The 72,089-nt window shown below is 39.3% G+C and overlaps 2 protein-coding genes and 1 non-coding gene across 3 annotated transcripts; 1 reads left to right on the plus strand and 2 right to left on the minus strand.

Moving 5' to 3' along the window:
- Window positions 1–36,770: 36,770 nt before the first annotated feature.
- LOC132601364 (uncharacterized) lies at window positions 36,771–37,160 on the minus strand. The gene has a single exon (XM_060314459.1). It carries the CDS (start codon window positions 37,158–37,160, stop codon window positions 36,771–36,773), a length of 390 nt encoding a protein of 129 aa, XP_060170442.1.
- A 2-nt stretch (window positions 37,161–37,162) lies between these two features.
- LOC132601365 (uncharacterized) lies at window positions 37,163–50,534 on the minus strand. The gene is made up of 6 exons (XM_060314460.1): window positions 50,357–50,534; window positions 50,118–50,221; window positions 49,805–49,910; window positions 49,221–49,304; window positions 37,383–37,590; window positions 37,163–37,274 (listed from the first exon to the last, which is right to left on the minus strand). The coding sequence occupies exons 1-6, from the start codon at window positions 50,532–50,534 to the stop codon at window positions 37,163–37,165; spliced, it is 792 nt and encodes a 263-aa protein (XP_060170443.1).
- Window positions 50,535–52,042: 1,508 nt separating this feature from the next.
- Window positions 52,043–52,148, plus strand: LOC132604823 (small nucleolar RNA R71). The gene has a single exon (XR_009568917.1). It is a non-coding gene; the product is annotated as a small nucleolar RNA R71 (small nucleolar RNA).
- Window positions 52,149–72,089: the final 19,941 nt, after the last annotated feature.

Below are 72,089 nucleotides of genomic sequence, written 5' to 3' on the forward strand. Positions count from 1 at the left end.
GTGTTTGGGCCTTTTCTGCGTGCAGGTGTCTTTCGAGTTATATTATATGATATTCATGGTGTACGTTACGCCAAGTGGTATCCGACCTACAGGCCGGTGCCCGTCATGCCCCTCGGTGGGGCGTGACACATACATTATTGCATTGCATTATACCTTTTGGTTTCTGGTGATACGTTGTGATACCATTGTGATATACTGGTTCAGATTGATTATACTGAGACTTGGCACAGTTGGGCTTAGATAATGTTACATCTCGCCCTTCGAGATTCTAAGTATGTTACAGATTCTTCGACATAAGCCCAGAGAGGCCATGGAACTCTCAAGAGGTCAAGGAAGACTTTTAACAAGTGTTAAACATGTATCTAAAGGCTCCGGGATCAAGCGACTTAAAGAAACTAATTTTGTCGAAAACTAGGGGAAGATTTGATAGAATTTTGGACAGAAATTTTAGTCCAACTTTGGGGAGGTATATCTCCTAGTATATAAGGAGTTATGGAACGCATAACCTATGTAAATTAAAGTTCAGAGAGTCTTATTTCAAATGCAATTAACAGATCGCAAATCCGAGATGTACGGTCGAAGATACGGCTCGTACAAAATTGTATGATTTTTCTTGCAATTCAACGGTTGCACATTGACGAACCGTCGAAATGTTGACAATCCGTCAATGTGCATGTCGAGTTGTTCCCGTGCCCACCAACTTTCACGACTATAAATAGCCCCTCCCTTGTTATTTTCATCAAATTTTAAGGTCTGGAAGCTTCACCATTGATACATATATTCTCCCAAAGTTTCTAGATCAATCTTTACGATACTTGTTGAAATCTAGCGTCAATTAAGCTCGGGAAGTGCGTATAACCTCGTAGGCTTCAATTCCATCTTGGTAACGCCGTGGTAAGGTGGAAACCTTGGATCCAAATGTGTACTGAGAGTCAACTAGGTCCATTGAGGTAAAGATTCCTTCTCTATTACCAATAAGTTAAGTTAATTCGAAGTTATAATTGTTAGATTGTTGCGTGTTAAGCCTAATTGGGGGAAAATGTCATAACCCTCTTGTGGGATGTTAATGGAATTATATGGATATTGAATTAGATCAAATGCCTTTGATTTGGTTTTGGTTGTTGTTGAGATCATGGGAATGTAGTAAAAATAGAGGAAATGCTGCCCGAATTCCCTTAACCCCAAATTAAATAGTCTCAAAGATACATCACAAATGCGTTGGTGTATGAACAATTAAGGCTAACTAAGGTCATATATCGCCATGTAGAGGCAAGGGACGAGCGGGCTTCAAAATAAGGAATTCCTTCAAGTAACTGATCGACGATTTAAGGTATGTAAGGTGTTGCTATCTTCATTTCCTTTGGCACGAATCCTAGAAGTCTACTAGCATGCATAGCGTAATGACTCCACTCTATTCTTGTTCCAACGCCTATATAAACGTTCCTTGTTGAGATGTTGATTGATTCCTAAATACTTGGATATGTTTCATAAATGATTTTCATAATATCATTATGATTATTCTTACTGAGTTATTTCTTCTTCGATATGAGTTCCATAATATATTCGGAGGTTACGACCTTACGTCACTCCGAAAGGGCCGGGTATGTTTCACACCGAGTCTCGAAAGGGCCGGTATGTTTCACATCGAGTCCCGTAAGGGCCGGGTACGTTTCATACCGAGTCCTGTAAGGGCTAGATATGTTACACGCCGAGTCCTGTAAAGGGCAGGTATATTATGATGATGATACTATTTATATATATAGGTATATACTTGCATAGGATTTTCAAACTCATGCATTGCATCTTGCACGACCTCAGTTGGTTCAAATTACTTTTATTCTATTATATCTATGTCTTACTTATGTTATCATTTCCTGCCTTACATACTCGGTACTTTTATTCGTATTGAAGTCCCATTGCACGGGACGCTGCATTTCATGCTGCATGTCCTAACAGGGGTAGCAGAGGACCACAACCATAGTAGGACTTCTAGATTCAGCGGGTGTCAGCAAGTGCCACTACTCCGGACTTGCTATATTTTGGTATACTTATGTTATCATGATATATGTTCATATGCTATGGGTACGTCGGGGCCTTGTCCCGACCTTTATGCTATTGTATGCATACTCTTAGAGGCTTATAGACACAGTGGGATACGTAGATATTAAGTCGGCCATATTTTGGCTTGATATTCCCCTTCTAGCCTTGCTGGCTTATGACATTCATGATGATGTAGCGGCCTTGTCGGCTCACTTATGTATATATTTGTATGTTGGATTATTGCATATTTCTGTATTTGGGCCTTTTCTGCATGCAGGTGTCCCTCAAGTCATGTTATATAATAGTCATGGTATCTGTTACTCCAGGTGGTATCCGACCTATGGGCCGATACCCGTCATGCTCCTCGTCGGGGTGTGACAAACTTGTATCAGAGCAGGTTACTCCTAGGGATGTCTATGAGCCGTGTCTAATAGAGTCCTGGTTTTCGGTATGTCATGCACCATATCTATAGCCAGGAGGCTATAGGGCATTTAGGAAGACACTTTTCTTAATGATCTAGATCGTGTGATAGATCCAAGTTAAGAATGCAACTATCTAACCTTTCCCTATTTAATTCTTAGCGATGCCTTCGAGAAAGAAGAAAGTCAGCACAATACTTGGCACTAGTAGAGTACCCTCGACTGAGTCAGACATAGCGAGGAGAGCACCACTCCCTCACATGTTACCTCTATTCCTCAATTTTCAGAAGAGCATGGTAGGGCTCCAGTCCCTCCGACTCCTCAGCCTCCAGCTCTTCCCCCTGATGTTCCAGATCAGGACTTGCGAGATACAGTCCAGTTATTGACTAGATTGGTAGCCGCTCAGACTCAACGACAAGCTGGCCTTCCGGATAGGGCTTTCAGTTCCCGAATTCGCGATTTTCTTAATTTGGATCCTTCGGTCTTCACGGGGTCAAACCCAAAAGAGAATCCCCAGGACTTTATAGATCGAATGGGCCGTGCTTTGAGGTTAATGCATGCCTCTGATATAGAATCAGTACAGTTGGCTTCTTATAGATTGTGGGATGTAGCAGCAGTATGGTATGAATCCTGGCTACAGTTGAAAGCGCAGAATGCACCTCCAGCAGTATAGTCCGAGTTCACTAGGGCCTTCTTGGCTCATTATTTGCCGGCCGAGATTCGCAGGGCCAGGGTTGATGAGTTTTTATCGCTTCGCCAAAATAATATGAGTGCTTGAGAATATATTTTGAAGTTTAACTCTTTGGCCAGATATGCTCCGGCAATTGTTGTTGAAATGGAAGATAGAGTACATCGTTTTGTGACAGGGCTTGGGCCCCACCTGATTAAGGATTGTATGACAGACTCACTTTAAGATGGTATGGATATTTCTTGTATTCAGGCATATGCTCAGAATCTGAAGGATTGTGAACATCAGTAGCAGGACGAGTAAGATTCGGATAGGGGTCGTCATAAACGGGTGAGGTCCGAGAGTTATTATGGTAATTATTAGGGAGGTTATAGGCCTCGTTTTTCCAGACGATCAGCCCCTTCAGCAGTTAGTGCACCTTATCGGTTTCAAGGGCAGCGTTATGACCGACCCACTTATTTTGGATCGGGTCAGAGTTCAAGGGCGCCAGCTCCTTTTTATAGGGGAAAGTCTAGTTAGGCAAGACCTTTCTTGCCCTGTTGTGACCAGTGTGGTAAGGGCCACTTTGGCCAGTGCCGCTAGGGTATGGGGGTGTGCTATACTTATGGGCAGCCTTGTCATGTTGCGCGGGACAGTCCATCTGGCGGTAAAGGCGTCTCGGCCCGGCTCAGCCGACAGGTTTGGTCGCAGGCTCTTCATCATCTGTTCGCCCCTCTAGACAAGGTTCTTCTCGAGTTCCAACATGTAGAGGAAGAGGCAGAGGTCAGACATCTGGTTCAGGCCGCAGTCAGAACCGTATATATGCACTCACAGGGCGGTAGGATCTTGAGTCGTCCCCAGATGTTGTGACAGGTATTTTATCCATCTGTTCTTATGATGTTTATGCATTGATTGATCCAGGATTCACGCTATCTTATATTACTCCATATGTTGCTCATAAGTTTGGTATTAACCAAGAATCATTATCCAAGCCTTTCTCAGTTTTACCCCAGTTAGAGAGCTTGTTATTGCAAGATAAATTTATTATAAGTGTGTAGTTACGATATATGGCCGCGTATCTCTTGCTGATTTAGTAGAATTAGAAATGGTGGACTTCGATGCTATTATGGGTATGGATTGGCTAGCTTCTTGCTGTGCCGATGTTGAATGTTGGTCTAAAACCGTGAAGTTCCAGTTTCTGGGCAAACCAGTTCTTAAATGGAAGGGCAATATTCCAGCACCAAAGGGTAGGTTTATTTCCTACCTTAAGGTGCGGAAAATGATCTCCAAAGGCTATATTCATCATTTAGTTCGAGTTAGGAGCACTAAAGTCAAACCATTAACTCTACAGTCCGTTCCAGTAGTTAATGAATTTCAGGTTGTATTCCCCGATGAATTACCAGGTCTTCCTCCCGAAAGGGAAATTGAATTTGCGATTGATGTGTATCCGGGCACTCAGCCCATCTCAATTCCTCCCTATCGTATGTCCCTCGCCGAATTGGGAGAATTGAAGGTGCAATTGCAAGACTTGCTAGACAAGGGCTTTATTAGGCCCAACACTTCTCCGTGGGGAGCACTAGTGTTATTTTTGCGCAAGAAGGATGGCTCACTAAGAATGTGTATTGACTACCTGCAACTAAATAAAGTGACTAATAAGAATAAATATCCATTGCCTAGAGTTGATGATTTGTTTGATCAGCTGTAGGGTGCCAAATGTTTCTCAAAGATTGACTTGAGGTCAGGGTATCATCAGCTTCGTGTAAAAGGGGAAGACATTCCAAAGACAATTTTCCGAACGAGATATGGGCATTTTGAATTCTTAGTTATGTCATTTGGATTGACAAATTCTCCAGTGATATTCCTGGCACTAATGAATATTGTATTTCGGCCCTTCTTGGATGTCTTTGTTATTGTATTCATTGACGATATCCTGGTATATTCTCAGCCTGAAGCAGAACATGCTGATCACCTTGGGAAGGTACTGTAAATATTATGAGATCGAAGGTTGTGCGCAAAGTTCTCCAAATGTGAATTTTGGCTAACTTCAGTAGCTTATCTAGGCCAAATTGTGTCTGACGAGGGTATTAAAGTTGATAATCGGAAGTCAAAGCAGTTAAGAATTGGCCCAGGACAATGACAATCTCATAAGTTAGAAGTTTTTGGGCCTTGCGGGATATTATTGAGGATTTGTAGAAGGATTCTCTTTTATAGCAACTCCCCTGACAAAATTAACTCAGAAAGAAACCAAGTTTCAATGGTCAAAAGCTTGTGAGCAAAGTTTCTAGAAACTGAAAGACTAGTTGACATCCGCTCCTGTTCTCACCCTTCCAGAAGGCACTGAGGGTTACACTATATATTGTGACGCTTCGCGCACTGGTATGGGATATGTATTAATGCAAAATGGTAAGGTAATCACTTATGCCTCCAGACAGTTGCATAAACATGAGTAAAACTATCCAACCCATTATCTTGAGTTGGCGGCAGTAATTTACGCTCTGAAGATATGGCGGCATTACTTATATGGACTTCATGTTGATATTTATACAGATCATAAAAGCCTTCAATATATATTCAAGCAGAAAGAGTTAAACTTAAGGCAATAAAGATGGCTCGAATTGCCGAAAGATTATGATACCGATATCTTATATCATCTTGGCAAAGCCAATGTTATCGCTGATGCGTTGATTCGCAAGTCGATGGGTAGTCTATTGTATGTACCAGCTGAGAAGCTGGAAATGACTAAAGAACTTTATCCCTTAGCAAGCCTAGGAGTTCGCTTATTAGAGATTCAGAAGATATTGGGGTTGCCCTACAGAATATTTCACAATTGACTCTTGCCTCGGAAGTAAAGGCTCGGCAGTATGAAGATCTAGTTCTGGTAAATCTCAAGGACGGAGTTCAACAAAATTGTATTTCAACCTTTGAACTCGATCCTGATAGGGTTCTTAAACATCGAGGTCGTTTGTGTGTTCCAAATGTAGCCGGACTTCAGGATAGAATCATGTCAGAATTCCATTATTCCTGGTATTCTATTCATCCTGGATCCACAACAATTTATCATGACCTCAAGGGTTTCTATTGGTGGAATGACATGAAGAAAGATATTGTGATCTTTGTAGCTCAATGCCCCACTTGTCGACAGGTGAAGATTGAATACCAGAAACCCAGTGGCTTATTACAAGAAATAGAGATTCCAGCTTGGGAATGAGAAGTGATTAATATGAATTTCATTACGTGATTGCCCCGTTCTTATCACAAATTTGATTCTATTTGGGTAATAGTCGATAGGCTAACCAAGTCAGCCCATTTCTTGCTAGTTAGACCACTTACACTGCTGAAGATTATGCCAAGCTGTACATTAAGAAGATTGTGCTTCTTCATGGTATTCCTGTGTCTATTATTTCTGATAGTGGCGCTTAGTTTATGGCTAATTTCTGGAAATCTTTTCAGAAAAGTCTTGGTACTCAAGTAAATCTTAGCACAGATTTCTATCCGCAGACAGACAGACAAGCTGAGCGAACTATTCAGACTTTGGAAGATATGTTACAGGCCTATGTATTGGATTTCCAAGGAAGCTGGGATGATCATTTTCTTCTTATAGAGTTTTCCTATAATAATAGCTATTACGCCAGCATCAAAATGGCTCTGTATAAGGCTCTGTATGGTAGGAAGTGCAGATCTGCTGCCGGTTGGTTTGAAGTCAGAGAAGTAAGTTTGTTTGGGCCATATCTTGTTCATCAGGCTATTGAAAAGATAAAGCTTATTCAGGAACGGTTACGTACAGCTTAGAGTCATAAAAAATCTTATACAGATGTACGCTGCCGAAAATTGGAATTTTAGATAAGTGATTGGGTGTTTCTGAAAATATCACCTATGAAGGGCGTAATGAGGTTTGGTAAGAAAAGGAAGCTCAGTCCCTGATACATCGGACCTTATAAGATCATCCGACGAGCAAGCCAAGTAGCTTATGAACTGGAGTTGCCATCAAAACTACAAGCATTCCATCTAGTCTTCCATGAATCCATGTTGAGGAAATGTATCGGAGACCTCTTCAGAAATGTACCTGTTAATGATATACAAGTCACGGAGAGTCTATGCTATGAAGAAGAACCTATTGCCATCCTCGACAGACAGGTCCATAGACTTAAAACCAAGGATGTGGCTTCGGTAAAGGTTATGTGGAGAAGCAAGGAGAGGGAAGAGATGACCTGGGAAGCTGAGGCGGAAATGAAATCCAACTATCCTCACTTATTCTCGGTTAAAGGTACTCAATAACTAAACATTCCTTCATCTCCCTCAATGACGTTAACTAAAACAAGTATGCTAAGATTCAAATGTAACTTTTGCTCTATAATGTAGATAATGCTATCCAAAAGGAATTTTATAGGATTCCGCTTTACCAACATGTCACGACCCCACCGGAGGGCCATGACGGGTACCCGGAGCTAACCTACCAAGCACTTGTTAACATACTTATCATAATCATATCTAGGTGGACCACAAAATAAAGCTCATGAATATCATAATCTATAAGGGCATGAGTCCACGAGATAAAAACACGTCTATATACACATCTCGAACTATGTCCATATGTACAAGCTGACAAGGTTGCCAAAAATGACATACAAAAATATGAACCGACGAGGTTACAGAACATCAAACTATGTACATCTGTCTATGAGCCTCTTCATGAAGTACATAGAATCATAAGAACGGGACAAGACCCTGCCATGCCCATATGTACACAAAAGAATAGTACCAGCTGAACTGTAGCTCTAGAACAAATGGAGCTCTCGTGTATAATCACTGATGAAGCAGCCTAGGGGTCTTGTCCGTCTACTTGCCGGCATGAATGCAGCGTCCACAAACAAAAAGGACATCAGTGCAAATAATTTACTAAGTATGTAAGGCATGAGTAACAGCATAATGAAAGAATGCGAATAACATATGATGAAGAGATCAACTTATACCTCTAAAGGAGGCTATCATACATAGTTAAAATTTCTTGAGAGAAAACATTATCCTATAAACATACATAATGATACCGTACCCGACCATATAAGCTCGGTGTCACCCGTACCCGGCCCTAACAAGGCTCGGTGTTATCCGTACCCAACTGTAGTGGTGTGCACAATATGTGTCATACCCGGTCGACTATCGGCTCAGTGTCATATATATATATATATATATATATATATACATAATGATACCGTACCCGACCATATAGGCTCTATGTCACCCGTACCCGGCCCTAACAAGGCTCGGTGTTATCCGTACCCAACTGCAGTAGTGTGCACAATAGGTTTCGTACCCGGTCGACTATCGGCTCAGTGTCATATATATATGAAAAGCATGCATGAGAATCCAAAGGAAACATTACAACTCTATCGGAGTGACATAAGGTCGGTGAACCCCCGATTACCATTATGGAATCATCATTATCACTGTACCTTTCATTAGAGGGTTAACTTTCATAAGATAGGATAAAAAACAACGCACAAGATCAATGATATCATGAGAACCTTGAGAATCATGAGCTTCTAGCATTTTTAGGAATAGGGACAATATGGATATCATGTGTAGGTCACAACAAGGAAATCATGCCTTAAGAAGGAAAAGGTTAGCCTTAACATACCTTTACGTCTCCTTAACTACTTAACGTTCTCCTTCCGAGCTCGGAAATATACATTCAAGAGGATTCGTACTAGAGTTAAGTCTTGAAAACACTCATAAGTTCAAACTAGAATGATTAATGAGCTAGCGGAATTTGGGTAGCACTTCCCCTATTTTACTGACTTCCACCCAATTCCAAAACAACTCCCAAACAACAATAATAACCTCAACAATACCATAGTCAAGGAATTATATTCAAATTAATCTTAAATCAATCCAAAATCTCCTTTCAAGTTCACCTCATAGTCATCAACTTCAACTCAACACTTTATGACTTCTCTACTATGATTCTTTCCTCTCCAAGACTTGCTAAATTTTTAAATCAACTCAATCATATAAATAAGATGAAGAACATACCTTATAATAAAATAACTTCACCTTACTCAACTTCTTCCAAGACCAAGTTCATCATAACCTTGAGGAGAAACAAGGGTAATCACCTTCCATGGATTTTCTTGGAGTTTTGATGTTTGATACTCTCTTTTAATGGTGTGGAAGGTTGTGGAATTTTGTAGAACCTTCAATAACTATCAAGAACTCTCTTATAATGTGGGGAGATAAGTGTGGGAGGTGCATATGAAAAATGGGATATTTTTGGACTTAAAAAGGATTTAAACCGTCCTCTCGCTTCAATTTGTGGTGGAGATGCGGCACAACATGCTGAGTATGCAGCCGCATCTCCTCTCCTCTCCTTGGGAAAAAGGTTGACCAGTAAGCCCAGCCAAATTGGCTAGTTTTTGGCCAGTTTTCTGCATAGTAAACTCAGTTTGCAGCCGCATACTAGTCCACAAACTCCGATTTTCACGAAAATGTGTTCTTTTTGATTCGGTTGACCTCTAATCCTTATGAAACCTTCTTGGCACTTGTATAAACTTAATTAACCAACTAAGGAGCCTATAACTCCCTCTCAAGGTAATTATAAACAATGTATAACTCAAATGATACGAATTCTTCCCAAAAAATATGACACCAACTTTAATCCTTCAACGAGCATGCTTACATCGATTCATTTGAATCTGAAACCTTATGGTACACACTTAAAATTATTAGATATCCTCCTTAAGCTCGTAAGGGCTTCATGTCCACTTTAAGCTTACGTCATTTTACTCATAATGCAAACAACGCGAAAGTTTCTAAGGTGTAACATTCTGTCCCCCCCCTTAGGAACATTTATCCTCGAATGTTAGGCTGTTAGGGATTCTACAAACATTTTGCCAGAGTTTCTCCTATAACTATACCACTACCATCATGTCCTAACAACCCAAAATATACAATGCCTTACAGGGACACAATAATAATAACAATAATGGTCCCACGCGACCAAGAAATCACAAAAAGAAAGCATTACGCACCTGAAAACAAGTGTGTCTTTGCCTGAACCTCCTCTGGTAGTAGAAACAAATACGGATACCTGGACTTCATATCTTCTTCAGCTTCCCAAGTCATTTCTTCCGTATTATTTTTCCTCCATAGAACTTTAACCGAAGCTACATCATTAGTTCTTAGTCTCAAAACTTGTCTATCTAGGATCACAGTGGGAACTTCTTCATACGATAATTGCTCAGTAACTTGGATATCATCTATAGGTACAACTCTGGAAGGGTCTCTAATGCACTTGCAAAGCATTGACATATGGAAACTGGGTGGACTGACTCCAAGTCTGAAGGTGGATCTAACTCATAGGCCACCTGGCCTACTTTGCGTACAATCCTGTAAGCCCTAATGTACCAAGGACTAAGTTTAACCTTTTTTCCAAATCTCATAACGCCTTTCATAGGTGATACTTTTAAGAATACCCAATCATCAACTTGGAACTCTAAGTGTCATCGGCGATTATCCGCATAAGACTTCTGTCGACTTTGAGCTGCCAATAATCGGTCTTGAATAAGCTTGACCTTCTGCACTGCTTGCTGGATCAAATCTGGCCCTACTAAATTAGTCTCTCTCACTTCGAACCATCCAATCGGTGATCTACACTTCCACCCATATAAAGCCTCATACGGGGCAATCTGGATGTTGGAATGATAACTATTATTATATGCAAACTCAATGAGCGACAAATGATCATCCCAACTACCTCCAAAGTCCAACACACATGGTCGTAGCATATCTTGGAGAGTCTGAATAGTGCATTTAGCATGTCCATTAGTCTGGGGATGACATGCTGTGCTAAGACTCACCTGAGTCCCCAAACCATTTTGGAAAGACTTCTAGAAATTAGCTGTAATCTACGCACCTCTGTTGGAGATAATGGTTACAGGAACATCATGAAGTTGTACTATCTCTTTGATATAAAGCTTTGCATAATCTTCAGCTGAGTACGTACTTCTGACAAGTAGAAAATGAGATGATTTCATAAGTGTATCCACAATTACCCCTATGGAATCATACTTACGCTGAGAACGAGGCAAGCCTGTAATGAAATCCATATTAATTACTTCCCATTTCCAAGTCGGAATCTCCATAGCTTGTAACAATCCACCACACTTCTGATGCTCGATTTTAACTTGCTGACAGTTGTTGACGCCTGATTTTTGACCTCCTATAATTTACTTTAATTATTCAGAGTCCTTGGAAAATAAATAAAATAAGCCATGCACCTTAGAAAGGTTTAAATAATTTTTTTATAAAATTTCTCAGCACAATATTTTGCTCCTTTAAATTAGTGAAAGGTCTCTCATCACATCACAAAGTTGTTTAGAAATTAATTGGTATTTTCTATGACATTTATAAGATACTTACTTGATTTAATCACAGAAAAAGGGGCATTTTGTTTTAAAAATAAAATAATAATCATTATTTAATTGTTAAATTATCAAAAATCAAAATTGGCAAATACTTCATTCCCTTTAATCCATGGAGTTTGAGTAATTTAACTAATTGACCATTTCACCCTTTAATCTTTAATTTTGCTTAATTGTCGGATTTGTCAAAATTTATTTATCATTATCTATGAAGGTTTTAATTAGTTAATTAAGTGATCCTTATTGCAAATTGATTTTTAAATTATTTAATTATTTTGATATGGCCACAATTAATTTGACGAGTTCATGGTTCAAGGAAATTGGGTCAATTTTGTAAAATTAGCCTTTTAATGGCTTTGATTGAAATAACCAAATTCATTGGCTTAAATTAATTAAGGTCATTAATGTAATTTAGTTTTTAAACCTGCTAATTAGGCCAAATATGGCCATAATTGAAATGACCAGCTAAATTAAAATCAATCAAGGCCAAATTTGTCCATAATTGAATAATTAGTTGGATCAAAATCCATTAGGGCCCTGTTCACAATTCTAGGCCCATTAACACAACTTGGCCAATTCTTAAACTATTTTAATAAAATAAAATAATTAAGTCCTAATTTTATCTATAATTGAAATATTATCAATTTTAATCTTTATATATATATATATATATATATATATATATATATATATATATATATATATATATATATATATATATATATATATATATACACCAGGTATACATATATATACATACACGAGGTATAAATATATATGTATACACGAGGTATACATATACATGTATACACGAGGTATACATATACATGTATACACTTAGTATACATATATATATGTATACAAAAGAAAAGAGGGTCCTTTTGATTTCTTAAAATCTGTACTGAGTCCAGCCCAAACTAGGCCGAGACCGGGCCCAAATCATTAAAATGTTAATGGGGTATACCCCCCCCCCCCCCTTATTTTTCATTTCTTCTTTCAGAAAAAAAACTACCCCCCATCCCGTTTCTCTCTCTATCTCTATCTGTGTAACCTTAATCGTCGCCTCTTATTTCCTTCCTCTCTCTACACCAAAAATGGCAAATTTAAAGAGTATAGCAGATGTACATAGCTTTTATATGTCTATTGTGGTGTAAACATTTAATGTTTTACTTGAATTCACAATTTTAAATCAAAACATGTAATGAATCATAATTTTTGCTTTATTATGCTGTGATTTACACGTTTTGTTATCGTACCTTGCTTGATTTCCATTGGTTGGGCTTGAAAAGGTTTGATCGAACCAAATGAGGTTCAGATCTGGCCGTTCATACGTTTGAGAAGTCTTTTGAGGCATAGATCTGATTTGAAGGTTCATTTGTAGGTAATATGTTTGTCCCACATCATTTGTTTGAAGCTTTAGACGATTTTTGGGGTTCTATAAATAGAACCCCAACCCCCTTTACAAAAAAAAAAAAAAAAAGAGGGAGAAGAGGTCTTTTTTGGGAGAAAAAGTCTGCGTCTTTGAAAGTTAGAAGTTTTAAAAAGTTTCAGAGGTTATAAAATTGGAGAAATTTAAGAAAGGCTGAAAACATCGAATTTCAAGCCTCTATTAGTAAAATTATTAAGACTTCACTAGTTTGAGGTCTTTTTGAGTTTAAATGTTTTTTATTTTTTTTCTTTTGGTTTAAGTCTTTGTGGCTGAGTGTGGTCTTGGAAGCACAAAAGGGCTTTCAAATTCATTTTTGATCAAGGCTGCACCATTAAAAGGTAACATTCTATCCTACCTATTTATTTTTGTACTGCTCATTAGTAAGTTTTCTATGATAGTGGTTTGTTGATGTGGCTAATTGTTGTATTGCCTTTGGTTCAATTAAATGAATGAACTGCTTGGGTGCTGTTAAGATTTATTAGCCTGTTTAGATGTAGGGATTACTTCCTTTATTTTTCAAAGCATATGTGTGAAATTAATAAGCAGTTGTTGATGTGGCTGAATGGATGAGTTTCAAATAGTGTATTATTGTTTCTGTAGTTATGGTGGGAACAAACTTCATGTATTCTATTGGATATTGAGATTTCCTATTTTGGCTGTTCAGTACTTAAATATAGTAGGAATGTGATTATATGAATTATGATAGTAATCTAGAGAACTTTTAAACCAACACTAATCCTATTTGAATGAACATTAAAGTACTATGATACCTATTTGAAGCATTTGAGGCTGTTGTTTTTTTTTTCTTTTTTCTGAATAAGAATATGACTTTTGGTTTCCTAAATTTGTTCTTTCATGGGCCTGTATACTTGTTTAATGTCAACTAAGTGACATGAGTTATGTTTGGGATAAACCATAGAAAGGGTCATGATCAGGTTGCAACAAAGCTTAAGGAACCTAGGCATGTTTATAGGGGTCCTTGGTAAGTGCTTAAGGCATTTAGAGTAGGGATCTGTTTGCATTTGTGTGGGTCTGAAACTCCCCAAGTTTGCTTGAATGTGCTGAAATTAGTCAAATAATTCTGAATAGTTGTATGTCATGCTTTACAGGTAATTTTGAAGCAGCAATATCTTAGAATGTGATAGAGAAGTCTAAAGAATGAAGCGTTGGGATTCAAGCTCCTTCATGAGATAACAGATTCTTAAATTGTCCATTAGGAGTTAATAAAGGTACATAAAGTTATAGAGGTCATTTAAAATGAAGTAGAATACCTATGTGTCACTAGTAGGATTATGTGCCATGTTTGTTTTATTTGAATAGAGTTTAGACTTGACAATCATATTATCAGACTTTCCTCTTTTATGTATTTGGTTCATGCTTGAAATTTCAAAAAGGAGTCCAAGAGGATTAAAAAGATGGTTTGAGTCCTAATGAGCCTTAAATACTTAAAAAAGATTAACCAATTGGAAAGGGAATTGTTTTGAACCTGGAGGTTGATGTTCAATATGAATTTAAGCTTTTAAGTGATTTAAATGTTCAACCTTTTTCAAATGTTAGTGTGTAAAAGGATCAACCCGACTTTACATAGTTAGGATTCTAAAACTGAGTTGATTAGAAGCTGTTAACTTATGTGATCAATTAGGGGTCCAGATGAAATTTAGTTTAATTGGGGCAATGTCAAACCACTCTTGTCCATAAGTTTTTGGTGATTGACATTGGGTATGGGAATAAGGTAAGGGGGGCTGGGGTTGCTTTGGGAGAGCAAAAGGTGAGCTTAGGCATGAATGGAGGTAGTGACCAATAGGGCCTTTGATCCTTTTTCACAGGAAGTAAGGATCAGGAAAAGGATGGGGAGGTGATGACCTCACCCTATGCTATTCCTCTTTCAGGACCCCGATGCTTTCTTGTCTTCCTAGACCTTGTTCTCATGGCTGTGAGGGGTTCATTGAGACCTGGGGATTGGTCAAGGGTGGTTTGTCATGCCTTAGGGGAAAGTTCTTGAGATCTCATGTTGCTTAAAACTGAGTTAAAATAAAGGGGTAAGTGTTTATTACATCTTTATCATGATTTGGTAGGGGGGGGGGGGGGGGGGTGAAACTACCATTTGCTAAGTATTAAAAGAGGCAAATTCTTCACTAAGGTCTGATGCTATTTTTTTCCTTTAGAAGTACAACCTGCTTGCTTTGTTGTTTGCTCCATGATGAATGTGTTTAAAGCTGGTGTGATGTATTTATGTGTGGACTTGGTCATGTGAATCTACCAATCTTGGTCTGAATTTAAGCAAAAACATTTAGTAAATGCAAGATTGGTAAGAATCGTCATTTTTTGAACTTAAACTATGACACCTAGACTTCTGTGGGCATTATGGTATAACTCAGATTAAAAGGGTAAAAGTGTGCTTTGTCTGATAATGTTTGATCCTATGCTGTTGGAATTATTCAGAATCCTATCATGTATAAAATAATGGAGAAAAAATAATTGAGTACTGCATCTATATTTCTAAAAAATGAATAATGTAGGGTGGAATTGGTTTGATGTTGATATTTAGGGACATGATTGAATACTCTTAAAGGCCGTGTGAACCACTTGGCTTAGGATGGTCTTTTCAAGACACCTTAAAGAGGGGGCAGGGAAGACACAATCTCAGCTTAACTCATAGTATCTACCCCCCAAATAAGGGGTGTCGTGATCAGCCTATGAACCATGGGGGTACTCTTGTCATTTGAGGATTTTTGCTTTCCTTAAATACCATCATCTTACCAAAGGGTTGGAGATAAGAGGGGGAGGGGGGGGGGGGGGGGGGGTTAGAAAAATTGGTCTGTGTAAAGGTCTAGAAGCACTTAGAAAGTTAAGAATAATGGAACTGGTCATTTCAAGAAGATTATCTATGATTTGTTTTTTAAAGCAATGAACTAGTTTGAGGTTGTTGACAATAAATGTCTCTGCTAGGAGTTTAAAGAGTGTGAACATGTGAAGATTGGTTTTGAAGTTTATGCCATTCCTTCTGGGATTTGTTGACACACATAGCTGATCCTTTCCCCTGCCTAACTTAAGTGGTAACTTGCATGAAGCCTTGTTGTAATGTGTTCCTACTATTGTGTTTTTTTGTTGTTGTGTTGAATTAAAGATTCTTTCTGTGGTCTTTCCGAGAATATGAAACTGTACAGTCCAGTTGATGTAATGTTATTTGGTCCAGACTTCTTGGGGTTCTAATTCTGTTATGATGATTACAAGTTATAGAATTTTCTCTCTTTGTCTACATCCTTCTACTGTACTTCTGTTATTACATTCAGGCAGCTCTCATTTGCTACTAGGTGGTCTGTTGATATAGGAAATTAATGAATTATCTAGATGAGAAATGTGGGATTTAAGTTAGACCTGGATCAACCTTAGTTTATATATTTGGATGCTGTTATAAGGGACATGAATTGGTTAAATAAAAGGAATAACCTTGAAGTATACAGTTGAACATTCAAAAGTGCGGATATATATATATAGAATATACATACAGTTTTAATAAAGGAAAGAGAGTATATATACATGATATACACTTGGTATACAAGTCCTATGTGTATATCATAAGTATACTGTGTATATATATGAGAAAACAGGCCAATCATAGGCAGTATGTATATGCAAATAAAAAAGTATGATTTGGTTATGCCATTTATTTGACTAAGTACTTTGAAAGTATTATACATATTTTATGTGCCTCATTATATTACAATACCTGCCTCAGTCCTTGTCATGATTTTCAATTCATTTTAATGTTACTTGTATTTAAGATACTTCCCATAAGATGATACTTATGCACAACTTTGAGACTCTGGTTGTATACTATGGCAACACCAGGTTTTTGAGAGTTTGAGGAGGTTTTGGGATAGGTCTAGCCACTCCCCGATATCCAGCCATGCTTGGGGTTTATAAAACCCCTTGGAACTTGTGTGGTGTTGGGAATAAGGGTGGTGACAACCTTTTCCCATTGGTATGGTGTGATTTGGAGTTTCCAGTGAAGCAATAGTGTATGATCAAGTCTTTAGTTATGCACTTGCAATCAAATGGGGATGTATATTGTAGCACTCCGTAAATCCGAGTTAAGTATGGAAGTGTCTTGGAGAATCGGACTCCACTGTTTTTGGTTAATGTAAAATACGGCCAAAGAATACGGCTCGTATTTGGAAATACAGCCCGTATTCCTTGGGCGTATTTCACCCGCCTTCCTTGGTTGCTCACTGTTTTTGCTATCATGAAATACGGCCAGAGAATACGGCCCGTGTTTTGAAATACGGTCCGTATTTCTGGGCATATTTCACTCGTTCGCTAGACTGCTCACTGTTTGGTTAACATTAATTACGCCACAGAATACTTCCTGTATTTTAAAATATGGTCCGTATTTCTAGGCGTATTTCGCCCGCCACCCGTTGTGTATATATATAGCGGGTTCAGTTTATTTTATCACTTATTCACATTCTCATAAACCCTAAGGACGAAAACTTTTCTCCAAGTCTCCAAACATTAAGGTAAGAACATCTTTAATATTATTAACCAATCCTAGCATTTAACCCATGATTGTTAACAAGATTCTTGAATGAAAAACCTAGGGTTTGCAAAGTAATCCTTCTCTAAGTGACTCAAGCTAGGTTTTGGGTGTTCTTCGTTGTAAAAGTAAATTGTTGAGTTACGTAAGGCTTAACTAAGGTGTGTCTCTCTTTTAAAAATCTTATTTATGATGTATGTCTTCTTTTCAAATGTTCTTTATTGATTAGAGAGGTGAACTTCTCATACTTTAAAAACTTTAATTCATGTTTTGATTGTGGTTGGTATACGTGAGGGTACAAGCCCATATTAAACCTTGATTGTATTATCCTCTATATACTTATATGAAATCATAATCATTGTCTTCTATAAGAGATGGTCAATAAGGATGGCTAAGGGTTGGCAATAATGTTTTCATGTTGAACTATGACATTGAAATCTTGGTTAAAGAGGTGTAAACGTTTTCAGGACGTTTTTTGAAATGATTTATCTTTATGATATGGCATAATGAACTTTAATGTTAATTGATGGTGTGACTACTTTGAGACAAATTGTGAATCGGCTTTTGTGCTATGAACTTTATTGTTGTGTTTGGTCTAGTTACTCGAGAGGAAAGGTAGCCACTATGGATCCTAATGTGGTAATTGCCTAGCCATTCAGAAGGAAGAGTGGCCACTGTCGGGTTCGCTACCTGGAGTGCGATTTATGCCTAGCTATTCGGGAGGAAGGATAGCCACCGAGAATTTCATATTCTGGTGTGGTGCACTGTGTTCAAGGAACCTCTACAGTCATCCCTTCAATGTGATTGATTCTTGGGCCTGTATTGGTGTGTGTGATATTCTTATTCTTCCATGGAACTATTGTTGATAATCATGATTAATTTGAAAGGCATATATGAAACTTGTAACTTAACAAGAGGCTTCTTAAATCGGTTTTGATATTGCTTACTGAGATACACAAGTTGAATAACGGTTTTTACATTGATTTCACCTAGTTTTCAGAGCAGAATTCTTTAAGTATTATTGCACACTATTTTCGTATTGCTTGTTGTCCCCGAGACATTAACTGAGTACGAAGTACTCATGCATACCCTTGTTGTTTTTTATGGTATGTTAGGTAACAGAGAAGAACAGGTTCTTGATACTTCAGGTTCTTAGGAAGGACTGGCTGTTGCTGCTGTCCTGGTGAGGCCACATGTTCATTCGTGGGACACCCTTCTTATATTAATTCATTATTTTAGCATTTTAGCGGGCTGCGTCCTGATGGGTTAGGCAATCATTCTTTATTTTAGAAGCTCCATAGTATACATTCTTGTGGGTAGTTGTCGAGTTGTTTAACTCTTGGGCTTGTGATGCGTTTTGATTAAGTTTTATTACATTAAAGACTTCCGCTGATTTAATTCATATATCATGACTCGTTTGAATTTATTTTATAAACTGTTGGAGGTGATATGGAACCTGGCGAGTTCAAGTGTTAATAGTGCATCGTTTAGGTTCTTCCGATGTTGTTCATGACGTCGGATGCCGGTCACGTCTAGGGTGGGTTTTGGGGCATGACATATATGTATATGTATATATGTATGGTTATGTTAGTATCAGTATCATCAACCATAGACTAATTCAATTGCTCTTCTCTTTTTCTCCTTCTCTTACTGCACGACCACTTGGGCCAGAGTCCAACCAGCCTTTGGAAGGCCCAACAGGAATATTCTTTCAAAAACTATTAAATCTAAAAAAGGGAAGCTAATATTATTGAAGGCCTAGTCGTAAGTGAGAATGGCGTGAAGGCCCAACCATGGGTAAAAATGGTCTCTTAAGGGGTTTGGTATACCCCTAACACATCTCTTTTTCTCCTTAAATTTCGGTTTGATAGTTTCCTTTTGGGTTGAAATGTTGTATTTGTATGATTGTAAAAAACTCATATTATTATTGGAATCCTTTATATTTGGACTAGGCATCTTAGGCGAACGGTGCATATGTTGTTTTGTTTGACCTTAGGCCCAAATGCGATTTTCAAAACCCGAATTAAAGTAAATATTTTCCAAAACAGAATAAAACGGCTAAAAGAGAATAAAATGGCTAGAACAGTAAGGGAATAAAAAGGACCAGTTTCATCTTTACCAAAAAAAAAAATGTGTTGCTATCATTTGTCCTAAAATAAAGCTTTATCTTTTCAAAACTAAGAAAAACGCCTTTTCCAGTTATGGGTTCAGTTTTCAAAGGTTCTATTTTCACTCTAGGTAGAAAAATGGGTTTCAAAGCTGTGTAAATGATAGGCTTTCAAAAGCGAGTTTTTTCCTTTGAAACTGCAAACCAAAATGCAAAATGATTTCTAAAACATATGCAATATGTGGCATAATTATATCAAAACGTACACGTTCTTTTCTGGAAATAATTCAGGCAAAACAATAGAGTTTTTGGGCTAAGGCCCAACCCAAAAAAGATCATGTTTTTGGCCTCACTTAACCATTTTTTTCAGAAAAAAAAGATAAATGCAAATATATTTTAGGCTTAGCCCAGTAACTGAAGAAAAATGAGAGATTTGGGCCAAGGCCCAAAAGACCTTAATCAATTTTTGTAGGAAAAAGAGCATAAACTTGGGCCTAAGCCCATGACGAAAATGTTATTCTTATATTATAAACAAATTGGTTTTTAAGATAAAGTCTAGGATCAAAAAATAAATTTTGATTATATAAACCAAAATCTTGTAAATCAAACCCACGTAAACTATTTTTAAATAAGTAAAGTTTCAGATAAAGGCGTTCTAAAAAACATATTAAACAGATTAACCTGAACCATGTGTGAGTCAGGCATGTACAAATTTATTTATCCCAAACCTTTAAAAAGACTTTTTACCTTTAGAAAAACTAACATGATCCTTATATATGAAAGAAACTAATTATATCCGGATATTATCCAAACCTAAATACCCTATATGTAAAGGGGATATATTCAATTCTTTTTCTAAAAAATGATATTCAAAACGACAGACTTTTTTCGGGAAATAAATACCAAATAAACAGTTTATGCAAATACTCACATAGTGGAATTCGAAGGTCAACTGTATAGTATGGATCCTTCTTACTAGGGTGCTTAACACCTTCCCTAGGGGATCACCAGAACCCTTACCTAGAACTTTGAATTAAAAAGGATTTTTCACGGCATATGAATAAACCCTTCAAAATTGATTTTTCTAATTTCCTAAAAATTAGGTGGCGACTCTTTTAAAACAAAGTCCGAAAGAGCACCAACGATTTTGAAGTAGTTTTTCCGAACGCTAACCCCACCAGTGAAAATGCGAACCGTTACATATGGCGAATCCGCCGAGGACTTAAAAGTTCTAACCATAAGGATTCTAATATAATGTGGGTATATTTTCTTTAACTGTTTATGTGTTTACTTTCCCGCAATTATCAACTGTCATTGCGTGCATATCGTAACTTTGCCACTCCTGTCATTTATTTTACACTTTGTTCCAAAGGCGACTTCGCGGAGCACGCGGTTGTACCTTCACTATAAAACATAAATATTTCTTTTGGAACTGTTATGAGGCGGGGTTGGTTCATGGTCGTCCAAAAACCTTAGCGGTTCAGCCCTAGTTGTCAGCTCGGGTTCCCGGTCTTTTGTGAAAAGCCCACTCTCGTTAGACTAGGATTGAGCAAAGGCAAATCCCTACTAAACTATAGCATTCATACCTAGATGAGCTTTGGGTATCTCAGAACTACCTAAAGCTTATTAAGAGAGACCACCCTGTGTTCAGACGGTCTATGACTCGAAGAGCACCACATCTTATTTGTGTGTTATGTGGAAGCATGCTTAGTGCCTATGTGATGAACCATTGACCCTGTGGGGATGGGGGAATCCTAACTGTGTTCTGTTTTGTAGATGGAAGGCTGCATCCGTTTTGACATAGTTGTCGAGGCTCCAGATTTATTGAGAGTTTGGTGGGCGTGGTTAGGTGACACTCACAAAAAGACAATTAGCTGCACTTTAAGTCACCTACCAGCTATCATGACAATGAAGGGTCGTCCGAAACTAATAGAGGTGTTAGCTGGACATTGGGACGATAAGGAAATATTGTTCCGCTGCAGTGAAATTGAGATGACTCCGGCCTTTGAGGAGATTAGGGATGCCATAGACAGTAATGGAACCTGTCTAAGGAGACGACACAAACCATATCACCTTATTTCCATAGAGGCCCACAGTCGGCCAAATCATAAAGTTTCTTGCACTGAATGAGGCACCCTGGACGTGAGGACCTACCATAGCCTTTAATGACTTGTATCGGAGATTCAGAGATGTCACCGGGTATACTCTATATCAGAGGGAGTTCAAGAGTAGAGAAGAGTACGAAGCTGTTAGACCTTTGGCGTTCGCCATAGCCTTGCTAGGCACTATGGTGTTTCCACAGGACGAATCGTTGGCCATAAACACCCAAGTGATCAACCTAGTCCACGCTATCTTCTATAGTATAACCACGGATCAGGAAATGAGGTATTTTGACCTGGCACCCATCATCATGGCTGACATTTTTCGGGCTTTAAAAAAATGCTAGAATGGCTTCCGATACTTCCAAGGATGTAGCATGTTGTTACAATGGTGGATTATTAAACACATCAACATGGCTAAGGAAGTCCAGTATCTGAGCAATCACAATAGGATAGACCGTCTTGTTGACACCTAATTTTCACCGCGTAAAACGTATATTTTAATTTTCATATTTCCTGAGTGCAAGAAGGGGTGGGAATGCCCTCAGAAAATTAAAAAAAAATTAAAAAGCCCCAAGAAAAATGCAAAAGTTGACATTTAGTTATTATTTTCATAAAATTCACAATTACAAGAAATTATGAGTTAATTACTTTCACAAGCTTGATTTGAAAAGAAGATGCACATTCCATTCCATCTAGCTCGAGAAAGTTGTTAATTTAAACAGTGTATGAATTACGGCACTCTTGACCGCATTTTTTCGCATTTTTTAAATAATGATCAAAACTATGTCAATATTGGGCTCGTCGAAGCTCGTATTTTAAAACGACGTATTACGAACTTTATTTTTTTATATATACGAACTTACGTGTTAGTTTTCTACAAATACGTAGTTTCATGAAATTGTGTGTTTTTTATTTAACTTATGCACAAAGGGTCTTTTAAATTAAGTTTTAAACTCAAGAGGGCCTTTTTAAATTTGTTAAATAACTAAAAGGAGGGGGGGGGGGGGGGAGGGGGGGGGGGTATATATTTAATAGGGGAGCAAAGTTGCTCATCTTGTTACTGTATGTTTATTTCTCTTGACCTCTAACCCTTCATTGGCGATGGAGGCGATGTGTTCTAGAGTTTCCTTGTGGGCTTGATTCAACCACTTCCATGGCTGTTTCAGACCTAATTTTTCAGGGGTTTTCATCCCCATCCTCTGTTCTATCGATTGCCAGGTTTAATTTGATTCAATGTGCATTTTATTCCTAAAATTAACCCTACTAAGGGTGTTACCCGAATCCCTTCAAGTGTTGAGGACGCGATGGGCGGAGTCGTGAACTCTTAGCCATCTTGTGCTGAGTAGCACAAACATGAGGGGTTTTAGGGGGAGTTTTCTAAGCATCTATGGTTGGGTATGAATTTAAAAGAGTTTCTATCCATTTGTATGTTTGTTTACGTTATTTGTACCTATTTTGATGACTAGTGTACTATCTCCTAATTTTATGGGATTTTTGGATAAATTCTGGTATAATATGGCTGCTTTCTTGTTTGTTTATGCTTAGGTGTAAAACTTCTGCTAGGATAATAGTACATTTGGGCATATTTGCTGAGAAGGAACCAGTCCTTTAGGGGAATTTTGATTATTTTTTTTTGAATATGGGGTAAGATTTGGGGGGAATTTTGGTTGGGATAATTGTTTGTCTCCCATTTCTATCCCTAAACCCTATTTGATTGCTATAAATAGCAAGCCATATGGATGTTTGGAGGGATATTTTTTTTTTTCCAGAAAATCCCTAAGTTAAAAACAACACTAAGTAACAACACTAAGTGTTCTAGCCTACAAAAATACAATACAAATATATACGCATACCACTGATATACTACATAGACCCTTTTACTAAAAAACCACAATATATATATATATATATATATATATATATATATACTACTACTACTACTATCTACTTTATATATAGAGAATACAAAAAATTTTGAAGAAGAAAGGGCTTGTCATTAAGGTGTTAAGTGTTGGTGTTTGAAGAGTTGATTCAATACCATCCATTTTGATCTTTAGGTTGCCTTTGCAAGAGGTAATATCCCTGTTCTATTATTTTTAAATCAGTTCAGTTTTCATATGAGTTCAAATAAAGGCCTTGTTGTTTAAATATGTGTTTGGAACTCTATTTCACTAATTTAGATATATTCCTGCCTTAGTTTAGTTGGTACTATAGTGTTAATGATGTTAAGTTTTAATAATGTGATTTAATTCTGTTTTCTGAACCATGCTGAAGTTTTGATTATTGTTTTGCTTTCTGGAATTTTAGAATCGAATAGGATAAAGAATGGTGTTTGGAGTTTGGTTTTGTTGCATTGAGTTGTTTGAGGTTCTAGCTTTGCTATATGGTACTTCTTCATTAAAATTTTGAGTATTTAAGTCTTGTTCTTGTGATTTCTGTTCATCATGTTGTGAAGATGGTTCTGTGTGTTAATCATGAATCCATTTTGTCTACTAGCTTAATTGTTTGATGTGGTTTTTTATCCTTGTTCTCAAGTTGACTCTGCTATAAAAAATTTAAATTTCTTCCTTTAGAAGCCTGTTAAAGTCTAAGTGTTGAAGGTCAAAGTTGATTCTTTTCAGCACTTGTTAATTTTGAATCATCTATAATGGTTTAACATCCTTTAAAAAAAGAGTAAGGTTCTGAAATTTCCTAGGGGTGGAATCTGTTGAAGTCTTAGAACTCACTTTTTTTTGAATTTGTCTGTATTGCCAATGTTTTACCTAGAATCTGTTATAAAAGGAAAGAAAAAGGTTGTTTTGCTTAACTATATTTTGTGGATCTCTTTTGTGATTACAAGTCTCCTCCATTCTTGTTGGCCAATTACCTAGGTCTGTTGTTGTATTCTGTAAGTTTATTGTTGGCTTTGAAACCAGAGTTGGGAACCTGATATATGTTTGATCTTGTAGTACCCTTTAAAGGCTGTTGTGAACTTGAAAATGATCTTAAAACCTGGAATTATTTCTTGTTTAAAATTCTGTGTTGCCTTATTTGTTTTGAATTTGATCTAAACCTTTGCTTGTCATGCTCATGTTGAGCTCATCTTCATAATCTGAGGCTGTTGTTCTTCCTACTTGTCACATGAACTTGTAAAATGGTTTCAAACCTTCTTTTTAAAATTAGTATGTTGAAGACTCTTCCTTTTTCCTAAACAACTGTTTGCTTGAACCTGGAATGTTGATATAGAAACTCTGCTAGTTCCAAGAATCTTTAAAAGGTATTTTGACCTCCTTGTTCTTGACTCTGTGACTTTAAAGGATTCGGGAAAAGGAACTTATTGTCTTATGGCCACTATTTGTTTGACTTATAACGTGATTTGCTCTTTTGAATCCTGTTAGCTATTTGAACCCACCTTGTAGGGAGTAGCTTTCAAAGTCCATTCCTCCCCATTCAAAGTGGCTCCGCGGCCCGTCACCTGTAAGGAGGTATACAAAAGGATAGTTGCTACAGGTGTGTCTTGCATAACTAAGGCTAGGTTGCCACCGCTGGAGTTGCTGTATGCATACCAAAGGTACCCGTTTCATCACAACCAGGCTAGGCATAACCTGAATGAGTGTCTGGGGTTGAGGAGAAGAATTTGTAACCTAATTGATGATAGGATCATTGGGACTTTATGGGGGCCACACACCCTACTAGTCCATGACCTTATTGTCCCTAGAGAAAGAGTCACTGCTAGTACTCAGATCTAGTGATATGATTTCACGGTCTTCGAGGAATCATACGCCCGTATATTCTCAACTCTAGCTAGTCTAAGGAAGATTAGCCCCGTGGAACCTGCCCACGAGCCCGTGCCATTAGGGCCCAATAGGAACAAGTTTTGTCTGTATCGTACAGTAGCTATGGGGCACAACATAGAAGAATGCCAGGCATTCAAGCTTGAACTTGAGCACAAGATCAGTACGGGAGAGATCTTGGTCATCTTACCACCACAGTAATGAGAAAAAAAGCGACGTGAGAGAGCGAATTCATAAGCATAGTGATTCGCGGGAATATATTTTTGGGTAGATATTAGGTGTCCCCTTTTTTGCACATAAAAGTTGGCATGCCCCCCATATATATTGTAATGAACCGCGCTGACCTGATGTCCCTATGGAGGGATATGTGGGAAGCTGTAGCTGGGCCTGGTCTGGGGATGTCTTTAGTTAGGTTTAGCTTAAAGGATGTTTAGGGAAGACATATATCCTTATTTTGTAAAACGAACTACGATAGGGCCTGACTTCCCCTGGTGTGATACGTAGGCAGTCTACGTAAGACTCAGCCCATACATAATATAAATTATAATCCCCCTCCCCCCATTTGTTTAATTTCTATAACAGAGAAGGCTTTGCCAAAAGTAAGTCAACCATGAAGCCCATTGAACCAAGCTCTACCCAAACATCAAGGGCCCATAAACATCCAAACCTTTAGAACAAATGATCAAAAGTGTTCAAGATTAATATATGACTTTGTGTGCTTTGTGCGCTTTAAATATCAATGTGTGATATCTTGCCTTTATAAGTTTGACAAGTAACTAACTCTGTCTACTGTTGAGCTATTCTTGTCTTATAGAACGAGGTCGATTAGCATAACACTGAAAGCTAGCATACTTCACAAGATCAAAAGCCGCGTTAGCGTCCCTCGTAGACAAAGGCAAAGAGAAGATGACTGGAACCCCCGATAATGCAAATGAGCTCGCTCTCCGTGACAGAGATGCCCAAGACCCACAAAAAGTATCATCTCAAGAAGATGTGATTATAACATTATTGACTGTTGTTACAGCTCTCCAAGAAAAGGTACCTAGGAATGAGGCAACAAATACGGACAAGGATGCCTCGATAGAGGAAAGAAGGCCTTCTCCTCTCTTCCCTTCGCTGAGTTCACCAATGCCCGGTTATTTTCCTATATACCCACCAGGAATCATCCCACCTCCATTAAGCTCCACCAACCCAAACCATGCCGGTTCTTCTTACCGCACTCCTCTACCAACAAAATACACTCAAATCCTAGGGACCACTCACTCTGTTCCTTCTTACTAGGTTCCTCAGCTTGTTTTTGTTAGTCCGGCAAGATAATTATGTGCTCTAGCACCACCAACTGAGCAGACCATCACTGCCCCACTCAACCGTACCACCCACCAGGTCTCATTCTTCACTCCTAACATCCCCAGTGAATTCTCCCCAGGGCATAAAGAGCTAGATCATTATGAAGAAATGGAAAGGGCCTGGAGAGCTGAACAAGATAAACGTGAAAAAGATATAGAGAAAACGATAGAGGAATTACTAAAGAAATCGAACAGGTCTGCAAGAAAGGCTACAGGCCTAAGATATGATGACCTGTGCATGCATCAGAATTTAGACTTACCAGAAGGGTTCAAAATCCCAAAATTTGAGATGTACAACGGGACAGGGAATCTCAAAGCGCACCTCTGATCCTACTGCGACCAATTGGTTAGAGTAAAGAAAAATGAACCTTTAATCATGCGACTATTCAGTCGTAGCTTGATCGGAGAAACCGTTAAATGGTTCGCAACTCAAGATATGCATTAATGGAACACCTGGGAGGACATGGCAGAATCCTTCATGGAAATATTTTGCTTTAATGTCGAAATAGGACAAGACTACTATTACCTTGAAAAGATCATGCAAAAATCAACAGAAAAATATAGGGAGTTTGCCAGCAGGTGGAGGGCTGAGGCAACCCGTGTGCAGCCACCAATGTGTGAAAGAGAGTTAGTCTCTGTGTTCATCAGATCCCAGGACCCTGATTTCTATAACAGAATGCTGCCTATGGCTGGAAGACCGTTTGCTGAAATGGTCAAAATAGGAGAGGCCATACAAGATGGACTCAAATTTGGGAAAATAGTTAGCGTCTTTAATAAGGCATCTGGACAAGCTATTGCAGGAATCTTCCATAAGAAGAAAGAAGACGTGACAAGCATATACCACATTCCAAACCGAAGCCCAAAAGAACCTCAATCCTCCCACAAAACTACGCCCGTCATAAACTACTCTACACCTGCCTATAACCTAACACCAATGTATTACGCACAACCCAGCTTCACCACCACTGTACCAGCTTACACGGCTCCGCCTAGTGTCTGTGTGTCCGCTCCCACTTGCTAAGGACCACCTCAAAAAAACCACCACCTATTACTAAATAACCCACTACAAGCATATCAACTACCTAAAAATTACCAAAATTAAATACCACTCCCAATATAAATGCTCCACGTCTTGCTTTCGAGAAGAGGCCAGTGAAAGAATTCACAATGTTCCTCGAGCCTAGGCCTCATCTCTTCGAAAGGCTATTGGCAGTAGGCTTGATTCAGAAAGTCCCCCCGAAGCCAGCACAACCGAAAAATAGATTTTACGGGGATGATCGGACTTGTGCCTATCATTCAGGAGGAAATGGGCATAACACTAAAGACTGTATAAATCTCAAGCACAAAATCCAAGATCTGATTGACAAAAGGGAAATCATTTTGGAAACCGCAGCTCCCAATGTGAACATGAACCAGTTACCTAATCACGAAAAAAATAGAGTCCAAGTGATTGAGAGGAATGAGGACTGGGAAGCTTGCAGAGCATTGATCCCCAGAGCAGTCGAGTCCCTGGAACAAACAGTAGCCTCCCTCACACTCTAGGAGTGCCCTAATTTCAAGGTTCTGTTCCCAACGGCAAGAGCTGCGAAAGCTACATCGAGGTTCAGAACCTTAATTCCAACGCCTGTGATAGCACAGACAGCACAACAAAGTGCTCTCACATGACCCGCTCGGGGAGGTGTTACACTCCTGAAGAGTTAGCTCAGAATGCTACAAGGAAAGAGAGCACCCAAAAGAGGGCAATAGCTGAAGGAGAAGCTGAGGATTTCTGGAAGCGCATGCAGCCAAAAGACTACTCATCGTTGATCATTTGAAGAAAACACCGGCACAAATATCAGTGTTGTCATTACTGGCTAGCTCCCATCACACAGATAGGCTTTCATGAGAGTGTTAGATGATGCACACGTGCCGGTTGGTACAAACAACGAATATTTGGCTGGGCTGGTAGCCCACATCATTGGAGAAAAAAAAATTTGCTTCTCAAAAGAGGAGCTGCCAGCAGAAGGGGCCTCTCACAACAGGGCTCTTAACATCACCGTAGAATGCGGAGGCAAGGCAATAGGGAGAGTGCTTGTGGACAATGGATCAGGCCTCAATATTTTCCCCATCACCATATTCACACAGCTCAGCTATGATATGAGCAAGATCCACTAGAGCGGAACAAATGTCAGGGGGTTTGATGGATCCCAAAGTGATTCCTTGGGAGAAGTAGACCTGCAGATCCAAGTTGAACCTACCTCTTTCACAGCAGAATTTCGGGTCATGACGATCACTGCCAACTATAATATGCTCTTGGGAAGACCCTGGATACACTCTGCCGATGCAATCCCATCAACTTTGCACCAGGCCATAAAATTTGAATGACAAGGACGGGAAATTATAGTGGCAGTTGAAAAAGATGTTCAGAAGTATCCTTACAACTTCATTATTGCGATCGAAGGGAGTCATTACTTACCAAAATTTCATATGGTAGAATACGTTGGGGCCACTCATGCGGAGGAAGAGGTCGACAAACCAATGGCAGTAGTCTATAAGATGATTGTTTCCACCATGCTAAAAAGTGGTTTTGAAACAGGAAAGGGTCTAGGAAGGGAGCTCGAAGGGATAACAGACCTGTGCCAATCCTAAAAGAAAATTACCACTTCGGTATAGGGTATCCTCCCAGTGAAGACGAGCTCACAAAGGCTATCAGGAGAGAACCCAGAGTGAGGACTTTACCTCATCCAATTCCAGATCTGTACCAGTCATTCCCGAAAGATGCCAATGCTGAATGAAGAAGAAATTGATGGGAGTCTCGAGTCGATATTCCAAGAAGAGGGTTGCTATGCAGTCATTGAAGAAAGCCAAGGGATACTTGCCATAGGAAGTATGAGGCTGGGAGAGCGCCTGAACAATTGGACATCCACCCCCCTCTTGGGTCCTCGGTAGAGAGATGGATTTTCCTTAAAACATTTTGCTAAAAGCGGCGACATCGACTGAGACGCGAATGATCGCCTTTTCAAAATTATTTCATGATATTTAAAATGAAAATTGTCCGATGTTGTTCCAAACCAGGACCACAGTTGTAATCAATTGCTCTTGAATTAATGAAAAGTCTCGATATACATAAAACTGCAATTCTTATTAGATAATAATAACAATTGTTTTTTTTTTAAAAAAATTAACTACGCGTAACAAACAATAATAAACCTAACTTTACTTTGCCTAGCCTTTTCGGTAGTAACAATAATAAAACAACCGAAAATGTCATGACGTGTCGTGAAACGAACGAGGAAAACAAATAATAGGAATACGAGGAGTACGATGAATCGACAATGATGCCAGAGGGACCGGTAGAAGAATTTGAAGAATTAGAAGAAAAGAAGAAGCCGAATATGGATGAAACTTGAGGTGATCAACCTCGGTGATGAAAAGGATGTCAAAGAGACACGAATCAACGCTCATTTGGGAGCTCCACAGAAAGAAGAGCTCGTAGCTCTATTTAAGGAATATGTGGATGTCTTCGCCTGGTCATACGCAGACATACCAGGATTGAACACTAAAATTGTAGGCCATATATTTCCAATTAAGGAAGGTTTTGCTCCAGTCAAGAAAAAGACCCGGACATTCAAGCCAGACATGATTATTAGGATAAAGGACGAGGTAGAGAAACAAATCATATCTGGAATAGTGGAGGTGACGTCATACCCCACTTGGGTGGCCAATATAGTGCCGGTACCTAAAAATAACGGGAAGATATGGATCTGCGTGGACTACCGAGATCTCAATCGGGCGAGTCTGAAAGACAACTTTCCTCTCCAAAACACCTATATTCTGATAGATAACTGTGCCAAGCACGAGTTGCAGTGATTCGTGGATTATTTCGTCGGGTACCATCAAATTATCATGAGCGAAGAAGATGCTAAAAAGACTGCCTTTATCACCCCTTGAGGAGTTTACCATTACAGGATAATGTCGTTCGGCCTCAAAAACACTGGTACCACATACATAAGAGCTATGACTACCTTGTTCCATGATATGATGCATCGAGAGATTGAAGTCTATGTGGACAATGTCATCATAAAATCAAGAGAAAACTCCGAACAAACCATGCATTCATGTAAGTTTTTTGACAGACTTTGCAAATTCAACCTAAAGCTGAACCCTGCAAAGTGCGTACCAGTGTTCACAACTTGGGTCCACAACTTTGATTAAAGAAACTACTCATACATGTTGGTCACAAAAGTAGTAAGCAATAATGAAGACATAAAGCTTACAATGAGTAATAAAGATGGTGGAAAGGAGTCTTTTTATCTTCACTAAGCTCCAAAAGTGGTGTATTCAATGCTCATCCACCAATGGAAAAAGTGTTAAATGTTGGAGAAAAATCTAATATGCACAAAAACCTAAAATGTTCTTTAAAAAGGCTCCAAAAACAGACATCAATAATTAGCAAAACTGCCCCTGGTGGCAGAATCGACGGACCATCGATCAATTCAACGGGCTGTCAATTCCTTTGTCTTTTAGTTCTTCCGTTTAATGGTCCATTCGACGCTGCCGTCGACCAGTTCAACGCTCCGTCGATTGTTCCGTCTTTCTCTCTTCTGTGGACAAGTCTGTTTGACAAGACAAATGACGAAACGTCAATCCAGTCGATACTTCGTCGATGGCTCCATCCTTTATCCTCTTCAACTTAGGCCATCACTGGAAAATTTAACTGTCGACGCTCCAAAGTACGGTCCGTCGATCAATCGACGGACCGTCGAATCTTCATTTCTGGGCAATTTTTCCTTTTTTCTTTGTTTTTGTTTTTGGGCCATCGCCTTCCTAAAACACAACAAAAACACATTAAAATGAACCAGACTTACTTGAGAACACCCAAAATCCATAGTAAAAAGGCGTCGAATGTGCCATAAATCCGCGTTACATCAACACCCCTAACTTAGGATCTTTACTTGTCCTCAAGCAAGTCAGACCAAACAGCTACGCAATAGAAACTACAAGTAAACTAAAAAAAGAGTGAATGTAACTACAATGGCGTTTGTTCATCACTACCGGCATGTGTGTTTTCACATCAACTCCCTCTTTCCTCATTTCAAAACAAAGTTCTTTTATCATAACTTATTAAAATTGACTATGACGCTTCAATCAATGACATCACATTATCAAAAGCATTTATGCGTGCAAGTATTCACCATTATGCCCTCACTTAGATCAGAGAATGTCCCGCACACAATTTAAAGATAAGAACCAGGACAAGGATAAATGAGAATAGATAGCACTCACACTCACAAAGAAGTTCATGATATGCAAGTGCAGATACCATATGCTTTCCCTTAATTTCAATGCCTAACACTTTCAAATGGTTCAGTTGTGATCACTATAGGACTTTTTCTTGGGTTGTAATGTAGGCTCGGGGACGGGTAGGATACTTATTTGGGAGTCAGTGAATCATCCTCCTCGACACTACACATTCTCACTTTTTGCACGCCCATTCTACTCATGATTAATCCTTCAACTTATGACTATGATATGATTTGATTCCTACTAGAATTTATAGTCTTTCTATGAGACAATTATTAAAAAAAAAAAAAATCACATCTAGTTCTCGACTATTTAACTCATACACCTCCAGCTTTAGGCTCTTAGCCTCTACTTCACACATATGCCACCCCCAACTTAGGAAATTTGCCTCTTTTCTCTCGTAGCGTCAAGGAGGGAACGAGTGTAAAGATGGAATTAATTCATGAAGAGGGGCAAAGGTTTGTTATGGTTAATCAAGAAAAATGGTCAAAGGCTCAAAAGGGAGAATTAATGATATTTATATAGAACGGGTTTTGGGATTTTTAAGGCTAAAGTGACTATTTACAAGGAAATCCTATGATCACTTCACAACCAACTATCCTAATATAGCACAACTTACCGGGCAAGTTCTAGATCCACAAATGCCATCAATGAACACAAGAAGTTCTAACACGTGCCATGGCATAAGGATTTGAACACTCAACCCATACACACTCTAATATCTATGATGTCACAAAAACAACCATACATGTCAATTCATTACAACTTATGATAGGCCATAAAATTTCGGAGGGGTCAATTTTAAATCAATTCATTTCCAATTTCAAAAACATCCTTTTCATTCCAATTTGTTCTCGAAATTCATGCCATTAGTTCAAAATGCAACAACCACTACAGTCACAATTACTCTAACCAAGATTTAACACATATATACACTACTAGATATATCAGGTTACCCCACCCCCAGCAAAAAAAGGATGCACTGTCCCCAATGCATCAAAATCATACCATCACCCTATGGTGGAAGGGCCGACCTAAGATGCTCTAATCCCGCTGCTGCTGCGTAGGTGTCTCCTCCGCATCAGTGCGAATGGAAACTGTCTCTACTGCTGGCTCAGCGGACCTAGGAGGTGGGGTTTACTGGCCCTGTGGCTGCAGGTCCTGAGCAGCTATCGTAATCGGCTCGGTGCTGGGATAGCACTGGTGCTGGACGATGCTCCGGTGAACCTCGTGTCTAGGCGCGACCGACTAATACTTTCCTGAAACTCAGGGTCCTCATCCTCATTATCATCCTCCTTATCATTATCATCAGCTAATGTCTCAGTCCTTTTTCTCTTGAGACTTTCCCTAGTCTCTTCCTCAATCACCAAGTCAACTACTTTGATCAAATCTGAAATGCTGTCCACTAGCATAGGTGGTGTCGTGTTATTCACAATAACCTGCTCTCCCGCACGAAGGGCCTTGACCTCAGCTCTGACTTCTTCAAGTTCGGTATTCCTATCCCTAGAAGTACCACTCTTACTCTTCTTCTCAATAGTGAGTATCCGCATCTCTAAACTGTCAAGTCGCGCATTCACCCTAGCGTGATGCCTCTCCATAGCCTCCTGAAGAGGCTCCAACTCTGGTGCAATCTCTTTGCGAACAAACATACCTAACTTCTGTAATATCCGGGTAACCTGCTGATCAGCTCGTTCGGCTTTGATGGCAAACTCTTTGACGTTCGCCCTGTTGAGGACAAAGATATCCTCGGAGGATGATATTGCGGATGAAGGAGGAATAGGAGCTGAAGATGGGGCTGCAGGCTGAGGTGGTGCCTCTAAAGAAGTGGTAGCATCAGCTACAAATGGTGAGGAGGCGGCTGCTGGGGAAAAGCCCTCAGTGGCCAGATCAACTGTGTCCTGTGGCACTGAATCTATAACATGCTCAGTCTCCTCATCCGGGAAGTCTTGCAGTGAAGTGCTGGTGGCCTAAGATGTACAGAGTGTCTCATCCCCACTCCGTGTGATGTCACACACCTTTGTTACTGGGAGAGTGGCTGCAAATGTATCAATGTGTCTCACCTGGGCCATCCTGCACAACTGTGTGATAAGGGACGGTAAAATCAAAGTTTTCGCCTCCTGTGGTACGCGTGCCCGAATGGCTCTACTGATCAACTCACCCAAGTTCATCGGGACCTGGATAGCATAGCAGCCACAACTACTGCTCTATCCGGTGTGACTATGTTATTCGCTCCCGTTGGCAAAATGCGATAGATGACGAAATTCCACCAGAATTTAGCTTCCAAGCTGATATCAACCTTATGTATCTTTGCAGCCAAGTTACTCACCCATGGGGCCTTGTCCGCTGGACCTCGAGCCATCATTGTCACAAACCATTCTCTCACAGATTTCTTAGCTCTTCTTTCAAACTTATCATCATATTCCATTGTGGTTGGCTCAACGAAGTCATCCCCAAAATAAAACCTGTTGATTGTGCGGGCTAAGATATCAACATGTACACCCCTAACATACACTGTATTTAATGGAAGGGCGGCTTTCAAACCTCTTTTTTTCTTGTGTCGCTGCTTTAGCAGCACTCTGTAGGTAGTATAGAAATCCTGAACCATGGTCGGGAAATAATCCCCTGTAGGCTGTGTGAATGCCTCAAGATTATAGTGGTGGATGAGATCAGTAATCCGAGGGTAACTCTCTAATCCGCCTATACTGATTTGTTCCTCTTCTTGAATATTCCTCCTCGGGTTACCCCCGGTGACTATAGTGGCACCCTTTATGTAGTACTTTCTGCACCTATCATAAGGGAATCGGATTACAGCTACCTGCCTCTTCTGCAGCCACAGCCGTTCTTGTTCCTCATCTGAATTGCACTCAGAAGCGGCTTGTTGCTCTGTTGCTGCCTTGCTAGCACTAGTGGATATAGAGGATGACTCCCCTCTTCAGATTGGGAGGAGTTTGGGGTAGGTGGTTCTACGCGGGGAGTGGTGGTCCGTGATCTCGTTCTAGTCGTTGGTACCACCTCTTGACGTTCAGAGTTGGAAGGTTCATCTCTAAGAGTAAGGGTCGATTGTCCCCGACCTCGGTCTTTTTTAGGACCACCACCCCGCTTGACTGGATTCTTTGGAGGCATATCTACAAGAAGAACACCCTTCGTGGTTGAGTCAATCATAAAAATACAACCAAACCAAAAAAAATGCAAAATATGAGATAACTTTAAAGCTGCCAGTGGTGATGCCGATTTGCTAGAAGAGACATCGAACTGATCGACGGAGTGTCGAATTTTTCGTCCAACAGATCGAAGGCCCATCGATCGCACCGTCAATCTTTCTTTGGTCACTGGAGTTTGCAACTTAAAGATGGTGGAAAGGATGCTTCGTCGATAGATTCGACGGACCGTCGAGTCCACCATTGAATGTGTTTTGCCTCAAACCTTTGTGAGGAAACAGTCGACGTTAAGAAGGACGGTTCGTCGAGTGAATCGACGGACCGTCGAACTCAGTGTCAAATGGACTTCTGGCTTACTCAACACGATCCTTGGGTCGTGGGGCAAACCCTCTCGTAATTTAGGGTAACTCAGACTTCACCCAACATTGGCTCGGGTTAGATTATGGAAAATAATTGGCGGGCAAAACACCTCTTTGGTCGTAATGCCCTCTAAGCCAACATTTCAAACAACAACAATTTTACACTTGGGCATTTCATCAAACAGGTGGCAGGCAAAACAACAACAATCTCATGAATGAGGTGTGTTTGTCGTGTTGCCTTCCGACTCGGTAGAAGACGATGCACTCGCTCCACGAGTCTCAATTTTCAGCAATAAGTTATACCCAATGAATCAAACATCCACACAAACCACTAGCATAACTAAACTAACAACAACAATACATGGAAGCAAACAACGAGCACGAACATGTAAACAAACAATACATGATCTAGCATACCTTAAAATTGAAAGAAGACTTGATTTTAGCACTTAAGGAATGAGGAACACACAATTAGCCACTACTAGGGTTACACACAATAGCAGGAGGGAGTAAATTGGGGAGAAAATAATGGTAAATGAGAGGAATGGTGGTTAATGGGTGAATTTAAGAGAGGGGATGGTGGAGTAACTGTTGGGTAATAGTTATGGGTGAGGGAAATGTGGAAGAGGAAGGAGTATTTAAAAAAGAAGAAGTGGGAAGAGAAAGGGGGTGCGTCGGGTTATATAAATAATAGCCCTACCCGACACGTAAAAAGGACAGAACATCGAATGGTTCGACGTTCCGTCGAGTGCAACGTCTTTGATCATTCCATTTTTTTATATGCAAGGGAGAAAAACGCCCGTTGAATTGACCGTCGTTCAATTCGACGGAGTGTCAAACATGTCGTTGAAAGGCCATTATTTCCAGTGATGAATCTTTCAGGTGGTCCATTTCGACGGCGCATTCTACGGCTCGTCGAATTGATCGACGGTTCGTCGAATGTGCACCGTTCATCTGCTTTCCTGGAAATTTCTTGATTCAACACTTAGGTTCCTAGACACATCAACAAACATCAAAACAACACAAAAACAAAAACCAACAAACCGAAAAACATAGTGCGAACATGAACATGGGTTGCCTCCCAAGAAGCGCACAATTTAACGTCGCGACACGACGTGATACTACTTTTGGTGTCAAGATCCAGTGCCATGTTTCAACCGGTGAGCATCGACAATCTTGTCACCATCAACAATCAAATGATAGTGCTTTACCCAATGGCCATTCACTCTGAAAGTATGAGTCCCATCTTTGGACTTCAATTCCATCGAACCATTGGGTGAAACACTCACCAAAGTAAAAGGACCGGACCACTTGGATTTCAATTTGCTTGGAAAGAGCTTCAACCTTGAGTTGAATAGCAACACCGAATCACTCGGTTGAAAATCTCTCTTTAAAAGTTTGACATCGTGATAATGCTTCATCTTTTCTTTATACAAAGCCGCACTCTCATAGGAATGATACCGAAACTCCTCCATTTCATTCATTTGAAACAACTGCAACTCGGCTGCTTCGTCCCAATGCATGTTCAATTTTTTAGTGCCCACAAAGCTTTGTGTTCAAGTTCAACCGGTAGATGATAAGCTTTACCAAACACCAACTGATAAGGAGAAGTACCAATGGGAGTCTTGAATGCCATTCTATAAGCCCAAAGAGCATCATCAAGCTTTAATGACCAATCAGTTCTATTTTCAGTAACCGTATTGGCTAAGATACTCTTTATCTCCCTATTGGAGACTTCGACTTGCCCACTAGTTTGGGGGTGGTAAGGATTTTCCACCCTATGCTTCACTCCATATTTCTCCATGAGACTAGTGAATTGCTTGTTGCAAAAATGAGTGCCACCATCACTAATGATCGCCCTAGGAGTGCTATTCTTTTTGAGAAAATTTGTGACATTCTTGCCGTCATTGTTAGGCAATGCTACAGCTTTGACCCACTTGGACACATAGTCAACTACAAAAAGGATGTACCACATGCTACGAGAACTCACAAATGGGCCCATAAAGTCGATGCCCCACACGTCAAAGAGTTTAACCTCCATGACACAGCTCATGGGCATTTCGTGCTTCCTCGCAATTGACCCTTGGCATTGACATTGGTCACAAGATTTCACCATCAAATTTGCATCATGATAAAGGGTCGGCCAATAATAGTCACATTCAAGCACTTTTGCCGCGGTGTGGTTTCCACTATGATGACCCCCCACGGGATAGTCATGGCAAGCTGTCAAGATTTCCATCGCCAAATGATGTTGTCGGCATAAGTGCGGAACAAATAGGGCTCATCCCAATAGTATTGATGACTATCTCTCAAAAATATCTTCTTTTAATAAGCTTTGATGTCGTCGGGGATAACTGTTACACCTCGGAAAAAAAAATCTCGTCGATGTACAGTGAATAGATTAACGAAGAGCACAAAGTATATGGTATTTCGATAAGTAAGGAATGACATTGTATGACCCTAGTTAAGATTTCAAAGATGTTCGAGATAGGGGAAGAAATATTGCCAAGAGAAGGCAAGACATACGATAGGCATCATAAAGGAATTTCGAGTAAAGAATTAACGAGGATTTAATGATGTCTTGGAGAACAGTGATAATGTCCCTTATATTGGTATTGAGGTGTTAAACAAGTTTAAAGAAGGTTCCATAAGGATTGGAGATCAAATGAGTCGACGAGAACGGACTTCGGAACACTGGGGATTATACGGCCAAACATACTGGCTGTATAAAACATACGGTCCGTATGTTAGGACCGTATAATCAGCCCAGAATGACACATTTCACTCGACCAAACATACGGCCAAACATACGGCCCGTATAAAATGTACAGACCGTATGTTGGTCCATATATCTGGTCGGGGACTGGTTCATTAAATAAGGGAACCAAGTTTCATTTCATTTCATTTCCATATCACACCCCTTCTCTCTAAAACATATCTCTACATTTATTCCACAAGAATTCAAGAAGTATTGGTGATCAACAACATAAACTAAGCGGATCAAGTGTAAGGAAACCCATTAAAGATCATCCAAGTCAAGAAATCTCATTGGAGATGAACTAGGGTTTTGGCTCAAGTGAAGTATTTCCATCCAAGGCTTGTTCCTACAACATCTAAGGTAAGATTTATGGTATTTTTATGTTGCTTAAGGTGTTTCAAAGTTGAAATACTTGGATTGTAGAAGGATATATAAAAATGGGTCATAAGTGAGAAATAGTGCCATTTTGAGTAATAGCTTGAATTGAGTTACGATTCTTGATGTGTTGTGATATGAAAATGTTATAAATGATGTTAAGAACATGGGATAGGAAATGTATATGAATGAACGTAGTCGTGTGTTATGACCATGGGTATGGGTGATTGGAAGCGAATTGAGAAGTATAGATAATGTGGATAAATAATGACTATCGTTATAATATTGTGGTTGTATTATTGACGTTTGGGAGTTGATTTACGAGATGGAGGAATGTCGTGTGAATAAAGGAGATATTTTCCAATTTTCTCCAGCTTTAGTCATGTATGCTAGCTATCGATTTCTAATGATAGTATGACTTTAATGAAGGTAGGAACGTGAGCTTCGGAGGAGAACGTGCAAGTGTTGAATAGTTGAACGGAAAGGTATGTAAGGCTAGCCATTATTTCATAAGGCATGGTTCTTTGCCCAATCTTCTAAATCTTCTTTAAGTCTATGATGTCCTCCAAATGACTCTATCTCCAAAGGCTACAAAGCTTATAATCCTTCATATGTATTGCGATTTTTCTAAATTCCTTATATGAAGAATAATCCTATAAGGATAGACGTAATGAATGACGATAATGGTAATGATGATAATGATGACGACGATAATAGCGACAACGATAATGATGACGGTGATAGTGGTGATAATGCTAAAGATGCCTATGAGCTTATATGTATGTGTGCCTATGTATGGCTATTATGAAACCCCGAGCTTAAATGGCCGGGTAGAATATATAGATGTAAATGTATATATATGTATATGACGATGCACCTGCATCACTGCAGTTGGGTACATATAACACTGAGCCTTGGTAGGGCCAGATATGTGTAACTCTGAGCCTTGGTTGGCCAGGTATGTATGACCACCGAGCCTAACCATAGTCGGGTACGTGAAACACCGAACCATTGTGGTCGGGTATGCTATGTAATTGATATGTACATGATATGGATACGTATATAACATGGATATGTATATAGTATGGATATGTATATGATATAGACATGAGCATGAATACAGACATGATGCAAATACGAATAAGAATATGTATTAGAATACGATTATAGATACGAAATGTGAATGAGTATGGATACGAATACGGATACGGATACAGATGTATGTACACAATCTCACATTAGAAATGAAAGTCCCAATGACAAGCAAGTAAGTGCTTATGACGATGATCCTGCTATCTCCCATCTTATGCTATTTCTCATGTTGGTTATTATGCTTCTATATTGATATTGATCATGCTTTACACACTCAGTACATTCTTCGTACAGACGCCCTTTTGTTTGTGGACGCTGCGTCATGCCCGCAGGTGCCCAGGGAGACAGACTTGATTCATAGCTACATTCTCAGGGACTACAGAGTGGAGCTCCATTTCATTCGGAGTTATAGCTTTTGGGTATTGATTCTTTTGTGTACATAATTATGGGCATAGTGGGGTCCTGTCCTGCCTATATGATATGACATACTCTCTTTAGAGGCTCGTAGACATGTGTATATAGTTAGATGTGGTGGCCTTGTCGGCCTATATTTTGCACATCATTTTGTTAGCCTCGTCGGCTTATATACATTGATATGGGCATAGATGCCAATGATGATATAAAGGTATTGTTGTCCAATGGGACTAGTTCGATTGATGAATAGAAATGTATGATTTAATATGTGGCTCACGTAGAGGTAAGTGTGAAAGTATGTTAAGAGGTGCTCGGGTGGGCTAGCATCCGGTGCCCGTCGCAGCCCTCCGGTTGGGTCGTGACAATAAGACCCGTCACCAAGAAGTTGGCGATATCCGCATACCAAGGAGTAACTTCACAAGAAACGGACAAAAGTCTTTCATTGGGAAACGCATCATTTAATTCAAGATCACCACTCGGTCTCCCGACTTCCTCAAGCCTAGATAGATGATCCGCAACTTGGTTTTCACAACCTTTTCGATCTTTGACTTCAAAGTCAAACTCTTGCAACAATAAAGCCCAGCGAATCAACCATGGCTTTGGATTTCTTTTTTTATCAAATATCTCAATGCCGCGTGATCCGCGTGAACAACCATTTTGGATCCCAAAAGATAGGCCCGGAACTTCTCAAAAACATATACAATGGCTAGAAGTTCTTGCTCGGTGACTGTAAAATTCATTTGAGCACCATTGAGGGTTTTGCTAGCATAATAAATTGGGTGCATGATTTTGTTGTGCCTTTGCCCAAGCACCGCACCAATAGCAAATCCGCTCGCATCACACATGAGCTCAAATTGCAATGACCAATCCGGGGAGACAATAATTGGAGTAGAAGTGAGCTTTTCCTTCAATTCATTAAATGCCTTAAGGCACTTTTCATCAAACCCAAACTTAGCCTCCTTTTCAAGGAGCTTACACATAGGATTTACAATTTTTGAAAAATCCTTGATAAAACGCCGATAGAAACTAGCATGTCCCAAGAAGCTATGAACTCTTTTGACATAGATGGGTGGAGGAAACTTGTCACGACCCAACCCCGTAGGCCGTGACTAGCGCCCGAGTTGAGCACCCAAACGTACCTATCCATATCGAATCACATACAAATAGCATATACGGCCATAAATACTATATGCCGTCTCAAACTATATCAAACTATTTCAAACACATCTCAACGCAACCGTATGCGGATATATATATCAAAAGCCGACCAGGCTATCAAATGGCACAACGGCCCCAAAACATATACAAAATGTACGCCGACAAGGCTGCCATAGTGAATAAGATCATACAACCACATCTGAACAGAAGTAGGCACACACACCCACAAATATGTATACAGACCTCTAAACAGACCAACCGAAACATATGACGGGACAGGGCCCCGCCGTACCCCTGAACAAATATATGCATACACAGCGAACGAATATATACCAAAATATATGCTCTAAAATGAGAAGAGCACTCCAAACGGCAGAAGAGGGTGTCCTATACTGGTGGATCACCAAACTGTGCGTCTGTACCTGCGGGCATGAAACGCAGCCCCCGAAGAAAGGGGGTCAGTACGAAATATGTACTGAGTATGCAAAGCAGAAGATACAGAAACAAATCTGAGACATAAACAAAATAGTGGTACAGAAAATAAGTACAGATCCACTATATCAAAATGTTTAATTTTCAAAAATATAAGTCATGCATAGGGTACAGAAGAGTATGGTCGCCCGCCCGTCAATGGCGCCATAACATAGCATAACACCAGAAAGTTTCAAATCTCCATATTCCCCGTCACATATCATAACACAGCATAACACCAAATGTAAATGGAACATAGCCCTCTAACGAGTGGCTTGATGAATCATAAACACAGCATAACTTCGGAGTATATCAAAGTGCGCACGACAACAGAACCGGCCAGGGACTCGGCGAAAGGGATACCAGAATGCACGAGTAGAGTCGTGAGTAGTCATATGCATAAAATCATTATCATAAACTCAAACATAAGTAAAATGATCATACTTGAAAATCGAATCATAGTCATAACAAATTCTTTCAAAGGTTCTTCAAATTACATGAAAGAAAGTCGCGGGACCCACGGACGGGCATTTACCCGAGTCGGGCCCGCCTATGGAAAACATACATATCATATGTCATATAGACTCCTACAAAAATATTGAGGTAATCCGAGCATTTATGTGCAAGATATGGCATTCAAGAGTTACGAAATTCCTTAAAGCGAAACCTTTCTATACAAAGTTCGGAATGCGACTATTTCAAAGACGTAACGGTTCATACTTTTATCAAATCAAACATAAGAGTGCCAAGGAATATATATAGATCATATCATGCTCGGATTTCGAATCATAGGATTTTCCTAAAGGCTCGTAATCTAGCCTATCCAAAACTAAGGCATGCCAAAAGAAAGAAAGATTGGGCTTTACATACCTCGTACGCACTCCAAGCTAACCCGACTAAAGCTAATCCCAATCTACGCCTCGGGCTCACCAATGTCTACAAGTACGCCAACAAATATCAAACATTAGCTAAGGGCACTTAAGCCATTTATTCCAAACTAACATTAAATTCTACAGAAAATTCGGCAGCATTTCCCCTGTAAATAGGCCAACCCGAGAATTTAACTCGCTCAAAATCAACAACAACAACCCCAATAACCAACCTAGCAACATCGATAATCAATTCGAAAGGCAAAATAACAATAGTAACTCTCTTTTACATCATTCAACAACTTTCCAAATATTCATATCAACGGCTTACCTTCAAGCCAACATCAACGCTTATACATTCAAATACTAACCCAAAATCATACTAACAATATTCAAGAACACTTTGAACAATTTGCATAATATTTCAACAATCCAACAATTGCTCCAATTTCACCCGAAAGCTGTCCCAACCGAGAGCAGCCCCTAAAACCGAAACAGTCCCCCATGACACATTCCTCAATTTCAATTCATGATTTGTATCAACAATCCACACTATAACGATATAATTCCCATAAAATATACAAGTTACATCAACGCACAATATTCTCCAAATCAGTCCGCAACACTTACCATATCGTCCTTGAGTCCTTGAACGCTAAATTTCAAACTAGAATTCATAACGACAACAACTAAAATACTAAGCGATATCAATTCGTCCTTTGTCACACATTGGGACTATATACACGGCTACACTACACATACATATGTATTGAAGATTCTTAGCCATTATACACACCACAACAATTAAACATGATACAAGAATTAATTCATCAATTCTATTTTCCCCACCCATATACACGGCTAGCTCCTCAAGCAAACAACCCACTTCCAACATACAATATTTCATGATTTCCATCCATATTAACATACTACAATATGCATACAACATTTATAACTCATAAAACAAGAGAATTTCTCGCCTTTCCTCTTCAACTCCACAATGGGTTAGGGTTTGCAATCTCTTAAATGGATGCCTTGATCGCTCCAAAAATGTTTCCACGCTACTTAGGGACCTCTAATTAGTTGATTTGAACCAAGGAAATATTTTTAGAGTGGCTTGAAATGGGACTTGGTTTTTCCAAGTCTTGGCCGAGAATGGTGATGGTCTTCACCTTCTTGATGTATATTTTTTTTTTTTGCTAAGTTTCAAATGAAGAAAGATGAGTAAGTGGTCATCTTTTAAGTCCCCTTAAAAATATCTCCATGACTTAGGCCCACACATGTGTTGGACCAATTAAAATTGGCCACACAATGTGTGGGACCATTTGAGGGCCACAAGGCCTCATTTGCAAGATTTTTAAATTCCAATTTTTGAATTTTGGTCCCAATTCTTCCTAAGTGTTCAATGCCAACAATTTCATATATAACTTATGTCTCAAAATAAAATCACAAGTCAAAAGTCCCGACTTCAAATCCCGGAATAGTCTTGGCCCAATATTATCATAGTTAATCCGGGTTGTCCCAATGTATAAAAATACGGGACATAACATCCTCCCCCCCTCCCCCCCGTCCTTAATAACATTCGTCCTCGAATGTTGGATTAATTCTACGGGTCTTACCAAAATTTGGGGGAGGTTCTTTTATAGCCATCACATACAAGTTAGTCACAAATCAACATAATAAAACAAAGAATTTAGGTTACCTGAAGGTACTGGAAATAAGTGAGGATACTTTTTCTTCATCTGCTCCTCAGCCTCCCAGGTCATTTCCTCGCGGTTATTATTCCGCCACAGCACTTTAACCGAAGCCACATCTTTATTCCGCAACTTCCTTACCTGACGATCCAATATGGCTATAGGTTGCTCTTCATAAGATAGCTCCTCTGTGACCTGCATATCATCTGAAGGGAAGATTCTGGAAGGGTCACCAATACATTTACAAAGCATGGAAACATGAAATACCGGGTGTACCGCTCCCAAATCAGCTGGTAGATCCAATTCATAGGCCACCTTGCCTATTGTATGAATAATTTGATACGGCCCAATATAACTCGGACTGAGCTTTCCTTTCTTGCCAAATCTCATAACTCTTTTCATAGGTGACACTTTCAGGAACACCCAATCTCCAATCTGAAACTCTAACGGTCGACGTCGTTTATCTGCATAAGATTTCTGTCGACTCTGGGCCGCTAATAGTCGCTCTCGGATCGGTTTCACTTTATCGACCGCCTGCTGGACCACATCTGGACCAATTAACTGAATCTCACCCACATCAAACCAACCGATCGGAGATCTGCATTTCCTGCCATACAAAGCCTCATAGGGTGCCATCTGAATACTGCAGTGGTTGCTGTTGTTATAAGCAAATTCAACAAGCGGCAAATGATTATCCCAGCTACCCCTGAAATCAATAACACAGGCACGCAGCATATCTTCTAATGTCTGAATAGTGCGCTCGGCCTGTCCGTCGGACTGAGGATGAAATGTTGTACTCAGACTCACCTGGGTCCCAAATCCCTCCTGAAATGATCTCCAGAAATTAGCTGTAAACTGGACACCTCTGTCGGAGATAACAGACACTGGAACTCCGTGGAGTCTCACAATCTCCTTAATATATAGCCTGGCATAATCTTCAGCTGTGTATGTAGTCCGAACTGGAAGAAAGTGGGCTGATTTTGTCAGCCGATCAACGATAACCCAAATGGAGTCGTATCTCCGTGGAGTGCGAGGCAAGCCTACAATGAAATCCATATTAATTATCTCCCACTTCCACGTTGGTATCTCTATCTCCTGCAATAACCCACCGGGTTTCTGATGCTCAATCTTCACCTGCTGACAATTTGGGCATTGGGCAACGAACTCTGCTATGTCATTTTTCATACCGTCCCACCAATACAGACATCTAAGATCATGATACATCTTCGTCGACCCTGGATGAACAGAATATCTGGCATAATGTGCCTCGCCCATAACCTGTCGCCGCAGTCCCGCAACATCGGGTACACATAATCTGCCCCTGTATAATGGGGTCTTCTCCTTTTCACGGGTTGTGTCTCTGTACTGCCCCAGAACAGGATCCTCATGCTGACACTGCTTTATCTCACCCAGAATAGAGGACTCGGCCACTCCTCGAAAAGAAATCCCAGCATCTCCAGAATCGGCTAAGCGAACTCCAAGACTGGCTAACTGATGGATATCACGAACTATTTCTTTCTTACCAGACTGTACATCAATCAAACTGCTCATGGACTTGCGGCTAAGTGCATCTGCCATGACATTAGCTTTCCCTGGGTGGAATAGGATATCAACATCATAATCTTTCAGCAACTCTAACCACCGCCTCTGCCGCAAATTTAGTTCTTTCTGTCTGAAAATATACTGGAGGCTCTTATGGTCCGTATAAATATCAACGTGGACCCCATATAAGTAATGCCGCCAGATCATCAAAGCATGAATCACCGCAGCTAATTCCAAATCATGTGTGGGATAATTCTTTTCGTGCGGTCTGAGCTGCCGGGAAGCATAGGCTATGACTCGACCGTGCTGCATCAACACACAACCCAAACCCATACCAGAGGCATCACAATAAACCACATACCCATCTGAACAGAAGTAGGCACACACACCCACAAATATGTCTATAGACCTCTAAACAGACCAACCGAAACATATGACGGGACAGGGCCCCGCCGTACCCCTGAACAAATATATGCATACACAGCGAACGAATATATACCAAAATATATGCTCTGAAATGAGAAGAGCACTCCAAACGGCAGAAGAGGGTGTCCTAGACTGGTGGATCACCAAACTGTGCGTCTGTACCTGCGGGCATGAAACGCAGCCCCCGAAGAAAGGGGGTCAGTACGAAATATGTACTGAGTATGCAAAGCAGAAGATACAAAAACAAATCTAAGACATAAACAAAATAGTGGTACAGAAAATAAGTACAAATCCACTATATCAAAATGTTTAATTTTCAAAAATATAAGTCATGCATAGGGTACAGAAGAATATGGTCGCCCGCCCGTCAATGGCGCCATAACACAGCATAACACCAGAAAGTTTCAAATCTCCATATTCCCCGTCACATATCATAACACAGCATAACACCAAATGTAAATGGAACATAGCCCTCTAACGAGTGGCTCATTGAATCATAAACACAACATAACTTCGGAGTATATCAAAGTGCGCACGACAACAGAACCGGCCCGGGACTCGGCGAAAGGGATAACAGAATGCACGACTAGAGTAGTGAGTAGTCATATGCATAAAATCATTATCATAAACGCAAACATAAGTAAAATGATCATACTTGAAAATCGAATCATAGTCATAACAAATTCTTTCAAAGGTTCTTCAAATTACATGAAAGCAAGTCACGGGACCCACGAACGGGCATTTACCCGAGTCGGGCCCGCCTATGGAAAACATACATATCATATGTCATATAGACTCCTACAAAAATATTGAGGTAATCCTAGCATTTATGTGCAAGATATGGCATTCAAGAGTTACGAAATTCCTTAAAGCGAAACCTTTCTATACAAAGTTCGGAATGCGACTATTTTAAAGACGTAACGGTTCATACTTTTATCAAATCAAACATAAGAGTGCCAAGGAATATATATAGATCATATCATGCTCGGATTTCGAATCATAGGATTTTCCTAAAGGCTCGTAATCTAGCCTATCCAAAACTAAGGCATGCCAAAAGAAAGAAAGATTGGGCTTTACATACCTCGTACGCACTCCAAGCTAACCCGACTAAAGCTAATCCCAATCTACGCCTCGGGCTCACCAATGTCTACAAGTACGCCAACAAATATCAAACATTAGCTAAGGGCACTTAAGCCATTTATTCCAAACTAACATTAAATTCTACAGAAAATTCGGCAGCATTTCCCCTGTAAATAGGCCAACCCGAGAATTTAACTCGCTCAAAATCAACAACAACAACCCCAATAACCAACCTAGCAACATCGATAATCAATTCGAAAGGCAAAATAACAATAGTAACTCTCTTTTACATCATTCAACAACTTTCCAAATATTCATATCAACGGCTTACCTTCAAGCCAACATCAACTCTTATACATTCAAATACTAACCCAAAATCATACTAACAATATTCAAGAACACTTTGAACAATTTGCATAATATTTCAACAATCCAACAATTGCTCCAATTTCACCCGAAAGCTGTCCCAACCGAGAGCAGCCCCTAAAACCGAAACAGTCCCCCATGACACATTCCTCAATTTCAATTCATGATTTGTATCAACAATCCACACTATAATGATATAATTCCCATAAAATATACAAGTTACATCAACGCACAATATTCTCCAAATCAGTCCGCAACACTTACCATATCGTCCTTGAGTCCTTGAACGCTAAATTTCAAACTAGAATTCATAACGACAACAACTAAAATACTAAGCGATATCAATTCGTCCTTTGTCACACATTGGGACTATATACACGGCTACACTACACATACATATGTATTGAAGATTCTTAGCCATTATACACACCACAACAATTAAACATGATACAAGAATTAATTCATCAATTCTATTTTCCCCACCCATATACACGGCTAGCTCCTCAAGCAAACAACCCACTTCCAACATACAATATTTCATGATTTCCATCCATGTTAACATACTACAATATGCATACAACATTTATAACTCATAAAATAAGAGAATTTCTCACCTTTCCTCTTCAACTCCACAATGGGTTAGGGTTTGCAATCTCTTAAATGGATGCCTTGATCGCTCCAAAAATGCTTCCACGCTACTTAGGGACCTCTAATTAGTTGATTTGAACCAAGGAAATATTTTTAGAGTGGCTTGAAATGGGACTTGGTTTTTCCAAGTCTTGGCCGAGAATGGTGATGGTCTTCACCTTCTTGATGTATATTTTTTTTTTTTTTTGCTAATTTTCAAATGAAGAAAGATGACTAATTGGTCATCTTTTAAGTCCCCTTAAAAATATCTCCATGACTTAGGCCCACACATGTGTTGGACCAATTAAAATTGGCCACACAATGTGTGGGACCATTTGAGGGCCACAAGGCCTCATTTGCAAGATTTTTAAATTCCAATTTTTTAATTTTGGTCCCAATTTTTCCTAAGTGCTCAATGCCAACAATTTCATATATAACTTATGTCTCAAAATAAAATCACAAGTCAAAAGTCCCGACTTCAAATCCCGGAATAGTCTTGGCCCAAAATTATCATAGCTAATCCGGGTTGTCCCAATGTATAAAAATACGGGACGTAACAAAACTTAGCAATAACGTCAATCTTTGCTTGGTCTACCTCAATACCCTTCTCGGAAATCTTATGGCCAAGGACAATCCCTTCCTTCACGATGAAATGAAATTTCTCCCAATTAAGTATAAGGTTTGTTTCTTCACACCGCTTCAATATCTTACCAAGATTGGCAAGGCATTCGTCAAAGGAGTCACTAACAACTGAAAAGTCATCCATAAAGACTTCCAAGCAATCCTCAACCATATCTGAGAAAATAGATATCATACACCGTTGGAATGTAGCTGGGGCATTGCATAAGCCAAAAGGCATTCGGCTAAAAGGAAAGGTGCCATAAGGACAACTGAAAGTGGTTTTCTCTAGGTCCTCTAAGGCGATGTTAATTTGGTTGTACCCCGGATATCCATCCAAGAAGCAATAATAAGATCTTCCAGCTAGCCGATCAAGCATTTGATCAACAAAAGGCATAGGGAAGTGGTCTTTACAAGTTGTAGTGTTGACCTTTCGATAGTCCATACACACTCGCCATCCGGTGACTGTTCTTGTAGGAATCAATTCATTCTTTAAATTAGGGACAACGGTGATGCCCCCCTTCTTTGACACACATTGTACCGGACTCACCCATGGACTATTTGCAATTGGGTATACAACACCCGCATCCAACCATTTCATTATCTTCTTCTTGACCACTTCTTGCATAGGTGGGTTTAGCCTTCTTTGATGCTCTACACTCGGTGAACTATCTTACCCAAGTTCGATTCTATGTTCACAAATACCGGAGGGAATCCTCCTAATATCCACCCAATAGATCTTCGATAATCCCGCAACACTGCAAACACCTTTTGATTTTGTTCCTTATTTAACAAAGATGAGAGAATAACCAGTAAAGTATTATCTGGGCTAAGAAAAGCATATTTCAAATGAAAAGGAAGTAGCTTGAGCTCAAGTCGCGGTGGCTCAATAATCGAAGGCTTAGCTAGATGAGTGGTTCTTTTGTCAAGATCAAGATATATTTTCTTTGGCTCATAAGAATACGAACCCCGACCAATAAGAGAATTTACCATTTCAACATACTCCTCCATTTCATCCGCATCAAAATTCACCAAATTAGCCGAAAGTGCTTCGTCAAATTGTTCCTCCTCTAATTTATGCTCCACCGCTTCGTCTACCACATCGAAAGAATCAATGACCGAAATGCTCTCACAAGCACTTGATAATTTTAACCCCTTGCTAGCTTGGAAGTTTACCTCTTCATCATTGACCCGAAATTTTATTTCATTCTTTTCCGAGTCCATTAAACCTCCCCCGGTGGCAAGAAATGGCCTTCCCAAGATAATTGAGACTTCTTTATCAACCGCACAATCAAGGATGACAAAATCTGCCGGTAATAAGAATTCCCTCACTCTAACAATGACATCATCAACAACCCCTACCGATCTCTTGATGGTTCTATCGACCATTTGGAGATGCATACTCATTGGTCTAGGTGCCCCCAAACTGAATTATTTATAGATTTCCAGTGGAATCAAATTAATACTAGCCCCATTATCACATAAGGCTTGATCAAAATCATGGTGACCGATGGTGCAAGGAATAGTGAAAGCCCCGGAATCTCCCTTCTTCTCAACCTTTAAGGATGAAATAATAGAACTCAGGTGACTCCCACCGTATCATGCTTGATTGGTCTTTTCTTTGTCAACAAGTCCTTCAAGTATTTATCAAATCCCGACATTTCTTGGAATGCATCAAGAAATGGGATATTCATTGACAACCCTTTCAATTGGTCATAGAAGCGTTGGCACTTGGCATCCTCTGTTCTTTTCATCAATCTTTGTAGGAACGGGGGAGGAGATTTATGTGTTTGAGTCAAGGGTTTAATTTCCCCCGTGACCTTGCTCTTTTGAGAGCTACCCTCGGTAGCCTTTTCAACCCTCAGCACCTCATCATCCTCAAAAACAATAGGGTGTGCCACCTTCTCTTTCTCAACAATAATAGGCACTTCAATTGGTGCCTCAAGTTCTTCTTCAATTTCTTCATCAATTTCTTCTTCAATAACCTCATCAACAACCGGCTCAACAATAATAGGTTCAACCACCCTCTCATCCACCGCATTAAGGAGCTTCCCACTTCTAGTAGAAATAAATTTGCATGAGGAAATATGATCACCTCCACTACCCCTTGGGTTCAGAATTGTGTCGCTAGGAAGTCCTCCTCTTTGTGAAGGATTTTGCTCATGAGAAAGATCTCGCATTTGTGACTCAAGTTTTTGAATTGAATCGGTGTGAGAGCCTACCACTTCGGTCAAATTTTCCATCTTTTTTTCACTCTTGTTTTGGTTTTCCAAGATCTTCTCAAGTATAGATTTCATTCGAAAGGTCCCTTGATCATTGAAAGGACCTCTCGCCAATTTTGAGAGTTGGAAGAACGGCCTTTCGGTGGAACATAGGCATTAGAATTCCGATTACCATAATTGTTGTTGTTGTAATCCCTCCTATTCGAACCACCATATTCATTGCGGCCATATTGATTGCTTTGTTGTTGGGGTCTCCATTGCTTTTGATAACCCTCTTGAGAATTATCGATATAATTAGCATCCTCAAGTTGTTGTTGCCCCTCTAGATAAGTCTCCTCCATCACTTGATACATTCCAGGAGCATGAGATAGCATTTCTTCAACAACATTCACACCCTTAGCTTCTTTCTCCGCAAGCCTCTTTGACAGCAAATCCACGGTGGTTTGTAATTGAGCAAAAGCATAATCTCACTCATGCTTCTCTTTATCCACCGCAGCAATAGAAGGACTACCATATGACAACACTTCACTATCATTGGATTGCCAAGCTTGATTGTGGGTGGTGAGCTTATCGAGCAACCGGGTGATGTTAACAAATAACTTGTCCATTCATCCACCAGCGGCAGTATTGACAGCAATTTGATTCATTGTATCTAACCCCTTGTAGAACTTCTCAGTGAGAATAGCATCTGGAAACTTACGAGTTGGAGATTGAGCTAGATAATACTTGAACCGCTCCCATGCTGAATATAATTGTTCCCCCGGGAGCTGTTTGAACTTAAGGATCTTATCTCAAAGTTCAGCCTTTTTGCTCGGTGGAAACCACTTCTTCAAAAATGTATTGGCTAGCTCGCTCCAGGTGTGAATAGAATTGCTAGGAAGCTTTTCATACCATTCGCTTGCTTGACCAACCAAAGAATATTTGAAGACCCGTAACCGAAGTGCATCAGCAGAAACAACACCTTGGGATTGTTGAGCACACATGTGCAGGAAGTTCTTCAAATGTCAGAGTGGACAATCCTCCGAAGAATTTTGGAAATAACCTTCAAGTTTCAGCAACTGATAGATAGAGCTATCGATTTTAAAAGTAGCATTTCTAGTCCTAGGAGGGACCACAACAGAAGCATAATAAGCTTCATTAATGAATTTCGCAAATATATTCTCATCTTCCTCCTCTTCTGGTGCTGGTGGGTTCACTTGGAGCCCAACTTGGTTTCCTTGATTTCGATTGTGTCTTCCTGCCCTTTTCACCTGATTCACCAGAAATAGTAAACCAAGTGATGGAATAAATTTTTTTTTAAAGAGAAGTACACAACAATCAGTAATTTCAAAACCGTATTCCCTAGTGACGACGCCAAAATATGATACGCTCAAATTACACCTAAATTATGGTGTAAGGTGGTCGGTGTCAAATATAGTAACCCAACTAGGTTGGGATAGAATCCCACAGGGAATAAGGTGTGAACTAAGTACTAATTATATATGTTACTAATCTGTAAAGACTTTAGTCTATTCTGACTAATGCAGAAAAAGGGTTTTGGTTTGTATTCGCTATTTTGAAGTATTTGGAAATTGTTTGGATTAAAAGAACCAAAGTTGTGTCCCCACTGTGATTAGATGTTATGCTATGGGTATCAATATGATACATTTCTAATAAGTGGTGGTTTTGTATGCACTTAATCTCTAATGCACTTCCTAATATTTTCCAATAGTTAGAAAGTATTTCTTTCCTGATTTTCCCAAATATAGAAAAGTTGCAAGTACAACCGATTAAATATGCCAAGTAGAACTCATCTTATCCCTAAGTGAGTTCATTAAATGAGGGTTAGCGCCCCGAGTCCTTGTTATATTATTTCAACTCAAACCCTAGTTCATCTTTCCAAATAAAACTAAGTTTGTGCAGAAGTAAGTGTTTGCAACCAGCAACTAACAATGAATATGAGAAATAATAAAACACATCACAACCATTATATATATATATATATATATATATACACAATGTTAGAAATTCATTACATAACACCTGTCATTTGGGTCCACAACTTTGATTAAAGAAACTACTCGCACATGTTGGTCACAAAAGTAGTAAGCACTAACGAAGCCAAAAAGCTTACAAAGTGTAATAAAGATGGTGGGAAAGGAATCTTTTTGTCTTCTCTAAGCTCCAAAAGTGGTGTATTCAATGCTCATCCACCAATGGAAAAAGTGTTAAATGTTGGAGAAAAATCTGATGTGTACAAAAACCTAAAATATTCTTTAAATAGGCTCTAAAAATGCACATCAGCAATTGGCAAAATTGCCCCTGGTGGCAGAATCGACGGACCGTCGATCAGTTAAACGGGATGTTGATTCCTTCATCTTTTAGTTCTTTAGTTTGATGGTCCATTCGACGGTGCCATCGACCAGTTCGACGCTCCGTTGATTCTTTCGTCTTTCTCTCTTTTGGTGGACAAGTCTGTTTGACGAGACAAACGTCAAAACGTCGATCCAGTCGACTCTTCGTCGATGGCTCTGTCCTTTGTCCTCTTCAACTTAGGCCATCACTGGAAAATTTAACTTATCGGCGGTCCGTCGATCAATCGACGGACCGTCGAATTTTTAATTCTCGGCAATTTTTCCTTTTTTCTTTGTTTTTGCTTTTGGGCCATTACCTTCCTAAAACACAACAAAAACAAATTAAAATGAACTAGACATTCTTGAGAATACCCAAAATCCATAGTAAAAAGGCGTCGAATGTGCCACAAATCCGCAGCACATCAACACCCCCAACTTAGGATCTTTGCTTGTCCTCAAGCAAGTCAGACTAAAAAGCTACACAATAAAAACTACAACTAAACTAAAAATAGAGTAAAAGTAACTACAATGGTGTTTGTTCATCACTACCGGCATGTGAGTTTTCACATCGACTCCCTCTTTCCTCATTTCAAAACAATGTTCTTTCATCATAACTTATTAGAATTGACTATGACGCTTCAATCAATGACATCACATTATCAGAAGCATTTTTGCGCGCAAGTATTCACCATTATGCTCTCACTTAGATCAGAGAATGTCCCACACACAATTTTAAGATAAGAACCGAGACAAGGATAAATGAGAATAGAAAGCACTCACACTCACAAAGAAGTTCATGATATACAAGTGCAGATACCTATGTTTAGGAGCCCATTTGCTTGTAGTCGCATTATTATTTCCTCGTAATGGTACCTTTTGCTTGTAATCGTACTCTGTAGTAGAATAGGAGAAAACGAATCATATATGTAATGAACTACGCAATGACCTGAATTCCCCACAGTGGGATACGTAGGCAGTCCATACCGGACCCGATCGCTTTATTAGTAAAACAAAAACTCAATTACTTTATTTCAAACTACGTTCGACCTGAATTCCTGCTGTGACAGGATACCAAGCACTCTCGAGCTCTATCATCACAAAAGAAAAACCAAGAAACCCCTAGGAAACCACAGAGACGATAAGGCGAGAAAAGTCAACAAGATCAAGCTTGTAAAGGTCAGCACAAGAATAAAACAGCATCAACCCTACAATGGGGCATAATTTTTAATGGAATTGTCAACAAAGAAAGAGATAGAGTAAAGCAATACACTGGGGCAGAATTTTTGAGGGACCTCAAAAACTTCCTGCATAGCAAGACAAGACAAAGGTCACTCAGAGCAATGTCCTGAAACAGGGGCAGAATTTTCAAGAAAGATCTCAAAAATTATACCAAAACGAAAGTCAGCAATCATACCTCCGAGAAGAACAGGAAAACCTTTTTCGAAGAAAAACACACGTCATGACACATAAAAGCGAAACATACATTTCCTTTAAGGAAAAAATAACATGCGTTTTATAAATTTTTACTCTGAATTTTAAAAAAATATAGCATAATTACATCCCAGAAACATCTCTCAAAATACCGAGCCCAAGAGGGTTCGAAGGAGCATCAAGAGGAGACACCAGACGGGAAGACAACTACGCTAATCGGCTTCTTAGGAAACTCACAATTTTTATATGGATGCAGGTTTTTATTTTACATGACAGCAGACACACCACCAACCGGCTTACTACCCGCAAAGGCAGGAGGTGAAACTCAGCCCAGTGGGGAAAGACCAAAAGGGTCACAACAAAATGGTTAATAAAGACACATCTGGCCGCAAGGGTCACAGAGCAAATGAGCGTAAAGATGAATCAGACCAAAAGGTCACACAAAAGGTGAACAACAAAAAATATCAGACCAAAAGAGTCACAATTGATGAGCATAAGGATACATACGACCAAAAAGGGTCATGAAAAGCACAAAAAGGGTACATCCAGCCACAAGGGTCAACAACCAATACAATAGCTGAAAGAAAGATTATCCAGCCACTAGGGCCATATTTGTCATCTGCATGCCAAGAGGGTCATTCATTTATTTTGCCAAGAGGGCCATTCATTTATTTTGCCAAGAGGTCCATTCATATCAAATTGCCGAAAGGGTCATTCATACAAACAAGCCAAGAGGGTTATTCATATCAAACTGCCGAGAGGGCCATTCATGCAAACAAGCCAAGAGAGTCATTCATACAAACAAGCTAAGAGGGTCATTCATACAAACAGCCAAGATGGCCATTCATACAAATTGCCAAGAGGGCGATTCATACAAACAACCGAGAGGGCCATTCATCTAAATCTTCGCGACAGATATCTGCATATTGTCAAATCCAGGGAAAGGGCAGAAAGCCACCAGAAAGAAGCCGGTTTTCTGAACCAGATCTAAACAAATTGCGGAGCAAATTTGGAACTTTTTCTTACGCAGCCGGTCAAAATAGGATGCCATGGGAGTCAAGCTCTGCGGCAAGATTTGGAAGCCATTCGAACTCAGACTCAGCCACAATTTGTCTTGTTTTTATTTTCTTTTCTGAAAAATTGCGACCGGTCAGACACACACCGGGACATCTGAAAGTATTCCTGCATAGGGGACATATTCTTCTCCTGTGAGTCGAACTATATGTGTACTGATTTTCAGAGACCAAGGATATGTAGGCAAACTCAAAACCAGAGGGTCGCTCACATTCTAACAGTCATCCGGGAAAACCCTAGTCACAACACTGAGGGTTTCAGGATTTTCCTTCCAAATCACTTAAAAGTCTTTGGTTGAGTCGAATTACAAGTGGCCTGAATTCTCATGTACCTTGAGATATGTAGGAAACCCAGAGACCAGGGTCCGACCACGTATGGGAAAATTGCATGAAAAAAAAAGGGTGAGATAAGACGGGTCAGTCAAAGATTAGGGTCAGTCAAATTTCGTTGCTCAGGGATGGTCCCGCCATCCTCGAACATCGAAGGGGCAGTTGTTGACACCTAATTTTTTACCTCCCATAATTTACTTTGATTACTCAGAGTCCTTGAAAAATAAATAAAATAAGCCATGTACCTTAAAATGTTTAAATAATTTTTTCTAAAATTGCTCAGAACAATATTTTGCTCCTTTAAATTGGTGAAAGGTCTCTCATGACATCACAAAGTTTTTTAGAAATTAATTGGTATTTGCTATGACATTTATAAGATACTTACTTGATTTAATCAAAGAAAAAAGGGCATTTTGTTTTTTTAAAATCATTATTTAATTGTTAAATTGTCAAAAATCAAAATTGGAAAACAATTTATTCCCTTTAGTCCATGGAGTTTGAGTAATTTAACTAATTGACCATTTCACCCTTTAATCTTTAATTTTTCTTAATTGTGGGATTTGTCAAAATTTATTTATAATTATCTATGAATGTTTTAATTAGTTAATTAAGTGATCCTTATTGCAAATTGAGGTTTAAATAATTGAATTATTTTGTTATGACCACAATTAAATTTACCAGTTCATGGTTCAAGAAAATTGGGTCAATTTTGTAAAATTAGCCTTTTAATGGCCTTGATTGAAATAACCAAATTCATTGGCTTAAATTAATCAAGGTTATTAATGAAGTTTAATAATTAGGCCAAATTTGGCCATTATTGAAATAATTAGTTGGATCAGAATCCATTAGGGCCCTGTTCGCAATTTTAGGCCTATTAACACAACTTGGCGAATTTTTAAACAATTTTAATAAAATAAAAAAATTATGTACTAATTTTATCTATAATTAAAATATTATCAATTTTAATCTTTGATTATCTATATACATATACCGGTTATACATATATATGTATACACGAGGTATACATATACATGTATGCACTTAGTATACATATATATGTATACAAAAGAAAAGAGGGCCCTTTTGATTTCTTAAAATCTGGACCGAGTCCAGCCCAAACCAGGCTGATATCTGGCCCCTCCCCCCACACCTCATTTTTCATTTCCTCTTTCAGGAAAAAACCTACCCCCTCCCCACCCCGTTTCTCTCTCTATCTCTTTCTGTGTAAGCCTAATCGCCGCCTCTTGTTTCCTTCCTCTCTCTACGCCAAAAATGGCAGCATTGCAGATGTATGCAATCGTATTTTTTGCTTTATTTTGCTTTATTATGTTGTGATTTACACGTTTTGTTATTGTACCTTGCTTGATTACCATTGGTTGGGTTTGAAAAGGTTGGATCGAACCAAATAAGGTTCAGATCTAGTCGTTCATACGTTTGAGGAGTCTTTTGAGACATAGATCTGATTTGAAGGTTCATTTTTAGGGAATATGTTTGTCCCACATTGTTTGTTTGAAGCTTTAGACGATTTTTAGGGTTCTATAAATAGAACCCCAGCCCCATTTGACCAAGAAAAAAAAAAAAGGGAGAGGAGGTATTTTTTGGGAGAAAATGTCTTAGTCTTTGAAAGTTAGAAGTTTTAAAAAGTTTTAGAGGTTAGAAAATTGGAGAAATTTAAAGAAAGGCTGAAAACTTCGAATTTCAAGCCTCTAGTAGTAAACATTTTAAGACCACTAGTTTGAGGTCTTTTTGAGTTTAATTTTTTTTCTTTTTTCTTTTGTTTTGAGTCTTTGTGGCTGAGTGTGGTTTTGGAAGCACAAAAGGGCTTTCAAATTTATTTTTGACTAAGGCTGCACCATTATAAGGTAACATTCTATCCTACCTATTTATTTTTGTATTGCTCAGTAGTTAGTTTTCTATGATAGTGGTTTGTTGATGTGGTTGATTGTCGTGTTGCCTTTGGTTCAATTAAATGAATGAACTGCTTGTGTGCTGTTAAGATTCATTAGCCTATTTTGATGTAGGGATTACTTCCTTTAGTTTTCAAAGCATATGTGTGACATTAATAAGAAGTTGTTGATATGGCTGAATGTATGAGTTTCAAATTGTGTATTGTTGTTTCTATAGATATGGTGGGAACAGACTTCATGTATTCTATTGGATATTGAGATTTCCTATTTTGATTGTTCAATACTTAAATATAAAAGGAATGTGATTATATGAACTATGATAGTAATCTAGAGAACTTTTTAACCAACATTGATCCTATTTGAATGAACATTAAAGTACTGTGATATCTATTTGAAGCATTTGAGGCAGTTGCTTTTTTTCTTTTTCTTTTTTGAATAAGAATATGACTTTTGGTTTTCTAAATCTGTTCTTTCATGGGCCTATATACTTGTTTAATGTCAACTAAGTGACATGAGTTATGATTGGGATAAAACATATAAAGGGTCATGATCAGGTTGCAACAAAGCTTAAGGAACCTAGGCATGTTTATAGGGGCCCTTGGTCAGTGCTTAAGGAATTTAGAGTAGGGGTCTGTTTGCATTTTTGTGGGTCTGAAACTCCCCAAGTTTGCTTGAATGTGCTGGAATTAGTCAAATAATTCTGAGTAGTTGTATGTCAAAAGTTATTTTGAAGCAACAATATCTTATAATGTGATAGAGAAGTCTAAAGAATGAAGTGTTGGGATTCAAGCTCACTCATGAGATAACAAATTCTTAAAATGGTCCATTAGGAGTTAATAAAGGTACATAAAGTTGTAGAGGTCATTTAAAATGAAGTAGAATACCTATGTGTCACTAGCAGGATTATGTGCCATGTTTGTTTTATCTGAATAGAGTTTACACTTGACAATTATATTATCAGACTTTCCTATTTTATGTATCTGGTTCATTCTAGAAATTTCAAGAGTCTAAGAGGATTAAAAAGATGGTTGAGTCCTAATGAACCTTAACTACTTAAAAATGATTAATAAATTGGAAAGGGAATTGTTCTGAACCTGGAGGTTGATGTTCAATCTGAATTTAAGCTTTTAAGTGATTTAAATGTTCAATTTTTTTCAAATGTTAGTGTCTAAAAGGATTCAACCTGACTTTACATAGTTAGGATTCTAAAATTGAGTTGATTAGAGGTTGTTAACTTATGTGATCAATTAGGGGTCCAGGTGAAATTTAGTTTAAGGGGGCACTGTCAAGCCACACTTGTCCATAAGTTTTTGGTAATTGACATTGGGTATGGGAATAAGGTAAAGGGGGCTGGGGTTGATTTAGGAGAGTAAAAGGTGAGCATAGGCATGAACTGGAGGTAGTGACTAGTAAGGCCTTTGATCTATTTTTATTGGAAGTAAGGATCGGGAAAGGGATAGAGAGGTGATGACCTCACCCTATCCTGTTCCTCTTTCAGGGCCCTGAAGCTTCCTTGTCTTCCTAGACCTTGTTCTAATGACTGTGAGGGGTTCATTGAGACCCGAGGATTGATCAAAGGTGGTTTGTCATGCCTTGGGGGAAAGTTCTTGAAATATCATGTCGCTTAAGTTAAAAATAAGGGGTAAGTGTTTGTTACATCTTTGTCATGATTTGGGGCGGGGGGTTGAAACTACCATCTGCTAAGTATTAAAAGAGGCAAATTCTTCACTAGGGTCTGATGCCATATTTTTTTTTAGAAGTACAACCTGCTTGCTTTTCTGTTTGCTCCATGATGAATGTATTTAAAGCTGGTGTGATGTATTTATGTGTGGACTTGGTCATGTTAATGTACTAATCTTGGTCTGAATTTAAGGAAAAAACATTTAGTAAATGCAAGATTGGTAAGAATCTTCATTTTTTGAACTTAAACTGTGACACCTAGACTTCAGTGGGCATTATGGTATAATTCAGATTAAAAGGGTAAAAGTGTGCTTTGCCTGATGAGGTTTGATCCTATGCTGTTAGAATTATTCAGAATCCTATCATATATAAAGTCATGGAGATAAAATAATTGAGTACTGCATCTGTATTTCTAAAAAATGAATAGTTTAGGGTGGAATTGGCTTGATGTTGATATTTGGGGACATGATTGGATACTCTTAAAGGCAGTGTGAACCACTTGGCTTAGGATGGTCTTTTCAAGACACCTTAAAGTGGGGGCAGGGAAGAGTCAAGCCCAGCTTGACTCATAGGATCTACCCCCCAAATGAGGGGTGTCATGATCAGCCTTTGAACCATGGGGGTACTTCTGTCTTGAGAGAATTTTGGCTTTCCTTAAATACCATCATCTTACCAAAGGGTTAGAGAAGAGGGGGGGGGGGGGTAGGAAAATTGGTCTGTGTAAAGGTCTAGAAGCACTTAGGAAGTTAAGAATAATGGAACTGGTCATTTCAAGAAGATGATCTTTGTTTTTTTTTTTTTAAAGCAATGAACTTGTTTGAGGTTGTTGACAATAAATGTGTTTGTTAGGAGTTTAAAGAGTCTGAAATGTGAAGATTGGTTTTGAACTTTATGCCATTCCTTCTGGGATTTGTTGACACACATAGTTGATTTTTTCCCCTGTCTATCTTAAGTGGTAACTTGCATGAAACCTTGTTGTAGTGTGTTCCTACTATTGTTGTATTGAAATAAAGTTTCTTTCTGTGGTCTTCCCTGGGAATATGAAACTTTACAGTCCCAGTTCATGTGATGTCATTTGGTCCAGACTTCTTGATGTTCCAATTATGTTCAGATGATTACAAGTTATAGAATTTTCTCTCTTTGTCTACATCCTTCTACTGTACTTCTGTTATTACATTCAGGCAGCTCTCATTTGCTATTAGGTGGTCTGTTGATATAGGAAATTAATGAATCATCTAGATGACAAATGTGGGATTTAAGTTAGACCTGGATCAACCTTAGTTTATATTTTTGGATGTTGTTATAAGGGATAGGATTTGGTTAAATAAAAGGAATAACCTTGAGGTCTACAGTTGAACATTCAAAAGTGTGGATATATATATATATATATATATATACATACAACTTTAATAAAGGGAAGGGAGTATATATACATGACATACACTTGGTATACATATCCTATATGTATATCATAAGTATATATATATATATATATATATATATATATATATATATATATATATATATATATATGTATTATACCAATCATTGGCAGTATGTATATGCAAATAAAATAGTATGATTTGGTTATGCCAGTTATTTGACTAAGTACTTTGAAAGTATTATACCTATTTTATGTGCCTCATTATATTACAATACCTGCCTCAGTCCTTGTCATGATATTGAATTCATTTTAATGTTACTTGTATTTAAGATACTTCCCATAAGATGATACTTGTGCACAACTTTGCGACTCTGGTTGTATACTATGGCAATACTAGGTTTTTGAGAGTTTGAGGAGGTTTTGGGATAGGTCTAGCCACTCCCCGATATCCAGTCATGCCTGGGGTTCATGAAACCCCTTGGAACTTGTGTGGTGTCGGGAATAAGGGTGGTCACAACCTTTTCCCATTAGCATAGTGTGATTTGGAGTTTCCAGTGAAGCAATAGTGTATGATCAAGTCTTTAGTTGTGCACTTGTAATCAAATGGGGATGTATATGCATATGTATATATGTATGGCTATGTTAGTATCAGGATCATCAAACATAGACTAATTCGATTCCTCTTCTCTTTTTCTCCTTCTCCTATTGCACGACCACTTGGGCCAGAGTCCAACCAACCCAACATGAATATTCTTTCAAAAACTGTTAAGTCCAAAAAAAGGAAGCTAATATTATTGAAGGCCCTGCCATTGGTGAGAATGGCGTGAAGGCCCAAGCATAGGTAAAAATGGTCTCTTAAGGTTTTTTTTTTTTTAATAAAGTCCACTAGGCTAGTGGCCCTAGGGCTAATTTTTATAAAATTTCTAAAAAACAGGGGAAAAAAATCCCAAAGGGAGAGTATAAGTAAGGGGGACTAGGCCTTACCTTACTAATCCTATGAGGCAAAGAACCTCTACACTAACAGGAATGTAGGAAATATGAACTTGAAATGATCAAATAAGCTATGATCATCACAGAGTTTATATCACACTCCGTGATGATATTACACATGATAATGCTTAAATATTGAGAAAATAATACAAGAATAAAGATAGAATCCTTAATCTCTGAACTTGTAAAATCTTCTATATTCATTGAATTTTCCACCCTGTCTTGTTCTTCATGCCTTTCCAAAAAGTCTTGGAACTTTATCATTTCTTCTTAGATTTTGTGGATTTTGTTGAAGTGGTAAAGCTGCCACAGTCTTCTTTGCTTGTGTTATTGGCAGTAACCTCGGGAAAAATTCTTCAGACATTTTACCATTCCAGCTTCCCTTTCTTGTATGAGTTTTATGTCTTTTTACACTTTCCACCGATCTAGGAGACAAATCCCCATCCCCTGCAGTATTGTGGAAATTTTGTACAATCGACTCCTCATCTATGTTAATCCTATGACCTTCACTAGATGGTATTGCAACTTGTAAATTACTCTGAGGCTTTGTAAGCATACCTTGATGTTGTTGTTGTGTAATTGCCTTAATATTAATACCTCCTGCTGCTGCGACTACTTGAAAATTTCCACCTGAAGCCTGGACTTGTGAATTAGCACTAAGTTGCACCAACAGATTTTTACCATCTATTTTACCACATGCAGAAGTGCCATCATGTTTCTTAGTATTAGATTGCTTTTTATTGTGAGAACTTGCCTTTGGAGTTGCACTACTATTCTGCTGCTTCATGTTATTGTTGGCCTGGTTTAACTTCACTACATCAGGTGGCTTTGTTTGCAGATCACCACCACCTGGAGTATGATCATAAGCATCTACACTTTTGTCCATCTCCTGATCTTTACTAAGCTGCACTTGTTGCTTCTATGTAGCTGCATCATTCAAGCCATGGTGTTCCTTGTGTGCACTTGACTTTGCACTACTCTTGGTAGAATCAAGCTGCACACCTTGCTCACTAGAAAGTTTCTTATCAGCACTCTTGTTTTCTTGATGTGCACCAGATAGGACTGATGCAACATTTTTAATTGTTGACTATTGTTGCTTCATGATCTCTCTTAGAGTCACCTATTCCAGTTGTTGTTCATATCTCGATTGTGCCTCAGTATCAGCTTCTACAACCATGTTTCCTTGAATATCAATAAATTCATCACTCTGTGCCAAACATAAGCTTAATAGCATCCTCTGATGGTTCTGATGATTCACTGGTCTGCTCATAATTCACTTTTTCTCCACTGTTAATTTGACCCTCCTCCAAGTCTTCTTTAACTTGATCACTCCATAATCTCCTTTCAACACCATCAAAACCAGAGTTAGTGACTAATGTATTAGAAGGAATATCTTGACATGATTGATTTATGGTAACCATTTCCTCAATAGATTTTGCTACAGCTGGTGTTTGTTTTGGATACAAAGTTACCACCCATTATTTATGAACAGGTGATTGCCTCTTTTTTCCAGGGGTAAATACGGCAGCTATTCAATGGTTTCTCAACACATTTAGCCACATCTGCTATCTCTTGACTAGCTATAGCATCAGATTTCTCCACAGCTTTTGGAAAATAACTTTCTTGTTTCTCTCATCCATCAATAAGTTATGGCACCTCTGGAACACCTCCTGATGCTACAAACACCTGCTTCTGCATATTATTATCACCATCAACTTCACTACTTGGAGTAACTTCTTGCAGGTTCTTATCCACACCAGGCACAAATGTAGTATCAACATCTGAGACAATAACACTAGAACCATTCAGAAGAGGCACATCATTCTTTTTCAACACTGGTTCTGCAGAAACCAGTTGTTTGTTGGCTTCCCCATCAATCACCTTAACTTCCTGATTCTCTTCACTATCCCCTAGTGTTGCAAACTTGTTATTTGTTTCAACAACATTAGGCTTAACGGAAGCAGCCTGGTTTCCCATACTATTCTTCCCATTCTCTTGGAATGTTGGCAAAGCTACTTGCCTCTGCTTATTTCCATCAATATTCCCCTGATTATTCTTATTATTTTTCCATCGATAAAGATTCTTAACATTGCTAATCACCTTTCCACTATTCAAAACCTTAATAACATGATTTCTATTTCTATAATTTGTATATTTATAACTCAATTGCCTTGCATTCTTTTTACCTTTACTGATGTCCTCCACATTATTTGCAACTTCCATTTGATTTCCCTTGTCTTTAGCAGTTGGAACTGGATGTTCCTTCTTACCTTCACCTTCCTGATCATTGTTAGCAGGTACAACTTGCTTATCTTTGTCACCAGTACTTACACCTTGATGTTCTTCCCTACCATCGGCTTCCTCATCAACTTCATTATCAAGTAGCAATTCGGAATGGAGCTTCCAACAAGTAGCCTCATCATGGCCTTGCAAACTACACTCTTTACAATACTTCTGCATGAAATCATATTGTATCTTTACCCACTTGGTTTTAATTTCTCCAGTAAAACTATTAACAGCTTGAATAGCCACACGCTTAGGATGTTCCTTCAACAAATCAACCTCCACTTTGACACGAGCGCAACAAGGTCGTGTCTTATTTTTGGTAGCCAGATCTAGAGTTAATAGCTTTCCTATAGCTGAAGCCATTGAAAATAGTTGGGACTGACCAAAATAATTCGGTGCTAGAGTTGGAAATGAAATCCAAGCAATTGCAATGCTCATTTCTTTCTCTGGATCAAACCATGGATCCCATTTAAGTGTTCGCATCGGATAGGACCATTGAGACCCCTTAAGCCAAAAAAGAGGTTTGGAAATTAGAGTTACGTAGTCTTCAAATAACTTACATCTAATCAAAATATGTCTATTACAGAGAAAAACAATAGTAGCATCAGTGTTTAGTTCACACTGCCTAGCAAGTAAAGTACGTAGAAATTACATGTTAGGCACTCCATATGTAAACTTACCAATAACTGCATATTGTAATTCCTCGTGAATGATCATACGATTAATTTCTTCCATGGAATATTGAATTGTTGGTTCCCATGTATATAAACAATGGGTTTTAAAGGAATTGATGGAACAGTGGCTGCTTCACCACCGTTCGAACTGGTCGCTGCATTTTTTATAGCATTAAGGGTTGCAGGCTGCAATATTTTTTATAATCGAGTGGGGGTTAGTTTGGGGTATTGGTTGGGGTGGAGCAACCTCAGAAGGAGGCTGCTCCAAGGCTGGAGTAGCCATTAATGGCCAAAAAAAGCTAGGTTTTGGCATGGAGGCATGAGAGAGAAGAAGGGGTTTAGGGTTTGTTTTATTTATCTTAAGGGGTTTGGTACCCCCCTAACACTTCTCTTTTCTCCTTAAATTTTGGTTTGACAGTTTCCTTTTGGGTTGAAATATTGTATTTGTATGATTGTAAAAAAGCTCACATTATTATTGAAATTCTTTATAGTTGGACCAAACATCTTAGGCGAACGGTGCATATGCCGTTTAGTTCGACCTTAGGCCCAAATGCGATTTTCAAAACCCGGATTAACGTAAATATTTTCCAAAAGAGAATAAAATGGCTAGACCAGTGGGAATAAAAAGGATCAGTTTCATCTTTACCAAAAAATAAATAAATGTGTTGTTCTCATTTTTCCTCAAATCAGGCTTTATCTTTTCAAAACTAAGAAAAATGCCTTTTCTAGTTATGGGTTCCGTTTTCAAAGGTTCTATTTTTAGTCTAGGTAGAAAAATGGGTTTCAAAGCTGAGTGTAAATGATAGGCATTCAAAAGCGAGTTCTTTCCTTTTAAACTGCAAACCAAAATGCAAAATGATTTCTAAAGCATATGCAATGTGTGGCATAATTATATCAAAACATACACGTTTTTTTCTGGAAATAATTCAAGCAAAATAATAGAGTTTTTGGGCTAAGGCTCAACCCAGAAAAGATCATATTTTGGGCCCCACTTAACCAATTTTTTCAGAAAAAAGATAAGTGCAAATATATTTTGGTCTTAGCCCAGTAACTGAAGAAAAATGAGAGATTTTAGGCCAAGGCCCAACAGACCGTAATCAATTTTTGTGGAAATAAGAGCATAAACTTGGGCCTAAGCCTATGACAAAAATTTTATTCTTATATTGTAAAATCAAATTGAATTTTAAGATAAATTCCAAGATATATTCAATTCTTTTTCTAAAATATGATATGCAAAATGACACACTTTTTTCGGGAAATAAACAGTTTATTCAAATACTCACACATTGGAATTCGAAGGTCAACCGTATAGTACAGATCCTTAATACTAGGGTCTCTAACACCTTCCCTAGGGGATCACTAGAACCCTTACCTAGAACTTTGGATTAAGAAGGATTTTTCGCGGTGTATGAATAAACCCTTCAAAACTGATTTTCCTAATTTCCTAAAAATTAGGTGGCGACTCTTTTAAAACAAAGTCCGAAAAAGTACCAACGATTTGGAAGTAGCTTTTTCGAGCGCTAATCCCACCCGCGAAAATGCGAACCGTTACAACAGTTAGGACATTGAGCTACGAATTCTGCTATATCTTTCTTCATTCCATCCCACCAATAAATTGACTTAACATCATGATACATATTCGTCGCTCCCAAATGAACAGAATAATGGGAACAATGGGTTTCCCCTAAAATCTGGCGGCTCAATTCTGCAACATCAGGAACACATAATCTCTCTCGATACCTGAGAACTCCATCTGCAGAAATCTCAAATAGTGACTTCTTCTTCTGAGGGAATGTATCTCTATAATGGACTAACATGGGATTCTCATACTGGCGCTCTTTCACCTCAACTACTAATGAAGAAATAACTGAATTCTTAATAGTAACTCCCGTATTGCCCGATTCCATTAATCGAACTCCTAGGCTAGCTAGCTGTTGAAGCTCACGAACTAACTTCCTCTTTTCTGGATGAACATCACATAATCTGCCCATTGATCTGCAGCTAAGGGCATCGGCTACTACGTTCTCTTTCCCCGGATGATACAAGATAGTAACCTCATAATCTTTCAATAGCACCAACCATCGCCTTTGTCGCAAATTCAACTCTTTCTGCTTGATAATATACTGGAGACTCTCGTGGTCTTATAGATATTAACATGAATACCTTACAAATCACTGCAGCTAACTCTAGATCATAGGTCGGGTAGTTTTTCTCACGTTTCTGCAACTGTCTTAAAGCATAGGCAATAACTTTACCGTGTTGCATCAACACACAACCTAACCCAATGCCTGAGGCATCACAATAAATAACATAGCCTTTTGATCCTTCTAGAAGTGTCAGAACCGGGGTTGTAGTCAATCTATTCTTCAGCTCCTGAAAACTGCGCTCACAAGCATCCGTCCATTCAAATTTAGTTGATTTCTGAGTCAGCTTCGTCATAGGTGCAGAAATAGAAAAAAAATCTATAAATCTTCTGTAATAACCTGCCAAGCCCAAAAAACTACGAACCTCTGTAAGTGTTGTAGGTGTCGGCCAAGTCATCACAGCTTCAATCTTCTAGGTATCTACCCAAATACCATCAACTGAAATAATGTGCCCCAGAAAAGTCACAGAATTCAACCAGAACTCACATTTTGAGAACTTTGCATATAGCTCTCGAGCCTGAAGAACTCTAAGGATAGCACGTAAATGATCTACATGCTCTACCTCAGATCGAGAATATAACAGGATATCATCAATAAACACAATCACAAATGAATCTCGAAAAGGCCTGAATACAGTGTTCATCAAATCTATGAACACCGCCGGTGTATTTGTCAACCCGAACGACATTATCCGAAACTCAAAATGACCATATCTAGTTCTAAAGGCCGTCTTTGGAATTTCCTTCTCTCTAACTCTCACCTGGTGGTATCCTAATCTTAGATCTATCTTTGGGAACCATTTGGCACCCTACAACTGATCAAATAAACCATCAATCCTTGGAAGTGGATACTTGTTCTTTATCGTTACCTTATTCAACTATTGGTAATCGATACACATTGGCAAGGAGCCATCTTTCTTCCTCACAAATAACACTTGTGCGCCCCATGACAATGAACTAGGCCTTATAAAGCCTTTCTCAAGCAAATCCTTCAACTGCTCCTTCACAAATGATATCTAATGGGATGGGCATGCTCCCCAATGCTCTATGATTTATTATAGGCATACTCTGTTTCGTACCTGGTAGCTAGCCTTAGGCCCCTAATTCGGTCTATGTCTGGGCTGCTGCCGTACTCAAAGGCGAGGGGCTCCAAAAGTGGATGCGATCGGCCTCAGAGGAGAGGGGAGGTAACTTGGGATTCTCCCTCAATTCTGCAGGTGCCATTCTGCAAGGAGGAATAGATATTAGCTTAGTATTCGGTAGCACATCAATGGCTAAATCAATCTCTTGCTCTGACGGAAGGCCTGGAAGCTCGTCTGCAAATACATCTAAAAACTCATTCACTACTGGAACAGATTAAAGAGTTGGTGGCTTTGCTTCCGTATCCTGAACCCGGACTAGATGATAAATATACCCCTTAGCAATCATCTTCCTTTCCTTGAGATAGGAAATAAACCTACCTCTCGGAGATGCTATATTACCCTTCCATTCTAGAACTGGCTCTCCTGAAAACTGGAAACGAACCATTTTTGCCCTACAATCAACATTGGCATAACAGGAAGCCAACTGATCCATACCTATGATGACATCAAAATCTACCATATTCAACTCAATCAAATCTTCCATGGTACGATGATCACAGACTAACCACACAATTTATATATACCCGACTAGCTATTACTGGTTCACCAACGGGTGTAAACACTTCAAAAGGTTTAATTGACTTAGGTTTCACCCCAATCCGAACGACAATATAAGTAGTAATATATGACAATGTAGAACCTGGATCAATCAATTCATATATGTCATGATAAGATACTGATAATATACCTGTGACAACATCGGGGGAAGACTCAAGATCCTGTCGTCTAGGTAGAGCATAAATACGGTGTTGAGGACCACTAGAACTGGATGCTCCTCCTCTACCTCTACCACGGCCTGGTGGTATCTGTGAGCTTTGCCCAAATGATGAATAACCAGCTGCTGATCCTGTAGGCTGGACCATACCTCTACCACCTCTCGATGGACTGTAATGCATAATATGGCCTAGCTGACCGAAGGTGTAACAAACATATAAAAACAACTGGAACTATCCCCAATGCATTCTACCACACTTAGTACATCGTGGTAAGGGTGGTCTCATCTGATTGGAACCTCTCCTGATCTGAGAACTGGGAGCTCTGGAACTTTGAGCTGGCTCAAAATGAGCGGATCTATCAAACCTACGTCCAGGAAATTGTGGAGGTGCACTAGCACCTGGGTGACCTGAGTGCCTCGAATACTGCTGCCTCTGACCCCCTCTAAACTCGTTAACAGTGCCGGAGGATCTGACCCTCTTACTGTACCTGAGTGCCTCGAATACTGCTGCCTCTGACCCTCCGCTGCTGTTGCCGCTCTCCAAGATTCTGGGCATGGGCCTGAATATAAAACATATCCATACCTTCTTGAGTGAGGCCGTCAAACAATCATCAATCAAATATGGCCCCAAACCACTCACAAACCGGTGAACACGATCTCCCATGTCAACCACCATAGCTGAAGCATACCTAGCCAAAGAATTAAAACAAAGGCTATACTCCTGTGCACTCATGTTCCCCTATCTGAGGTTCAGGAACCTATCAGCTCTGGCCCGTCGAACCTCTGGTGGCAAATAATTGGTGGCAAATAATGCTGAAGGAAAGCATCCAAAAACTCTTTCCATATAGGTGGAGGCGCATTAACCCCCCTAGAAAACATCAAGATAGTATACCAATGTATAGCAACATCCCTTAATATATAAAAGGTCAACTCTACCGACTTAACATCCGAAGCATGCGTTACCCGCAATGTTCTCAACATCCCATCTATGAAGTTCTACGGGTCCTCATCCGGTTTTGACCCAAAGAACTCTGGAGGATCCAAATTAATGAAATCCCGAACTCTGGCACTGACAGCTCTATCACCATGTCCCACACCCTGCCGCTGAGACTGAGTGGCTACTAACTAGGTCAATAATAGAATAGCCTCTCTCATCTCCTGGGCTGAGGCATCCGGTGGAGAAACTGGGGGTGCTAGAGCTGGAGCTCCTCTTTGCTCTTCTGGAGTTGGCGGAGTGTGAAAGGACCGAGATAGAACCTCATTCTGAGACTCGCCCTCCTCTACCTCTATAGACGGTACCGGTTCAGTCCTCGTACCTGCCGTTGACTTGCCCTTCTGGGCCGCTGTAGCTTTTCTCTTCACAGGCATTGCTGAAATCATAACACATTATCAGAGAAAGGAGAATCCTTACAACATGGATCAATCGCACGATCTAAGATGATAAATAAAAAACAATCATTCTTAAATGCCTTGCAACCTCCTATTTATGGGTGTGTGCTTATAAGCGTGGCGCGCTTTACACCCATAAATAAGACTCTACAGGACACGGCTTGTAGACACACCCCAGGATGAACTGCTCCAATACCACTTTTTTCACGATCCAACCAGAGGGCCATGAAGGGTACCGGAGCTAACTGTCACGACTCGACTAGGGGCCGCGAAGGGTACCCGGGGCTAACCACCGAGCATCGCTCATTCTATTACTCATCATACTCATTTAGCGCTCTTCTATCAAATTTATACCTAGATTATGAGAAAAACAATATTTCATTCGGGCGCATAAATACTTTTATATACATTGGACTTTCAGTTATCAAAACAATATACATATATATATATATATATATATATACATAATAGCAACTTCGTGAGACATTATACCCCACACTGCGTATCTACGAGCCTCTACTAGAGTGCTAGACATAAGGACAGGACAGGACCCCGTCATGCCCAAAATATGCATATATACACAAAAGAATGATCAAGCACCTTCGGAACAATGGAGTGCTCTCAATCAGCTAACAGCTCCTACGAGTCTGGATCAAGCTCACCTCCCTGCCTACCTGTGGGCATGAACACAGCGTCCAAAGAAAACGGACGTCAGTACGAACATTGTACTGAGTATGTAAGACATGAATGAAATAGGCATAGTGGAAGAATCATAAACCATAGGAGAAGGATATAACCTGCATGAGTTCTATAGATGAGTACATTTCATACATATATCGTATATTTACATAATCATGGAACATGTATCATCGTAGCACATATTTCGTCACATCATCATCATCACCGTTAACCCCCATCCGGGTAACCATCATATGCCGCCCACTAGTGGTGATCAGGCCCGGCCTCTAGGCTCGGTGTAAACATAGCATCCCACCTTAGCGATGACATGTCCAGCCATATGGGGCATAGTTGAAGATATGTATATAGACGTTCTTTTATCTCGAGGACTCATGCTTTATAGATTATGATATTGATGTGCTTTCTTCGGTGGTCCACCTAGATATGATTATGATGAGTATGTTAACAGGTGCTCGATAGGTTAGTGTTACACCTCGGAACTTTGGGTTGCTGAGCGCTGAATGGACTAACGTAAATTAAGGTGTACATAATGTCCCTACAAGTAAGAATGAATGCTTAATGATT

The sequence above is a fragment of the Lycium barbarum genome, chromosome 7 (assembly GCF_019175385.1).
Source record: "Lycium barbarum isolate Lr01 chromosome 7, ASM1917538v2, whole genome shotgun sequence".
Taxonomy (NCBI): domain Eukaryota; kingdom Viridiplantae; phylum Streptophyta; class Magnoliopsida; order Solanales; family Solanaceae; genus Lycium; species Lycium barbarum.

Coding starts and splice junctions, on each gene's coding strand:
- LOC132601364 (XM_060314459.1), bottom strand. CDS start 37,160: ATGCATTGGGACGAAGCAGCCGAGTTGCAGTTGTTTCAAATGAATGAA.
- LOC132601365 (XM_060314460.1), bottom strand. CDS start 50,534: ATGAGTATGCATCTCCAAATGGTCGATAGAACCATCAAGAGATCGGTA. Junction 49,911..50,117: donor TGGAGGAGTATGTTGAAATG/GTAAATTCTCTT, acceptor TTGTTAAATAAG/GAACAAAATCAAAAGGTGTT. Junction 37,591..49,220: donor CGAATGCCTTGCCAATCTTG/GTAAGATATTGA, acceptor TCCTTTTTGTAG/TTGACTATGTGTCCAAGTGG.